Raw genomic sequence first — 72089 nt, forward strand, 5'->3', positions numbered from 1 at the left:
AGGCCCCAAACTAAACGGACTTGCACGTAGTGGTAAAGAAATGATAGCGTTATTGCCAACCGTGGGCTGTAGAGCACGATGTTCCCTTTAGGCTTCCATGGCCAGCTATGTACCCTATACTCCTGCATCGCCTCTCATTTCGCCCCAGCAATTTGTGAATGAATTCGGGGAATACATTCTTTCCGTCACGATGGTTAACTTCGTCAGTATTAAACCTATAATTATTGCTGTTATGTCCTGAGTTGTGGAATATTAACAATAATCGCATCAACTTGAGCTCTTTTTCGGTGCCTTCGCGTATTTTCGCACAAGCCGCGTTCACCAGATGCTGATTGTTTTTTTCCCACAACAGCTCTGGAGTGCTTTTGCCACAGAATACTGCTTAGGTGGCCTCCAGTGATTTGGCGTCTCGTCCCCGCTACACTCGGAGAAACCTCTTTGTAGAGTCTATAGACAGTCAATGGGCTGTTTTTTTTAGTGCATACTGCAGTCTCAAAGCAAAGGGCATGTTTTTACAAACAGGTTTTTCAGTGACGTAACAATACTGATGTAATAAGGGAGTAAATGATCACTGGCCTAAACCCAAGCGCAGCCATACGGCTGCAAAGGAAACGAACAATGTATATATGCTCTTGCGCTAGACATGTTCGACAGAAACATAAGGAAGAAGACAAAAACAAGCTAGTTATCATTCGAGAGAGAGAGAGAGAGAAAGAGAAACGTTAAAGCATAGAATTGTTTAGTGGGCCCTCATTCCAGGAGCCCATTGGCTTCAGCCGCCGCTCTTGCCCAGATCACCAGCGAAAGCTGGTCCTCCGACTGTGAGCTGGACAGCGCCGCCTCCCAATACTCAGTTCTTAGGTTTTGGGTTATTGATTGTTGGTATAGCTGGCTTTTCCGGCATGCCCATACTTTATTGTATAACTCAACCATTTCACTGTAGAAAGCGCAGTGCGGATAGTACGGATTTGGAAGCAGCTGCTTTTGTCAGGATTTATGTAAATATTCGATTGCAATTTCCTTGCAATAACCCATTGCTCTCTGTTTAGAATTATGTTAGGTTTGCGTTTTTGTGCGTATATTCCCTTGTTAATCTCAAATGTTGCAGTAAATCCTTTTAGGCTAATAGTGGTTAAGAAAAAACGTTAGATATCACTGCGGCTACCAGCGTTGGAGGAATGCGAAAGCATTGACGCCTCCTCAACACTCGTCGCCTTCCTTTGCCCCTATTCGCTGCCATCGAATTGATGCCCCATTAACTAATTTTCTCCTCAACACTCGTCGCCTTTCTTTGCCCCTATTCGCTGCCATCGAATTGATGCCCCATTAACTAATTTTCTTTTCGCATCTATTATGTAGTTTTCCTTGTGCATCCGTTCATTCTATCCGTGTATTTCACATGGATTCATTTCAGTGGTGGAACATGGCACCCTCTGAACCGCGGCATTTGTTTAAAAGAAGTGGGAGTCTAGTTGAGGAAACCTGTGCACCATCTCGATGGTTATTGCCGAAATAGTGAAGCTGGAGCCGCCATGGAGGCAGATGATGGTTTGCGGGTTGTGAGAAGCGGCGGAGACTCAAGTCATTCCACTCATCGACAACCTAGAACGCTGCTCGGGTTTTCCAAAGAAACGGCTATGCGTAATTCGCACCACTGTAAAAAGCAAAGTAGTCACGAGGTGCACAAGCACGCATCGAGGCTGGTTCATGGCAACGTTTTTCTGTGATGTGCTGTTTGAACATGTCTTCATGAGGTACGAGATGTTGGCAGCCGCTGATGTGCGCTGTAAAGAACTGGCTGCAATTCATTGGCTTCACCAAGGCTAGCAGACGACCAGGCCTGCACTCGACCATCCGTTTTGGAAGCTGACAGTGTCAAACGGCGCTCATATTGCTGGAACTAGCTCTGCACACTCGCGGCCCCACCGCAGAACTTTGCCGAACTGGTGCGGCGAGTGCGGGCGGATCGAGCGCACTCCAACTTCCCCTCCACACCTCTAGCCCGAACAACGAACAACCGACGGCACGAATCAAAAGCCTGTCTCCTTCCCTTTCCTGTCTCTTTATTTATGGAGGAAAAACGCTAAGGCGCCCGTGTGCTGTGCGATGTCAGTGCACGTTAAAGATCCCCAGGTGGTCGAAATTATTCCGGAGCCCTCCACTACGGCACCTCTTCCTTTCTTCCTTCACTCCCTCCTTTATCCCTTCCCTTACGGCGCGGTTCAGGTGTCCAAAGATATATGAGACAGATACTGCGCCATTTCCTCCCCCCCCACCCCCCAAAAAAAGCAATGCCAAAGCTGCCATCAAAAATTAAGACCACGCCCAGAATGCGTTTCATAGCGTCAGGTGAAAAAGCAATCCAGCAGAGCAATATGGCGGAAATCTGCTCAGAAGTTCACCACATGTTCAACATACAGTACAGAGGGCAAATCGAGGGCAACGTGCAAACATCGCCGAGACATCAGACGTTTTTAGCATACCGGAGACGTAAAACAAGACGACTTATACCGGTTGATAGGACGCTCGCTGCGCACGCGCAGTGGCTCCGCTTCACGTCAACAATGCCACTCCGCATTGGCAAGAAGGGTCCGGTATGCTCGTTAACACCTCCCCATTTTAGCCAATTTGATGGATGGATGGATGGATGGATGGATGGATGGATGGATGGACGGACGGACGGACGGACGGACGGACGGACGGACGGACGGACGGACGGACGGACGGACGGACGGACGGACGGACGGACGGACGGATGGATGGATGGATGGATGGATGGATGGATGGATGGATGGATGGATGGATGGATGGATGGATGGATGGATGGAAGGAAGGACGGATGGATGGATGGATGGATGGATGGATGGATGGATGGATGGATGGATGGATGGATGGATGGATGGATGGATGGATGGATGGATGGATGGATGGATGGATGGATGGATGGATGGATGGATGGATACGGCTGAATCCTTTAAATCGGGCGGTGGCTCAACCCACCTAGCCATGACATGAAATTTACTTTTCTCTTGATTGTTGCCGACAATCAGACAACCTCCCCTTGGTTACTTCTACCCGTTTAAAATCTGCTTTCCCTTCACTGTCTTTAAACCCCAATGCCATGGATTTTAGCAGTTTGGCAGCGCCAATCTCGTCATTTTTCTGAGCTGTGACCATTTAATACATGTGCACTAATGTAGATAGCGCTGCTTACTACATTTATAACATGTCGCTGCGTTATTGCTATTATTGTTTGCGTTGCGTGGTTTTTGTAGTTGGTAATTTTAACGAGTTGATTAAAAGAATGAGAGCCCGATATTTTAAGAGTGTATTTACCGGAAAAAAGAAGCCGCGGAACGTTTCAAGAGGTTGTGCTTTTCATAAGCACAACAAAAAAGCTAGCTACGTCCACTAGACAGTGCACATTCTCCAAAAGCCATAGAGTAAATGCGATTCTTAACCATGTAGAGCGAAGTATTAAGTTTCTGCACGCAAAATCTCAGAATTGCCAAGCGCTGGTTACCTGAACAGTAAAGCATTTTGTTTTCCACTATTGCGAAAAACACTAACTTTGATCAGGAATAACGTTTAAACTAAATCAAGCAGATGAGTGATATTTTCAGAAAGCAAGGAAGATTACACGATCTCAAAGTGCACAATAAGTCGCCGCAGGACAATGAATATCACAAAACTTATTGCAGTTTGGATTGTTCGGTTGCCAACGATTTTCAAACACGCGTGCCTAATAAACTAACCAATACACATATTTTAAACGCTTAAACATGTTCATTAGCATCAGATCTCAAAGTATCACGAAAAATTTTTCTCTGGGTCCAATACGTTTTTCACAACTTTGCATTTCCTGAGAAAAGTTGAGCTCAACTGCCATTTTTCATCTTTGCGTTTTCTTTTACAGTTGAAACAAATTTCCAGCTGCCATTAAACCACCTGTGTCTTTTGAAAGCAGAGAAAATTAGCTTTTCGGAACTATCTGATGCATATTTAGAAGGTAACGAGCGACGTACAGTCGACGTGCAAATATCACCAAAAATGTTTTCCGCTCACCGTCAGAGTGGGACCGCCACCTTAAAGCAGGTTATCCAGGAGTGCCTTCTGGCAGCACGGGCCCTCAGTTCATCGGCTGCCACCTCTATGCTTTTAAGGAACGTATTAGGCTTGCGTCGGTGATCCAAGGGAACTCACGGCAGCACGTATTCAACGTCCGGCGACTGCCACCTCCGCGCTTGAATGACCGGATCTCCGCTGCGTTGTCCCTTCTTTACACCTCGCTTTTCTGACACGTCAGCTCTCCGCTCCTAGTGCTCGCCACGCTCTTTGTCGCCGTCGCCTCGCACACACCCTTGGCACGCGCATACGCATAACGCTGGGCTGGCACGCGCAGCGCTCCGCTGTCCGAAGCACCACAAATCCTCCGAGGATCTTCTGCGCACCTCACAAACGTGCACTGGCATCGCAAAAGTCACGGGTAAATTCTGCGTTCAGATTCCATCGATGTGGCGGCCGCGTATGAATATAAACGAGAATTATATAATTAATTCATTAATGAACATATTATACTTGCGCGTCCAGACGAAAGTATTAGTTGACTGCATTCAGTGCTTTCAAAAGTGCTTTAAGCTGGAACATTTTTCTGAACAAACCTCGAGCAGTATAAGAAAGCCGATGCACTCAAGTTGTGCAGCCAGGTGGACACAGAGTGAGTGCGTAATTGTTGTCGTCAGTCTCCTAACTAAAATCAATTCATCAAATTTGAAGCCACTGCACTTCGAGTGCATGCTCATATTGAAATTTTAGGTGCGATCGTACTCATAGCTTCTCTGTTTGGTAGAATTCTCTTCGCACGCAATCGTTCGAGACAATATGTCTTAAAATTTACAACTTGGTGACGGCCGGCAAGAAGCTCCTCCCTGCATTGATGCAGATTTAGCAAATGTCCCTCCATCGATTTGGCTGGCCGAACGTGAAGAGAGAAACATTTCCAGTTTTACCCGTGTTAATTACGCCGCTTGTACCGACTCATATCTACACAGTATTATGATGATACGACGTAAGCCTTCTTTAAAGCCATCTCGAAGGCTTACTACTGATAACCCTTCTCGTTTATTTACTGGGAAAAGGCCGCCACCGTCTGGAAGATGTTGAAGCAACGAGCGTTAGCTGTTTGGTTTACTAGATGAAGAAGGCGAGGAAGAACGAAAAGAAAACGAAGAACGAAGAAAAAGAAGAACGCGCCGCTCGTCCTGAGAAACGGAATGTAGTATCCTTTTAAATGAGGTGGATTTCCACACACGCACCGCTACGCGTGCACGCACGCAGCCTAGCGGAACTATCGCCAGCTAGCGTCATCTATCAGAGAAATTACGATGCACGTCTAGCCATTGTCGAGCTGCACGCCCTCAAGACACGTCCCAAACGGAATTCGCTTCTTTTGGGGTGTCAAGGAGTTCCTATTATTTGGATTGCGGTGCGATATGGTATCGCTTATATAATAAATGGCATGTACACAATGTTTTCCTATTATTTTATTGTTGTTTTATTTCTATACCACAACCCATAGGGTTTTATTTGCCCATCATATTCGGTATACAACTGTCCCAGGATGGGTGCCGGAAAATCTCTGTCTAGACGCTCCGATCACTTTAGCGGAGGTCCGAGCAGAACTCAATCGCCTCAAGACGACTTCGGCGGCCGGTCCTGACCGCATTTCAAATAAAATGCTTAGGAATCTAGACGACGCATCCATTCATGCTCTTACCGACTATTTTCAAGAATGTTGGGCCAGCGGAACCATCCCTCAAGAGTGGAAATGCGCCAATCTAGTCCTCATCCCCAAGCCAGGCAAACCACCAACCTTGGCCAACCTCCGTCCCATCTCTCTCACGTCCTGCGTTGGGAAGCTGATGGAACACGTTATCCAGACCAGACTCTCACGATACCTTGAAGACAACCATCTTCTACCAGACACTATGTTCGGCTTCCGCCCTCATTTAGCAGCCCCGGACATTATGCTTCTTCTCCATCATCAGGTAGTCATGAGACGTACACTAGACACAAAAGTCATCGTCGGCCTCGATGTTGCCAAGGCATTCGACAACGTCCTCCATGAAGCGATTCTTCAACAACTTCAAGCTCTCGGTGTCGGACATCGCATGTATGCGTACATCCGAAACTTTCTCACCGACTGCACAGTGCAACTTAAAGCCGGCACGGGAGATCCTTCCATCATCTCTCCGGGAAACCGTGGCACGCCGCAAGGCGCCGTACTTTCGCCGATGCTTTTTAACGTCGCACTGATAGGCCTGCCGAAGCTACTGGCCGACATCCCCCACCTGCATCACAGCATTTATGCTGACGACCTCACACTTTGGATCACGCGCGGCAGTGACGGCCAGATTGAAGAAACTTTACAGACCGCGATCGAACGGATCGGAGATTATCTAAGTACAGTTGGCCTCACGTGCTCGGCGACAAAGTCCGAGTATATCATCATTCCTTCCCCGGGACGACGCCCTTCAAAGACACTTCCGGACATCAACCTCCAGGTGCAAGGAAACCCGATTCCTCGAACAGACAACATCAGGATCCTGGGCTTGCATCTACAGGCCAACGGCAGCAACAACATCACGATCCAACGCATCGACCAGTCGGTTGTGCAGATCGGACGCCTCCTTAAGCGAATCTCCAACAAGCATCATGGCATGCGAGAGTCCAACCTCCTGCGCCTCGTTCAAGCTTTCGTCTGCTCCCGCATCACCTACTCTGGACCCTACTTACGTCTCACTCGTGCCGAAAGCGAACGGCTAGACGCGTCACTTCGAAAAGCATACAAGACGGCCCTAGGTCTTCCCATGTCCACAGCTACCCATAAGCTCATGGCTCTCGGAATCTCCAATACCGTGAGCGAACTGATCGAAGCAACCCTCACCGCCCAGTATGAGCGGCTCTCACTCACACACGCTGGCCGAGCGGTACTGCAGCAAGTTGGGATCTCCCCGCCGAGATCGGCCCCAAGTTACGCTGAACTTACATCGGAATATCGCCTAAATCTCCGCATTCCTCCCATTCCCAAACGGATGCACCCGGAACACCACGCCGAGAGACGGGCCGACCGGGCTCGTCAGTTCGAGAAACGCTTCAGCGGACGTCCGGACGTCACGTATACGGACGCCTCTTACCATCCATCGAGGCCAGCGATGGTGGCGGTAGCTCTCGCCCCTCACCGCAGCTGGTACACAGCCTGCAGCATTCGCAATGCAGAAACAGTCACCGCAGCTGAGGAGGTTGCCATTGCGCTCGCGCTAGCCGACCCTAATACCAAAGTCGTCATCAGTGACTCTCAACAGGCTATTCGCAATTACGATGCTGGCCGTATCTCTTGCCAGGCGTTACACATTCTACGTTCTACAGCACCCTCTTCCACATCTCGCTTACTTCTTTGGGCTCCAGCCCACGAGTCGCTCAGCGGAAACGCCCAGGCACACACTCTCGCTCGAGATCTCAGCTGCCGAGCCGAGAGTATGATCAGCCACCCTGCTTCCGCTGACACTAATATCCCACGCGCTTCACTATCTCTACTCACCACTTACACGGACATACTCCAGCACTACAGACTCCAAAGGTGCACATATCCTCCCGCACACCGCGATCTAACAAGGCGCGAGGCCGTCCAATGGCGCAAACTACAAACTGGCAGCTTCCCACACCCCCTCTTATACAGCAGGATCTTTCCGGAACAGATAGCCCCCATGTGTAAACACTGCTCAACTCCGGCCACACTCATACACATGGTGTGGACTTGTCCACATTACAACAGAGACAACGCAAACACCCCAGAGACGTGGGAGTCTCTCCTGTGTACTTCCAAGCCAGCAGACCAACGCTGGCTTATACAGCGCGCGGTGGAGGCCGCGGCATCCCAAAGGATCCCCGCCGACCTCCTCTAAGTCAGCGCAACCGGTCCTTTGACTGGTCCCCTGTTTTTGGGCGCAATAAAAGAGTTTACCTACCTACCGCTCTTGTCGGAGTACATATAGTGGAACGAGCGGTGGCATATTAGCGCGCGCCTTTTCTTTCTATTGTTGCTCACTAATCCTTTAACTCTCCTACTGCCAGCACGCAGCAGCGAGCGTGATTCGGCTTGAGCCAGTGGGTAGACCCGTGCACTTTCCTTTTCTGGCTCCCTATCAGCAACAGCAGCAGCGAATGTATACATGTTTAGCGGCCGGTATCGGGACAGTTTTTTACCCGTTTCCGGTTATTTTTTGCTTTTGCGGGGTTGAAGGGATGAGAGTGCAGAGCCAATTTTAATGGCCGCCATCTTAAATCTGAGAAACCAAAGCTACGCCGCCATTTCGCCCCCTGACGTCGTACTCACATTGTTCGACCTCTATCCACCATATTGGTCTTTAACCTCATCATTGGAGCGCGACGGATGGTTGTTTATACAATGCTAGTGTAGATGACGCTACAAGTATCAATGTGAGATACGCTGTTTTCTTGTTGCAGCCATACAGATGGAGCTTTGATCTCCAGGTGGCACCCTTTTGCGCAGTATGGCATTCACTACGGGGGTGCCACTGACAAGAGGATGGACAGTAGGACAGGTTACCAGGCAACAGCATTTTCGGGGGGACCCAGTGCTCTGAAGGAACCAGTGTAGAGATGGAAGAACCAAGGTCAAAGAGACGATGGAACCATAAGAAAAGAAATAGACACAAGCACCAGGGCCAAGTTAATTCAGATATAGGTTTTATTACATGCAAGGTGGCAGGAATATAGTGTAATGGGAGGAAATAGAAGAACAGTTAAGGCAGGAGGAATTAACGGCATATGGTTTAGTGCAAACGCAGCTTAGAGACATGGAGCAACCACCCTATAACCCAGACTACGCATGGAAATATTGCAATGTAACAGAGGGCAGCAGAAAGGGGGTGGAATTGGGGCATTCATTCATAAAAGTATGAATTTTCAAAGCGTTAAACTGGGGTGGAAGGTACATTTATGGCTGAAAGGAAAAGTGGCAGGGGAGCAAACACTCCTTGGCTTTGTATACCTGTGGAAAGGAGCTAATACCAAAGAGGAAAACAGGAAAATGTCAGAATGTATAGCAAGCGACATTGATGAGCTAGGAGGACAGACGTATCAAGTTGAGATTCAGAAGAGAAACTAATGTAGGACTGAAGCGAGATAACCAATCAGAGGGAAATTTTTACTCAGGAGAGCAATAGGAAGGAGCTTCCAAGCAAATTGAGAAAGTATTTTTTAGAATAATGAAACAGAATGGACTTATACCAAATTTACTTGTTTACTTGAGCTAGGACTAGCTAAGGTGCGAGTCAAGCCAAAAGAAAAAAGACGCAAACTCAAGTGGTGCTGGGATGAGGAGGTCAAGAGGGCGATAGAGAAACGCCACGAAGCGTCCAGGGAAAACAGATATTCTAGGAAGAGGGGGGAACCAGAAGTTGAAGTAGACAGAAAATGGGATACCTTCATAAAGTGTAGAAGAGAAGCATCCTATTTGATTAATGAGAAAAGTTTAAGAAAGAGTGCCTAATGGGTGTCAAAAGTAAATACATATGATAGAAACACAGCTCAGAAATTTTGGAAACATCTAAATACAATCAGTATTAATCCTAAGCTAGAGGAAAGGTTTATTGTTAAAGATCAGGGTATTCGACTAGAAGGGGATGAAACAATGAAACACATAGGAACAAAGATGACAAAAACATTTAAAGAAAGAAGTGTTGCGCAAAATTTATCCAAGAAGGATAGACCGGTTACTGCAATTGCTTCACTTGAGCAAAGAGAGTGGGAAAGGGCAGAGAAAAAGGTTCCTAGTGGCACGTCAACAGGACCGGATGGTATTCCGATTATGTTAATAAAGAAGCTGGGACCAAAATCCAAGCAAACATTATTACAGGTAGTGAATGAAATTATAGTGGATGCCAAAGTGCCCGATAAATGGCGATTGAGTAGAATGAACATGATATATAAGGGAAAGGGGGACAAAGCTGATGTAAGTAACAGCCGTCCCATAACAGTGACATCTGTGGTTTAAAGGGTGCTGATGCAGATTATAAAGGACAGGCTGCAGGCTTGGGTGGAGGACGAGGGGGTTCTAAGGGAGCTACAAAATAGGTTCCGGTAACAGAGGAGGTTGAAGGACAATCTGTTTTCATTGACGCAGTGTATAGAGATTGCTAAAAAGGAACACAGGCAACTATGGCTATCATTTCGGGATATTAGCCTATGACCATGTTATTGAAGAGTATTTGTGGGACATGCTGGGCACATTGGATGTGGAAGTTGGAGTAATTAATCTTTTAAAGGATATATATATATATATATGTATATATATATATATCTTTTAAAAGTATAATTACTCCAACTATATATATGTGTGTGTGTGTGTGTGTGTGTGTGTGTGTGTGTGTGTGTGTGTGTGTGTGTGTGTGTGTGTGTGTGTGTGTGTGTGTGTGTGTGTGTGTGTGTGTGTGTGTGTGTGTGTGTGTGTGTGTGTGTGTGTGTGTGTGTGTGTGTGTGTGTGTGTGTGTGTGTGTGTGTGTGTGTGTGTGTGTGTGTGTGTGTTGTTACGTTTCGCCTACGACGCGCGGTATAGCCGGCGCGGATGCAACGGACGCCGGGGCTTCGTTCAAAGTGGCGGTCATTTTGGGCCCGTTCAGTGCTGCCGTAACGCCTCCCGCCAAGCGCGTCCAGGCAGGTTTCAATGCCACGTGTCGTCGGGTGTGCGTGTGTGTGTGTGTGCATGTTGGTGCCCACGCTTGTCAAAGCGCGGCAGCCGGGGAGAGGAGCTCCCCAACTGGGAGGCGAGGAGGTCTGACCGGCGCCGGCCCGGCGGACGCGTCACTTCACGTCTCAACATGTCCGTGCGTCGCCGTCTCGTGCGACTCATCCCCAGCCGTTCCTTCTTGCCCTCGACTCCGAGGGTATAAAAAGCAGCTGCCCCGGACGCCAAAGAGACTTCGATTTCTTCCTTCGAGTAACGTGGTCGCCCTGACCGGCTGCTCTTTTGCGATTCCAGAATAAACAAGTTGTTCTGTTGCCAGTCGACTCATCCTTTGCCGGGACCTTCGGATGTTTCCAGCTGTGCCCCAGGCCGCCAGGCCAACGCTACCCTTGGGGCTTGCAACCCATTTGCAACAACTGGTTGCCAGCGGTGAGATCGCGACAACGGAGGCCAGCAGCGAAGATATGCGGTCGACTGTATGCTGAGCAGCACAACGACCATCCGGGAGCAGTGCAACGAGCCCTGTGTGATGACTGGTTGCCTGCAGCGGAACGACTGCGCTGAATTCTTGGCTGCGAGGTTTGGTGAGTGCGGGACTTTCTTCTTCTGAGTTTTGCCAGGCTTTTGTTAGTGTCAGAAACAGAGCTGGTAATTGTGGTTGTCGTTGCTGCCGGGTTAGTTTGCGGCAAGACAATAGTAGGCAGTAGAGAAAGCAGCATTCGGAGCAGCCATGGATTTGAAGTCGTTGCGCAAACCGAAATTGCTGGAGCTTGAAAGAGAGCTGGGTCTGGATGTCTCAGACAAACTCAGAAAACCAGAACTGCTAAGGGCTATTCTTGAGTTGGAGGCTGAGGATGACGAGCTGTCGGAATGCCTTGAGACCATTGAGGAGAGGGAGCAAAAAGAGGAGCGCGAACGTAAAGAGCAAAAAGAGAAAGACGAGCGCGAACGTAAAGAGCAAAAAGACAAGCGCGAACGTAAAGAGCAAAAAGAGAAAGACGAGCGCGAACGTAAAGAGCAAAAAGATAAAGAAGAGCGCGACCGTCAACACGCTTTGGAAATGAAGCGTCTCGAGGTAGAGATGGAACGCGCTCGTAATGGAAGTCAGGCACACGGTGCAGGAGAACGGGTATCGTTCAAAATGACTGACCTGATGCGGCCGTTTAAGCTTGGAGAGGACATTGGTTTGTTCCTGGTTAACTTTGAGCGAACGTGCGAGAAGCAGGGGTTCTCTCGGGAAACGTGGCCACAGCGCTTGCTCACTTTGTTACCCGGCGAGGCGGCCGACGTAGTCGCTCGCTTGAAGAGAGAGGAGGCAGAGGATTTCGACCAAGTGAAATCGAGTCTGCTAAAAAAGTACAGGCTGTCAGCGGAGGCGTTCCGTCGGAAGTTTCGGGAAAATGAAAAAGGCAGAAGTGAGTCATATACAGAGTTTGCCTACAGGCTTATGTCAAACATGCAGGAGTGGCTCAAAGAAGAGAAAGCATTTGGTGACCACAAGAAAATTCTGCAGTGTTTCGGGCTGGAACAGTTTTATAGTCGGTTACCTGCGAACGTGCGGTACTGGGTCTTGGATAGGCCAGACGTTAGTACAGTGGCTAAAGCCGCCGAGCTAGCCGAGGAGTTTGTGACGCGTCGGGCTCGCGGAGCTAAGGACGGTCAAAAGGGTGAATTGGGCTCCAAGTCTGAGAGGCCGAAGTTCACACCCATGAGAGCAAGGGGGGACACACGTAGTGCGGATGCGAGTGAAAGCAGTCCGACCGAACGTAAGGAGACGGCGGCAGCCGAAGCCGAACGCAGAAAGCGGTTCGAGACGAGGCAAGCGCGCGTGTGTTATACGTGCCAGAAGCCGGGTCACTTTTCGGCGCAGTGTCCAGAAACAAAAACAAAAGTTGTGTTTTTGTCATTATGCAGCACTGACGAGAACATGAAGCTTCTCGAGCCTTACATGCGAGACTTCCTCGTGAACGGGAAAGAGTGCCGAGTGCTTCGTGATTCCGCAGCTACAATGGATGTAGTTCACCGCTCTTACGTAGAACCCGATATGTTCACGGGCGAGTGCGCATGGATCAAGCAAGCCGTGGAAGCTCACAGCGTGTGTCTGCCCGTAGCAAAAGTGCTTATTGAAGGACCTTTCGGAGCAATTGAGACGGAGGCCGCAGTGTCATCTATGCTGCCCCCCCCCCCCCCCCCCCCCCAGTACCCGTACCTATTTTCGAACAGGTCCGATCACCTCCTGCGCGAGAAGGGGCTTTTGTTTGGTGAGGCTAGCGTTCAGGCCTTAACCAGATCGAGAGTTCGCGAGCTCGCTGCAAAGGCGGTAGTTGCGGGGCCGACGTTGTCGAACAATGAGAAAGGGTCGGAGGCGCAGCAAGCTGATATTCAGAGCACGTCCGAACTGAATAAAATTGAGCCTGTAGCGCTGAAGGCACCAGGTACTGGAGAGGAAATGCCCGACACGGGAAAGTTAGAAGAGCTATCTGCAGATTTCCTCATTGCGCCTACGTCCGATGGACTTAATAGGTTGCTAAAAGTCAGCCGGTCGGCTTTGATAGCCGAGCAAAAAAAAAGATGGCAGCCTAGAAAACATGCGCTGCAATGTCAAGGAAGGTATCGCCAAGAAAAATGCTCGTTTTGTGGAAAGAGGTGGGGTCCTGTACCGGAAGTATCTAGACCGCAGAGGAGTGGAGTTCGATCAGCTGATCGTGCCTCAGTGCTACCGTCAGGATCTGTTGCGCTTGTCGCATGGCGGTTCGTGGTCCGGACACCTAGGAGTTAAGAAGACTAAGGACCGTCTCTTGCAAGAGTACTATTGGCCAGGGTGTTTTCGTGACGTAGAACACTTTGTGAGGCCATGTGACACCTGTCAGCGGGTTGGAAAACCAGGGGACAAATCGAGGGCGCCGTTGAAGTTGGTACCTATCATTACGGAGCCTTTTAGACGGCTCGTTATTGATACAGTGGGACCTCTGCCGGTAACAGCCACGGGGTGCAGACACATTTTGACTGTGATCTGCCCAGCGACAAAGTTCCCTGAAGCAGTGCCGCTTAAAGAACTCAGCTCAGTTGAGATAGTCAATGCACTACTGTCCATATTTGGGCGAGTTGGTTTTCCTGCGGAAATCAAGTCAGATCAGGGCACAGTGTTTACTAGCGCTTTGACGACAGCCTTTCTCGAAAGGTGTGGGGTAAAGCTGTTACACAGCTCAGTGTACCACCCACAGTCGAATTCCGTTGAGAAGCTCCACTCCGTCATGAAGCGCGTGTTGAGAGCATTGTGTTTTGAGCAACAAAGTGATTGGGAGCTGTGTCTGCCTGGGGTGATGTTTGCATTAAGGACCGCGCCGCATGCGGCTACGGGGTTTTCGCCAGCTGAGCTGGTGTACGGTCGCTCGCTGCGGTCTCCGCTTCGCATGCTTCGAGACTCGTGGGAAGGCAGGGGCGACGACCCAGTCGTGGTCGAGTACGTGCTTAGTCTCCTCGAACGCTTAAGAAGGGCACAGGAGTTGTCAGGTGAAGCAATGGCAAAGGCCCAGCAGCGGGCCAAGGTTTATTATGATCGGACAGCCAGGGCCGGTCGTTTTGAGGTGGGCGATGAGGTAATGATATTGCGCACATCGCTAAAAAACAAACTCGACGTGCAGTGGGAGGGCCCAGCACTGATTGTTCAAAAACTGTCGAATGTTAACTACGTGGTGAGTCTGCCAGGAAAACGGAAAGCACAGCAAGTTTACCACTGTAATCTGCTCAAACCCTATAGACAACGGGAAGCAGTGGTGTGTATGATGGTAAACGTTCCCGAAGAGCTCCCGGTCGAGCTTCCGGGACTAGGCTCAGTGACGAACTGGGACGACACTGATCAGGTCATTAGTGACTTAATCATTAAAGCACCGCTGTCGGCTGAGCAGAAAACCGAACTACACCAACTCTTACAAGAGTTTCAAGGTCAGTTCTCTGAGAGGCCTGGTAGGACTTCTGTCCTTACTCATGGTATAGAACTTACCTCCCCAGAGCCAGTACGATCCAAGGCGTACCGGGTGTCACCCCGCCTGCGCGATATTATGGAGGCTGAGGTAAAGAAAATGCTACAGCTCGGTGTTATTGAGGCGGGTGAGAGTGATTATACCTCCCCTTTGATTTTAGTTGAGGTACCGGAAAAGGAACCTCGTCCTTGCGTCGACTACCGCAGGCTTAATTCCATCACTAAGGATCAAATTTATCCGATCCCTAACATCGAGGAGCGCCTTGAGAAAGTTAGTAGCGCTCAGTTTATTTCCACCCTAGATCTTGTCAGGGGTTATTGGCAGGTTCCACTTACAGAAGAGGCTAGCAGGTATGCGGCGTTCATTTCACCAATGGGAACATTCCGTCGTAAAGTTTTGAGTTTTGGTTTGAAGAACGCGCCATACTGCTTTTCAAGCCTCATGGACAAAGTGTTGCGGGGACAGGAAGAATTCGCTTTACCGTATTTAGACGACGTAGCGATATTCTCCGCATCCTGGTCTGAGCATATGGCACACTTGCGGGCAGTGCTAACCCGCCTGCGCCAAGCGGGCTTGACAGTCAAGGCTCCCAAGTGCCAATTAGCACAGGCCGAGGTTGTCTACCTCGGTCACGTGATTGGACAGGGTCGTCGCCGCCCCTCTGAAATAAAGGTGGCCGCTGTGCGAGACTTCCCGCAACCGCACACGAAGACCGATATTCGGTCGTTCTTAGGTGTCGCCGGCTACAATCAGAGGTACATCCCCAGGTACTCCGATATCGCGGCTCCCCTGACGGATGCTCTAAGAAAAACAGAGCCCCAAACAGTCGTCTGGGGCGAGACAAAGGAAAGAGCTTTTAGCGCCCTAAAGAGCGCCCTAACAAGCCAGCCTGTGCTACGATCGCCAGACTACACAAAATGGTTCGTTGTTCAGTGCGATGCTAGTGAGCGAGGCATGGGCGTTGTACTGTGCCAACGGGAAAATGGAGAAGTGGAACACCCCGTCCTGTATGCTAGTCGTAAGCTGACCTGTCGTGAGCAGGCGTACAGCGCCACCGAGAAAGAGTGTGCGTGTCTCGTGTGGGCCGTTCAGAAATTGTCATGCTACCTAGCCGGCTCGAGGTTTATCATTGAGACGGATCACTGCCCTCTCCAATGGCTGCAGACCATCTCTCCCAAAAATGGCCGCCTCCTGCGCTGGAGCCTCGCTTTGCAACAATATTCCTTTGAGGTGCGTTACAAAAAGGGGAGTCTCAACGGTAACGCCGATGGCTTAAGTCGAGGCCCCTAACGTAGGAATCCGCCTCAAAGTTGTTTGTTACTGATGTTTTCTTCCTGAGGCAGGATTTTTAACATATTGCTTTTGTTTAGTGTTTCAAAGTGATGACGTGCTTTCTAGTGCAATTTTCTCATTTGTGGACGCGTTCTGAGTGCTGCTTGACTACTGTAAGGAACTAGGCAGTAGTATAAAAGGGGAAAGAGCCTGGCAGAGCTTAGTGAGGGTTGTCTCGTGCTTGCTGACTGAGCGGTTGCGTTTCGGCATAGTTCTAACGCTTGCTGGGAACGAGCACAAAAATGGCAACTCTCCCGAAGTCACTTTGCAGTGCCCTGTGTGAACCTGAACCTGAGAACGAGGCCTTCTCTGTGCGCTGCGCTCAAGCAACGTCGAGGGACGACCGGTTTTGATTACGAGCATCATCGAGCGACATCCCTCCGGACAGCGGATGCAGTCCCCTGACCATCGGGATCTCCTTCTCCCGGCGGGGCGGTCTGTTACGTTTCGCCTACGACGCGCGGTATAGCCGGCGCGGATGCAACGGACGCCGGGGCTTCGTTCAAAGTGGCGGTCATTTTGGGCCCGTTCAGTGCTGCCGTAACGCCTCCCGCCAAGCGCGTCCAGGCAGGTTTCAATGCCACGTGTCGTCGGGTGTGCGTGTGTGTGTGTGTGCATGTTGGTGCCAACGCTTGTCAAAGCGCGGCAGCCGGGGAGAGGAGCTCCCCAACTGGGAGGCGAGGAGGTCTGACCGGCGCCGGCCCGGCGGACGCGTCACTTCACGTCTCAACATGTCCGTGCGTCGCCGTCTCGTGCGACTCATCCCCAGCCGTTCCTCCTTGCCCTCGACTCCGATGGTATAAAAAGCAGCTGCCCCGGACGCCAAAGAGACTTCGATTTCTTCCTTCGAGTAACGTGGTCGCCCTGACCGGCTGCTCTTTTGCGATGCCAGAATAAACAAGTTGTTCTGTTGCCAGTCGACTCATCCTTTGCCGGGACCTTCGGATGTTTCCAGCTGTGCCCCAGGCCGCCAGGCCAACGCTACCCTTGGGGCTTGCAACCCATTTGCAACAGTGTGTGTGTGTGTGTGTCTGTGTGTGTGTGTGTGTGTGTGTGTGTGTGTGTGTGTGTGTGTGTGTGTGTGTGTGTGTGTGTGTGTGTGTGTGTGTGTGTGTGTGTGTGTGTGTGTGTGTGTGTGTGTGTGTGTGTGTGTGTGTGTGTGTGTGTGTGTGTGCGCGCGTGTGTGTGTGTGTGTGTGTGTGTGTGTGTGTAAAGGTAACAAAATGCTTATAAAATGGGAAACAAATTTATCAGGGCCTATGAGATACAGCGGGAGCTTAGGCAAGGGTGTCCTCTGTCTCCTTTGTTGTTCATGTTGTACCTGCAAGGGTTAGAGACGAAACTGGAGAGGAGTGGACTAGGCTTCAACCTTTCTTTTTCAAGCAAGGGGAATAGAATAAACAGTGAATACCGCGACTAATATACGCGGATGATATAGAGAAAATGGCTGACAGCAAGGAAGATTTGCAGAAGTGGGTAGACATTTGTGGTAGAGAAGAAGATAGAATAGGTTTTCAAGTTTAGTAAGTGCAAATCTGCAGTCATGATATTTAATGATGAGGGCGGCGAGCATAGAATGCAGCCGTTCACGCTAGAAGTAGTCGATGAGTACAAGTAGCTTGGAGTGTGGATAAATAAAGGGGCTGAGCATCTGAAAGAGCAGGAAAAATATGCAATGAATAAAGCTAGTAGGAATTCAGCTGTCATGAAAAATAGGGCACTGTGGAATTACATTAGTTATGAAGTGATAAGAGGGATCTGGAAAGGGGTGATGGTTCCTAGCCTGACTTTCGGTACTGTGGTCCTGTGCATGAGACCTAATGTTCAAGCAAGGTTAGAAATCCAACAACGTGGTGTAGGGAGGCTAGCTTTTGGAGCACATGGCAATACACCAAATAATGGGGTACAGGGTGATATGGGATGGGCGTCGTTTGAGAGCAGAAAAGCTTGCAGTAAGATAGCGTTTAAGGAATGATTGAAAAAAATGGGGGAAAAGCAACGGGCTAGGAAAGTTTTCAGATACCTGTACATAAGGAATGTTTACAGGAAATGGAGAAAGCAAACTAGAAAATTGACAATGAAATGTTTTAACAGCAGTAGAGGGGCAAATCAGCAATTATCGGTTAAGAAAAAGGTTAAAGAAACAGAGAGAGCTCTGTGGAAAACAGGGATGGAGACGAAATCGGCACTGGAAATATGCAGGATCTTTAAACAGGAAATTGAAAAAGAATATATCTAAGATAATTGTAGGGGAAGCTCTTGTTGAAGGACGCAAGGACGGGAGTTTTGCGGACTAAGGCATATAGTGCCAGGTACCACGAGATAGACAGGTTGCGCGTTGCGTGCGGAGAGGAGGAGGAAATGGCTGAACACTTGATAGTTTTCTGTAAAGGGCTCCACCCTACAGTAGAAAGCAGCGCGGCTGATTTATTCAATGCATTGGGGTTTCAAGACAGTGAAGGGAAGGTAGATTTTAAGCGGGTAGTAGTAACCAAACGAAGGTTATCTGATCGGTGGCTCAAATCAAGAGAAGAGAAAAATTTCACCAGTCATGGCTAGGTGGCTTGAACCACCGCCCGATTTTAAAGGTTCAGCCTTATCCATCCATTCGTCCTTCCATCCATCCGGTAGGACACCTCGCGAAATCTCGAAACCTTATAAGCAGTTGCTGCCACAGGTAGCGCTGTGATCAAGGGTGTAGCAGACCGCACGAAATCACGAAATGTGATGAGTAAGAGCTGACGCTCTTAAAATGCGCATCCTTGCTGCCAAATCTGGGAACCTACTAATAGAGAGTTTTAGTATAGGGTCACACTATTGCTTTGGGGCATATGTGAAAAGCGGGACGCTACTGCGCATGCACGCCGGAGAGCATCGGAAACATAGCGGTTTGGATGGAAGCGAGGACTGGTCGCTTCACCACCGATTCGTCCTTACCGCTACGCTGTGTTCCACGTTCACGGCGCACGAAGCTTTCGGTTTGTCTCAACTTACTTGAACTACATAATTTTTGAGATAAAACAGGCCAGATTTTCATATTGCTTCCGTGTTTATAGAGCTGCTAGGCTTAGCGAGTACGCGTCGCTTGGCGTCAGAAAGCGCGGGAGGTTCAAAGAAGCGTGCGCACCGACGCAGCTCTAAGTTCAGGCAACATGGCGGCGCCCGTCGAAGCAGTGCCTCTCGCTTCACCACCGATTCGTTCTTGCCGCTACTCTGCGTATTAAGTTCACGCGAACCAAAGGCATATGAGGCTTTTCCTTTGGCTGCAGATGCCCGCACCACAAAATGTTAGCGATGAAAGGCGCCAGGTTTTCAGATTGCTTCCGTGCTTACAAAGCTGCTAGGCTTAGCGAGGACCCATATCGTTTGGTCGCCATAGGCTGACCGATCTCACAACGCAATAAAAAAAATGGCTGCTTAAAAACACTCACTTCCTATAATTTTTGCTCTTAAATCGTATGTCTGTAATAACTGTTTGTGATGAAGAAATAAACGCATATTTTAAAATCTATTTTAAGAGCAACTTTTTGATTTGCCGAAGTTACTGTAGTTTCGCTGCAATCGATAAACGCAAGCCTGGCCCTTCAGCGTAGGGAGTCTCCTATTCTAAAGCTCCCCGACGCAGTCGTACATAGCGCTGAGGCCCCACTATTTCCTTGACGCCCCCAAGCCTCGGGGTCCCCTATTCTAAATCTCCCTAATGTCTGCTCCGTGACACTCACCGCACCCCCGAATACCGCTCCCTAGTGTCCCTGCGGACGCACGAACGCCTCTCCATGTTCGCATGTCATGCATATCGCCATTGTATTCCTGAGCTTAGACGAGAGGTCCTCAAGTTTCTCTCGCTGGGCGAATCGATGACAAGCGAGAACGACGACGAAGTAGCGCCAATCGAGCGCGTGCTGCGCTGTCGGAGCGCGAGTGGTTGTTCGCTGACCATCATGCCGGCACAGAGACACAGCAAAGCACGTCGTCTTCGAGAGTTGTTTCTACGTTTGGCCATGTCCAGCAATTATGCAGAACATACCGGACGGGAGCGAATGGACTTTACACGGGCCTGTACGGCAGTAAGTGCTCAGAAGAGCTGCTGGCTCGGGAGCAGTTTGGCTACGTGGAATGAAATACTGTACGCAATTTCGCCCGAGTTTTTCGAGTGCCGTCCTGGAAAATTTAGTCTTCAGTACTTTCCGAAAACACCTGGAGATAAGCGCCCCACCACTAGCGCACCCCAAGCGGCCTACATTATCCCGTGGCTCATCGAACGTCACACATGCATCGAAGAATTGCGCGCCCTGGGCTGCGTTTTGCACGACTACCGTACTCTACAAGGAGTTCGCGCCTCTATACGCTTGCTCCCGCTACCAGAACAGAGCGAATTCCATGCCTCGAGGTTCGGACCTGTATGCTTGACTCGTACCGGCCAGAAGAAGACCTGCTGACTCTTTGCGGCCTCGAATGCGTCACGATTACCTGTGCTGAAGACAAGCTTGAATCGGGGCTGGTCAATCTGCTTCATTGTCACTTCAACTCTCTTAGTATTGTGGACATTACACCGCCGACGCTCTCACAGGACATGGTTGAGGCCCTGCAGTGTCTCGCCAAGAGTGAGTTTGCGGCGTTTTCTTTTTGTAGGCAGCAGAACGAGAGCGCCTGCGGCACGGACGGCGTGACACGTCTGGTTTAGACGTTGCAAAGTGTCAAGGCACTCAGAGTTTACTCACACACAGTTGAGGCATGGAATGTCTGTAGGGTAGCTGACGCTCTCAGAAAGAGTGAAACTTTGACGACACTTGAACTGTACATGTTTAGAGTCGGCAGTTTGCTCAAGGACTTCTTTACTGCTCTTGAAGTGAACACCAGCTTGCTGCGAATTGCATTCCGCAAAGTTGCGGAGGTTCTTTGGCCTCAGCAATTTCCATAAACGCCTGCCTGCTTTACCTGTGCTTCGGTGGGCGAAGTGCCGATTGCTGCACATCGCGTCTGGCAGAGGCGCTCTCGCACAACGCCACACTGGAAAAGCTGTAGTTCTCGGGCTCCCGTCCAGGCTTCAACAGCATCTTGACCTTGTGTGATACGATACGCTCCAATAACTTTGAAAGAGGTGGTGCTTCCGCACTTCCCAGCTGGTGACTCAGAAATGTCCGAGATCATCCGTCTTCATCTGTTTTTGTTGACTGTGTTTTTTGAACAGTAAGGCCTAAAAAGTTTCATATTTTGGCGAAACTTTACCATTATTTCTGATGGCTAGGTAAAGGGCACTTAAGTCTGCTTACGTGGATGAATGCGAAAGCATGTCTTAAAGGAAACCCTATTGAGGAAAGAGCGCAGTAACTCTCAATTCTCGACATCTCGGTGGACACCTCAACCGCGCTTTAAAGCATGCAACTGAACATGCATACATGTCATCGGTCTAAACCCCTTTCGCAAGCTAGCCTCCAACTAAAACATTCAAGCTGTATGCAAAGAGAAATGCTATGACAGCACCTGGAGCGCTGTGTGACGAACGGGTGGCTCAAACTTTTTGGTACTAATGTAGTCGGGAATACTTCCACCCCATTGAGGTCAGCCAGTGATGCCACCGCTGGGATTTCATCTGCACTTTCATGGATTAGAGGGTGGGGATTGGGGTACGGTCTCAAGACCGGCATGTAGCTTGTCACGTGGCCTGAACTCTTTTCAGTTATCTGTCGCGTGACTTGGTATTACGTTACATTGCATCGTTGTAACGTGACTTGGCATGACGTCACATTACATCGCCATCATGTGGCTCGTAATGGCGTTATATTACATTGGCGTCACTTGACTTGGTATGACGTCACTTTACGTCGTTGTCACGTGATATCATATTACGTCACACTCTTATGATGACATTACTAATTGACCAATCAGCCGCCCGTTACCTGATTACACTAATTAGCTTCTAGCGTCACCTAATTACATAAATCAGCATTATTTGGGTATGTTAATTTATGGTAATTATTCATATTATTTAGCCCTAATTATGTTACGCCATCAACTTCATCACGACATATTACATCACTGGCAAGTTTCCCGTAACGACATATTACACCAATCACGTGAGCAGGCATGCCGTCGATTCGTGACGTCACATGGTACCGTTTTTTTCGGCCATGTTTTGCGGACAATGAACTTGGAACTTGGAAGTGAGCCACATAATGCTTACGCATAAGTAAAAAAGAATTACTGTCGGTTTAGCACTACTAAGCATGATATATTGTGCGAAAGCAGTTTTTTGCAGATGGACACCACCGCCAGGTACCTGAAAGCACGATTGAGGTGACCGCTGACCTAGGTAGCCGGTTATAGTATAGGATAGGAAAACTTTTAATATCCAACAGAAAGAGGGTAGCCAGAGGGCTACCCGCCTAGACGACGGCCGAAAGGTCTTGACTCTCGGCGGCGGCTTCGGCCAGTCGGACGAGTTGTAACTGAGTCGCCGGGTCGGAGCTCAGTAGTAAGGTCTCCCATTGATCTTTTGTGTTAATACCTCGTCCCTCCCGGGGAGCATGAGGACGTTCCCATAGTATGTGGTCCAAGGTGGCCCTAAGTTCGCAGCTCGCGCATTTTTCTGAAAATCGCCCTGGGTACATAAGACTCCAGAGGGCCGGGTTTGGAAATGTGTAAGTTTGTAGCCGGCGCCAGTTGATGGCTTGGTATCTGGACAAGGATCTATCCGCTGGAGGAAGTCTAGCTCGTTGCAAACGATAGTGTTGTGTAATTTCTCTGTAGGTCACCATGCGATCCCTGTCTGTAAAGACCACCTCGCTCGGGTCCGCCCGGAAAGAAAAGCCTCGGGCGAACTCGTGGGCCGTCTCATTACCAGGCAGGGATGCATGTGCTGGTGTCCAGACTAGCGTAATTTTCCGGTCTATTACATGACGGCTTAGAATTGTATTCGTTAGAGGGGAGCCCCGGCCCCTGCTGAAATTTAATATGGCAACTTTGGAGTCACTGATGATGTATCTCGCTTTTGTGCCTACACAAGCCAGTGCTATGGCAGCTTCCTCTGCAGTCTCTGGGTTACCCGAGAGTATGGACGCACTGATTTTGAGGAGTTGTTTATTATTGACGACCGCGACGGTCATCGTGTTCTTACCATACTCAGCGGCATCCACGTAGACCACGTCCTCGTCTTTGTAGGAGCGGAAGCGTTTCTCTAGCGCCTCTGCCCGCTTGGCCCGGCGCACTGAGTGATGAATAGGATGCATATTCCTGGGTAATGGGGGTACAACTATATTGTCTCGAATTTTTCTGAGCATGTCAACTTTGGCGGTTGTTCTGTTATCTCGGCTAAGATTGAGTTTTTCTAGAATGGCCCTGCCGGTTGTGGTCCCGGCTAAGCGTTCGATTTGGGACGTTCTCACTGCTTCCGTAATTTCTTCCAGGGTATTATGCATTCCCAGCTCTAGGAGGCGGTGAGTGGATGTACGGATGGGCAATCCTAGAGCTTGTTTCCTGCATCGCCTGATAATTCCATTTATCTTTTCCCCTTTCTGAAACTTTAAGATCAAGGAAGGAGGCAGCATACGAAATACGGCTTACTACGAACGCCTGTACCAGCCGTAGGAGATTCTGCTCTTTCATGCCCTGTCTTCTGTTGGCAATCCGCTGTATGAGCCGCATAGTTTGTTGCGCGCAGTTTTCCATCTTAGTTATTGCATCACGTTATACCCGTTGCTTTGTATAATCATTCCTAAAATTCTGATTTTTTCAACATGAGGAATCTCCGCCCCTCGAGTTTGTAATTTGATGTTAGGGATGGTTCTAGTTTGTCTTCGACGCAGAGGTCTATAAAAAAGAAGTTCAGACTTCTGCGGCGAGCATTGCAAGCCCCTACGGCTGACATATTTTTCGACCTCATTTATGGCCTTCTGTAGCGTACTTTCGATGTGCGCGTCGTGGCCACGGGTCATCCACATGGTGATATCGTCCGCATACATGCAGAAATTCAAGCCATCTATCCCCTCCAGTCTCGTCGGGAGCCGTATCATGGCCACGTTGAAGAGAATAGGGGAAAGTACCGAACCCTGAGGGGTGCCTATGCTGCCCAAGTGTATGTCTTGAGACTGACTTTCACCAAAGTGGATGCGCGCTATCCTGTCCGAAAGGAAATTGGCAATGTAGTTGTATGTGCGCTCTCCGAGGTTTAAAAGAGCCAGGTTTTCTAGTATCGCCTCGTGTTTTACATTATCGAAAGCTTTAGTGAGATCAAGTCCCACTATTACTTTCGCATCCAGCGACTTAGTGTCTAATATGTCATGTGTGAGCTGTATCATGACATCTTGCGTGGACAAATGCGATCTAAAACCTATCATCGAATGGGGGTATAAGTCGTTGTCTTCCATGAAATTGTTTAGTCGCGTTTGTATGACGTGTTCCATCAGTTTTCCAACGCAAGAGGTGAGGGATATAGGCCTTATATTTTCTAGATTGAGCGGTTTCCCTGGCTTAGGTATGAAAATTACCTTAGCGGTTTTTCATTGTTGGGCAATCTCACCCTTCTCCCAGCATTCTTGCAGGAAATTGGTCAGCGCCGTTATAGATTTGTCATCTAGGTTTCTAAGCATTTTGTTGGCTACACCATCGGGTCCGGGGGCTGATTTGGTTTTCAGTTTTAGTATTTCTGCTCGAACCTCGAATTCGTAAATAGGGGCGTCTAGTTCGCTGTTGGATTTACCCTCATAGCGCGGTAAGGTAGTTTTGGTGGCGGAGCCTATATATCGACAACGAATTGCATCGAGGGGTTCCTGCTCCGAACCTTCAAATTTATAACCTAATTTCTGTAAATTTTGTCGCTGTGTTAATTTGCTACCTTCTGGATCGAGGAGGTGCCGAAGGAGGTTCCATGTTTTGGCGAGGCCGATATTTCCCTCAAGCTGGTCGCACATTGTTTCCCAGTTCTGATCGCAGAGTCTAAGTGCATATGCCTCAATCGCTTTGTTGTGGCGCGCTAGGCGTCTTCTGAGATTACGATTCAACTTTTGTCTCTTTAATCGCTTTTCCATACTAGCTTTGGCCTCCCACATATGAAGAAGGCGGCTGTCTAGTACTTCAAGTTCCGCGTTGTCGTCGAGCGTTTTAGTCGCATTCTTGGCATCCCTGCGGAGTTCCTCCGCCCATTGTTCTATGTTTGTGATTTCTGCCTTTCTCCCGTCCTGGTTACGAGCGTCGCGGAAAGCGTCCCATTCGATAATATGTGGGGAGCGCGTTTGGCGCTTGGCAGGGCCAACGTCAGTTTCCGTGGCAAGTGTGTAATGGTCACTGCCTAGGTTTAGCAAGGAATTGGACCAATTAGCTGTACCCGCATTCTTCACCAGGGTGAGGTCTGGGGACGTGTCAGCGCACACGCTGTTACCCATTCTTGTGGGGGTAAGAGGATCCGTGAGCAGTGTGAAGCCCATTTGCTGTATGTCTAGCCATAGCTCTCTCCCCATCGTACAGGGCCGCGGGTAGCCCCACGCAGGGTGGTGGGCATTGAAGTCACCTAGAATAACCAGTGCGTGCTTGTTGCCGATACGCATCACTTTCCTGAAGAGGGAGTCGAATTTAACTTTCTTTTGACTTGGAGTGCTATAAATATTCAGAATGAAAAGACTGCGTTGAGTCTTTGTGGCCGGAATAAGTTCGACGAGGACGTGCTCTATGTGGCGGATGCCCGTGTCATGTTCAATGGCCGTAATGTTCCTTCTAACGAATGTGGTAACATTAGGTTTGTCGCCTATGGCGTTAAAAGCTTGATAACCAAATAATTTTGACGCGCCTCCAGTCTCCTGGAGGGCGATAACCTCTGGGTGGGCCTTCAGAGACGCAAGGAGCTGCTGGAGGATCGGCTTTTTCCGCCGATACCCCCGGCAGTTCCATTGCCACAGCAAGTAGTTGTTATTCTTTGTGTATATGGCCATGTTGAATTTGCTGAATGGTATGTTCCACAGTTTGCTGCCATATATTGATGGCTAAGAGCTCATTCCTGTGTCCTTGTGTTACGTCTGTGAGTCCCTGTATTGCGGAGAGAATCGACTGAATTTGGTTTTGCATGTTAGTTTCCAATGCCTGAAATTGCGCTTGTATTTTGGTATCCAGGACCTGAATCTGGGTCTGAATGTTGGTCTCCAGTTTATGGCAGACTTCCTCCAGCGTAAGTTCGGGTTGTGCGCCCTCCAACGATTTTCTCTTGCTGGGTGATGGTAGGGATTTCTCCACCACCATCGTACTCTCCTGGCTATTATGTGGAGGTTTTTCGGCTTCCTGTCGTTTCTTATCTATCTGGATCTTAAGCGGCAGCTGCTTCCTAAGTTCCGCGTTTTCATTTTGAAGGGCCGTAACCGCCCCGGTTAATTTTTCCACCATGCGTTTAAGTTGTAAGATGTCCTCAGACCCACCGGGTGGATGAGTATGGGAGACCTTATCTACAAAGCTCACCCTCTTGTGGTCATCCGGCACGTTGGGCTTGTCCGTGGGCGGCGTTGACCCTTGCTGATGACACTCAGAGCGTCCCTCGATTTTGGGCCGGGCTCCGATGTTCCATTTGTTGCCAGTGTTGTCCCGCCCCCTGGAAGCGGAGCGCTTGCGAGAGCTGGAGTGGCCCCTGGAGCAGGAACGACCCCGGGAGCCGGAACGACCCCGGGAACTGGAACGACCCTGGGAGCTGGAAGGGCCCTTGCAGCTGAGGCGGTCCCGGGAACCCGAGCGACCTCGGGAGTTGGAGCGTCCCGTGGACTGGCCGTGACCACCAGAGCCTGTCCCCGACACCAGGCGCGGGAAGGAGTCCTGTCGCATGTGAAATCGCCCTTCTGCCCTGGTTCTTGGTCTGCTCTGTCGTGCAGATGCGTTGTTCTCGCTGTCTGTTGTTGCCTTGCTCTCATTGTCTTGCGTTCGTTCCTTCCACTGTCGCTTCTTAATTATCTGCGGGGTTCTGTACAGTTCCCGGCACTTCCTGTCTCCGAGTATGTGCCCTTTCCCACATAGGGCACACTTTGGGTCACAAGTATGTTCCCGAGGGGGGTTGTTCATATCACATCCTCGGCACTTAATGTTGTCTGGGTTCGGGCATACGTCGGCTCGATGTCCGAGTTGGCCACATGTCACACAGACCTCATATTTTTTCTTGTAGAGATGGCAGCGTAGCGGCATACCTCCATAATAAATCCAGTGCGGCACTGTCTCATCTTCAAAGAGTAACAACACGCTGCGATACTCACGCCCTAGTCTCCTGACTCTCATCACCTCCGGGTTACGCGAGCACTTCAACATATCTTGAATGAATTCGACGGTGTGCGAGACCGGAATTCCATGTATAACTCCTTTCCCACAGCAGTCCGGAGTAGCCAGGTAGACGAACGCGTCAACGCGTCCCTTTGGCGTTGGAATGGAGCCGATCTTCAGGTACTTTTGCATCCTCTCCTGGCTGTCAGTGCCTATGAGAATCGAGTTTTGCTTGTGGTTGACGAGCACGATATCTTCCTTAACTTCCGCCGGTTTAAAACCTGCCGCTATCTTCACCGCGTCCGCCACTGTTGCATCAGTGCGTTCCATGATCAGTTTGAGACCCCCTTTCGGTCTGAGCACTATTTTATGAAGCTCGGGGGAGAGGCGCGGCTGCTGCGTGTCAACAGATTGCCTCGCCAGCTTCCTTCCCTCTCTCTTTATCGCCATTATGTGCGCTGAAGCTTTGTCTTGCCTCCCATCTCGGGTCGGGTCGCCAGCTTGCTCTCCCTCCCCTGTCTACGAGAGGGCCTTGACTTTGGAATAATTAACCTTAAACCAACCTACTTGAGAGTGGAGCTCTTCAGGCTGGATACTCTCTCCTTCCACAGTTACTTCCATGCGAGACATGGCGCAGCTGAGTTACACCGCGACAAGCCAGCCTGTGCGTCCGCTCGGCGGGCGGCTCGAAGAGCCGCTCACCAGGTTAGGCTTAGCAGCCTGGCCGGGTGGCGTGAGTCCAAAAGTCTGTAGAAATTGCAAAAAAGGGCTGCACTTGCCGAAAGAGTGGTATCCCGGTGGTCGCGAAGACTTCCGGCGTTGAAATAGGTCAGTAGTTTGCGAGCACAAACGACAAAACCGACGAAAACATCGAAAATTTGCGGAGCGCACATAGGATGCATCCACTCTCCTCGACGCCGGCGTCCCCTAGGTAGCCGGTCATGCGCTTTTCCTTTTCTCAAAATCAACGGAGTCCAATGTTGTCAACGCCTATGGCAGTGAACCCAATGAACGCCGGTGGCCTACTGCTCCAGTGCCCCGTTCCTGCCAAAGCGTCAACGCAAACGCAAGCAGCGCACATCTCTCTGTCGCTATCGCCACGTAGCTCAAAGCGCGATTGAGGTTTCCACCAACCCAAGGAGCCAATTGTGCTCGTTCTCTGCCTTTCGTAACTTTTGCGCTCAGATGGAAGTAGATGAAGACAACGACGTACAATGTAATGCACTAGTGTGTGGCAGTTTAACACAAGGCAGGATCGGCTGCGGCAATAGCATTCTCCTCTCATGCAGTTGCCAGCGAAGCTGATCAGTTCGCGCTGCTGCGGGTTCGGAACCCAGTAGCAGCAATAATTATTTTATTTCTGTAGGTATCTGGGAGGCTTGAGACAAACATACTCTTTCAGGATTGCCTGTGAAGTAGTGCTTTCGCACTTGAAGCAAGTGCGCTGCTGTAGGTTCTTTCCAGAAAGCCAAGTAAAGCAAAAGAAGATACGTTTTCAAATAAGTTAATAATTAAGATTTTTTTTCTGGTTCCTCGGTATGCATTTAGCAATTCGTCTTTGTTGCTCGTAGTTGCTCGTGGTCGTAGGCAGAAACTGCTGAAACTTGCATTACTGCCATGCGTAGACGTCCAAAATTTGTAGATATAACAGGGGCCCAATTCACGAGACGGTTTGCTTCCCGCCCGCCGGCAGTGGCGCCGCGCGCGGTTTGCCGCGTGTAGTCACCGCCGGCGTGACACCTCGCGAAGACAGGACCGCGGTTTTTGTATACACGCCATACCAGCTGTCAATCAAGTGAAAGCGAACTGGTGAGCCGGCCGACCATGGAACCGAGACGCTGACGTTCGTTCCAAAGTAAACATGGTGGTTGCTCCTTTTGCCTCCTTGATCTGCGCGTTTTTGAGTGATCATTATCGGCGGTCGATCGTAAGTATATGTGAGGATCCCTTCGATATGCCTGATTATGCTTTTAGGCGGTACTTCACGCTTTCGAAGGAATTGGTACGCCGGCGGTCCTCCCAACCATAGGAGGAGCTCGGGCCGCGGTGACGAGAGCGGAATGTCATGCACGTGCTTTGGTTTTTTGCTACCCTATAGGCTTGCGAGTGGACGTCAGCAGGAAAAGAATAAGCACTGCTCGGCCTGAGCGTGCTGACGGCCGGGTTAACGATTGATATGTGCAGAAAATGATGGAGAGGGTGCTGTTGACAATCTGCTTCTGCTCCTCTAAGTGTCGCCTTGTGCGCTTGCTGGGTGAAGAACGGATACGAAAGCACTGTAACTCAGCTCTGTATCATCACAAACACTTCGTCGTGGCGCACGTTCTAGGTTTCCTTCTTCAAGAACTTTCGCTGTTTCGCTGTGCTGTTTCACTGTTTCGCAGCTGTGGCCTCTTGCCAGAGCCGCGCGTCTTGCGTCAGATGGTTGTCGAAATGAAATCTTTAGCATGTAACGCTGCTCCTTTTCACTGAGCCATACTCCCTTTCTGTGCCAAGTTAACCATGCGACGCGGTAGTACCTTACCTTTGCGTCGTTGTAAACGAGCTCCTGTTTTCTTGAAGTAAACTTTGCAGTAAACGAGCTGATAGTAGCATATATTATCAGAAAATGTTGTAGTGAATGCTTGCCTTGTTTTATAGGGTTTAACGTCCCAAAGCGACTCACGGTTTGAAGCACGTTGCAGTGGAGGGCTCCGGATAGTTTCGACCGTCTGGGGTTCGTTATCGTGCACTGACGTCGCAATGTATACGCGTCTATCTCATTTTTCTAATTATTATTAACTTCACCTTCATCTAAATGCTACCGCCGCAGCCGGGAAAAACCCGCGTCTTTCGGGTCAGCAGCCGAGCACCATAACCACTGAGCCACCGCGGCGGATTAGTAGAGAATGTGGCAGCCAGCCATTCGTAGAGTACAGCGAGGTGAGATTCGTGGATATTGTGGTGAACCGTAACGGCGCGTTACTTTGGGTGCTGACTCCTGCTCGTCTCTTTTCTCATTCGATGGAGTGTAAACGTTCTGCGATATTCATTTTAATATTTAGGCCACGCGTATTATCGTTCCGTGTCTGTTTACGAGCACCTTTTTTTCTGCATTGCATGTTCACCAACTAATCCAACTTCAACTATACTGCTCTATGAGTTCATCTGGAAGCTCCCGCTAGCGCAGCGAGTTGTGCAGACCCAGACGGCAGCCTCTGCGTGCCGGCACTGGTCACACGAAAACAACAGCAACGAAGACTTCCTGAAAAAAAAAGAAGTTCAAAGGACGTCGGGCGCAGGAAAAAAAGTTACCACAAGCGCCGACTCGCAACTGATCGTTTATTCGCAAATCTCATAATAAGTAAATACTCACCAAACAACAAAACATAAGAAATCAATTAGGCGTGTCTAGATATGAAAACTCCCTTTCATGCAGTACAACTGATGGGTCACTTACACGTGCACTCATTCCTTTAGATAAGATAGGCCTCTGACACCTCCACTGTTAGTGGAATTATGACGCTGAAATATAATTGTGCTTTGGTCAAGGAAAGGCTCAATCTCACGGCATTCACTACAGTGCTTCGTTAGATTTGAAGGCGACTTTTTTTCTTCAAAGAGAGATTTCAGCATTGCACCGCTGTGAGCTAGAATCTTGTTCCGTCCTGCGCTATCGCACCGCGTGCAAGTTCAGAGTATCAGACATTACCTGCGGATGATAAACTTTAGGAAAGTAAAATGCGGCATACTTTCATGCTGTCACAATGACTGCGTGCTTAGGGAAACTGAAGCGTTAAGTACGAGCCCGATCGTCGCTGGTTTCTTGGTCTGTATCGAAAAAATAAAAGGTTAAAAAAATAAACACCTTGCTTAGAAGTGGTGCAGCGTATGCGCATTCTGTTCTACGACGTAGGAGCTAAGCTACCCGGTTGAGTGACTTCATAAGCATAGGAGCTAAGCTACCGGCCTGAGTGCCTTCAGTTTGAAAAGAAAGTCATGCTCTGAGTGTCCAAATTCCCTCAATTTCCCAAGAGAAATTCACCACAGCAGAAGTGCGGAGATTACCGGAAGGCCGCTTTCGACAGTCACCACACTTTTGAAAGACTTCAGAACTGAAGGTATACATTCTCGGGCCTGCTTAACGTTTCGCGGCACTTTCCACGACCGCGGAAGAAGATCTACTGATAACTGCAGTGCCGTAGACAACCCTTTTTTAACAGCCGAGCAGATCAATAACGAGCCCCGGCTAAATGTTGATGTTAAAGTTGTTCGACAGCGCCTCCACCAAGCGGACCTTCAAAGCAAGACAGCCGCAAGAAAGCGTTTGATTTTGGATCACCATAAAGCTGACGTCTAGAATTCGCACAGTCGCATAAGGACTGGACTGTGGAGGATGAGACCAGGTGATGTTCACAGATGAGAGCACATTTACCACAAAGAGACACACCATACTGAAAGTGTGCCGTCAAGACAATCATCGGCAAGCCTTTGCACCAAAATATTCTTGAATTGCGACGCTCTATAAAGATGTGGTCCTGAATTCGTTCAGTTAGTGTTGCTGTGATCAGAGTAATATCAAACTTTAATTAATTTAACCCGACGACGATTGTTACATGAGAGCGCGACTTCTGTGTGTTTAAGTGATATAATACATCATTTCAGACAGAGACGCTTTCTCCGGTTAGCCTGGCTACTTTTCGACTGCTGCATGCCATGAATGAACGGATCGAGGTGCATTTTAGGCGAAATAATAAAAACCATGCTGCAGTAACAGGCGCGGTCCCTGTTTTAGTGCCAGGTGACTACTTAGCTAAAATATACAAGAGCTGAGTTGTAGCACTATCAAGTGCCTAAACACACTCTTAATTACATTTTTTTAATGTATGCAGCTTTGATCTCACCTGCTTCAAGCGGACAAGCCTCCGCACACGCTGCTCCGTGAATGTGTGGAAAGCCATCACAGCCGATGGCTTGGGTCCCCTTACACGGATATATGAACGCTTCACTGCAGCATAATACTGTAATGAAGTCGGGTACGCTGTCCACCCCTATGATTTGTGTGACCGTTAAACGATGTTTTATTCTATTGTGAGCATGACCTTTCTCCAATCCTTGTTGAACGTTCGGTGGAAGCCTCGTTAGAGAACCTTGGCATCCGTAAACTTTCGTGGTCAGCAAAATATGCAGGCATAAATCCAATTGAAAATGTTTGGGAATTATTAAGTCATGCTTGCCACGACTGCAACTCTATATAATTAACAAGGACTTCCTTTGGGCTGCTTTTCACGCCGAGTGGGACAGGTTTCGCTCCACTGAGCCATCCACAAAACTGTTCTCCTCTATCGTAAGGCGCATGGAATCCGTCATTCTTGCAGAAGGAGACTGCCAAAAATTAATTATTGCAAAGTATGTTTTTGTCAAGTAGTTCTTCCTTGCGATAAGTTCAAAATTTGTGCCAGCTTCAGTTTTTGTTTGAATTGCTCTTTATAACTTTCTTAGGCCAATAAATCTCCTATGGCCTGGAAGACATTCACGCCTCAGTTTTCTTCAGCACACAATCAACGTGACAGCACGAAAGCGTGCCGTATTTTGCTTGCTGGGCATGATGACAAGTAAAAGTTATCATCCGCAGGTCTTGCCTCACACTCAGAATACGCACGCGACGAGATAGCGCCGACCGGAAGAAGATCCTAGCGCTGCAGCGGTGCAGTCTGAAAGTGACGATTTGCCAAGCAACACCATGGCATATCTGAGTTGGACGCGGAACCTCGGACTGAGAGGGCCGACGCTAGGTTGCGCTGATATCGCGGAATGCAGCTGTCATTAAATCTAGGAATGCAGCTGGCATGAAAAATAGGGCACTGTGGAATTACAATAGGTATGAAGTGGTAAGAAGGATCTGGAAAGGGGTGATGGTTCGGTAATGCGGTCCTGTGCATGAGACCACATGTTCAAGCAAGGTTAGAAATTAAACAACGTGGTGTAGGGAGGCTAGCTTTGGGAGCACATTGCAACACACCAAATCAGGGGATACAGGGTGATATGGGATGGGCGTCGTTCGAGAGCAGAGAAGCTAGCAGTAAGATAGCATTTGAGGAGCGATTGAGAAAAATGGGGGAAAATCAGTGGGCTAGGAAAGTTTTCAGATACCTGTATATAAGGAATGTTGATACGAAATGGAGAAAGCGAACTAGAAAATTGACAAGCAAATATCTGGATAGCAGTAGGTGGGAAATCAGCAATTATCGGTTAAGAAAAAGGTTAAAGAAACAGAGAAAGCTCTGTGGAAAACAGGGATGCTGACGAAATCAGCACTGGGAACATACAGGTTGTTTAAGCAGGAAATTGCCAAAGAAAATATCTATGATAATTGTAGGGGAAGCTCTTTGTTGTTTGAGTCCAGGACGGGAGTTTTGCGGACTAAGACATATAGAGTCAGGTACCACGAGATAGACACTTTGTGCGTTGCGTGCGGAGAGGACGAGGAAACGGCTGAACACTTGACACTTTTCTGTAAAGGGCTTCGCCCTACACTGGAAAGCAGCAGGGCTGATTTATCCAAGGCATTTGGTTTGAGGACATTGAAGGGAAAGTAGATTTTAAGCGGGTAGAAATAACCAAGCGAAGGTTCTCTGATTGGTGGCTAAAATCATGAGAAGAGTAAAATTTCATAAGTCATGCCTAGGTGGCTTGAGCCACCGCCCGATTTAAAAGGTTCAGCGGTATCCATCCATCCATCCATCCATCCATCCATCCATCCATCCATCCACCCGTCCGTCCGTCCGTCCGTCCGTCCGTCCGTCCGTCCGTCCGTCCGTCCGTCCGTCCGTCCGTCCATCCATCCATCCATCCATCCATCCATCCATCCATCCATCCATCCATCCATCCATCCATCCATCCATCCATCCATCCATCCATCCATCCAAGTGGTTGAGCATCCGCATCGCATGCGGGAGGTGTGGGGTTCGATCTCCAGTGCCGCCAGGTACCCGCCGCTGATACAATGAGTACAAGCTTTCCCCTGGTCTGGTTCTTGGCTTATTTAGGGTGAAATGCTTGGAAAACGGGTCTTTGACCCGACAGGAACGGCTTGCCAAACGGAGATGCCAGACAGCCGAGCGTAATAGGCGGCGCATAGCCGCCTAGGTGGAGCCCAGTGTCTCTCACTGCTGAACAAGCAGTGACCAAAAGCTCCGCCAGGGAGACGTACCACTCGCTGCGTATATCCTGGCATAGCCGAGTGAAGCCACCGCCAAACTTCTTTTTTTTTTGCTGTGACTGAGTGTAACTCCTTCCTGATAGCCACTTAACTGCGGCGCTCCTCTCAAGAATACTGACATTTTTCGGCTAAAACTGAATTGCGAAAACTGAAATCTGCCACGATGGCTCAGTTGTTAAGGCGATCGACTACCTAGCTGGACCAACCCTGTTCGAACGCGACTACTGCGGCCGTGTTTCGATATAGGCGAAACGCAAAAGGCGCTCGCGTGCTTTGCAATGTCAGTGCAAGTTAAAGGTTCCCAGGTAGCCAACATTATTCTGGAGACCTCCTCTATGGCACCTCTTTCTTCCTTTCTTCTTTCATTCCCTCCTTTATGACTTCCTTACGGCGCAGTTCGGGTGTCCACCGAGATCAGTGAGACAGTTACTGCGCTATTTGCTTTCCTCAAAAACCAATTTTTATTTTCATTTTTCCAGTGTGCTGTGCGATTGATTGATTGATTACAAACGTCTTTATTTCTTCAATGTTCTCCGAACATGTGGGTGGACCGCCTAGTCCGGTAGTCCACTGGCTGCTGCTGCTGCGCTGGCCCTCCCCACCAGCCAGTGGTGACGGTCAGGATCATCGCTGAGCAGAATAGCCTCCCACTGCTCCTCCGAGGGGTTGGGAATGGGGTCAACTAAGGGATTATATTGGCATGCCCACACCATATGGTAGAGGTTAGCTACCGCTCCACAATGTGGACACTGTGGAGAGTATAGTGTAGGGTACCACTGGTGTAATTTAGCTGGTGTTGGGTAGGTGTTGGTTTGTAGTCTCCTAAGGGTGTTCTCTTCTAACTTGTTGAGGGATTTGTGTGGTGTTGGGTACTCCTTTCTGGCTGTTCTGTATGGCGCAAGATTGTCAGCATACACTGCTAAGCCTATTAGGTCGCGGCACCCTTCATGGTCATCAGGGGGAGACGTCCGGTATAGAAGAGCTCGGGCATGCCTGTGGGCGGCTTCGTTTCCTCCTGGTAGTTCCAGGTGACCGGGGAACCAGATTACTGAGACCTGGTTGGGTGGATGCTTAGTCAGCAATGACAACCCTGACTTGTGAATTAATCCGTTATTGAAGTTTCGACAGGCGTTCTGGGAATCAGTGAGCACAACGGCGTTGGGGTTAGATGCTACAGCTAATGCAATAGCTGCCTCCTCTGCGTGAGTGGGGTTAGATGTTTTCACCGAGGCGCAGTTCACCATCGATCCTGAAGGCGTTGGGACCACAATAGTCATGACTCCATTATTTGGTCCTGCTGCGTCCACGTAAAGGGTGTTAATTTGCTTGTCCCATTTCTTCTGCAGGGATTCACCTCTTGCTTTCCTCCTCTCGGTGTTATATGCGGGATGCATATTCCGCGGAATGGGGTGCACGTTTATGCGTCTTCTCACATCGCGTGGGACCTCTTCCCTTTGGTCAATTGTATAGGGCAGTATAACATGGATTTTATCGAGCAGTTCTCTGCCGGGTTTTGTGAGTGCGAGCCGATTCAGTTGTGAGAACCATTGTGCTTCCCACATCTCTTTGAGGGTATTATGTACTCCTAGAGCCATGAGCTTTGCTGTTGGCGTGGAGTTTGGTAGCCCCAGTGCCGTCTTGTAGGCTTTCCTGATGAGTACCTCCAACTTTTCAATTTCTGACCTGGAGAGGTTAAGGAATGCCGTCCCGTACATTATCCGAGAGATCACGAAAGCTTGCACTAAGCGGATGGTGTCCCTTTCCTTCATGCCATGGTGTTTATTTCGGATACGATGTATCATGCGGAGGATTTGCTCGGTGGATGTTGTAAGCTTCTTCATAGTGGTGGTGTTCTGTCGCCCCTGCGGGATATACTGCCCTAGTATCTTGATCTCCGTGGGTTTCTGTACTGGGTGGTTCTCTATATACACCGAGATGTTCTGCGCTAGGGGTGTCCTCGGGTTCTTCAGGATTAGCAACTCGGACTTTTCCGGCACACACTGGAGACCTCTCTCCCTGGCGTACCGGTCCACCGTGTCGGCTGCTGCTTGAAGACGCTCCTCGATCTCGGCGTCACTCCCCGAGTTGCACCAGACAGTGATATCATCCGCATATAATGTGTGTTTGACGCCGGGGATTTCGGAAAGAAGGCCTGGTAGATCTTTCATAGCCAAATTGAACAAGAGGGGTGACAGTACCGCCCCTTGCGGAGTTCCCCTCGGGCCTAGAGTGATGGGAGCTGATTTTATTCCACCGAAGTTTATAGTGGCTTGCCTGACTGATAAGAAGTTTTTGATATAGTTGTAGGTTCTTGCGCCACAGTTGGTATCGGCGAGGCTTTGCAGGATGTTTTTATGTAGAACGTTATCGAACGCTCCTTTCAAATCAAGTGCCAGGATGGCCCTTGTCTGTCACTTGGGAGGTGTCTCAAGGAGGTCTTTGTACAGGTACAAGAGGGCGTCCTGTGTCGATAGGTGAGGGCGAAAGCCGAATTGAGTATTAGGTAGGAGGTTGTTTTCTTCTAAGTATCTACTCAGTCTCGTGTTGATGACCCTCTCTATGAGCTTCCCCAAACACGAGGTCAGCGATATCGGTCGTAGATTATCCAGTTTAAGGGGTTTGTTCGCCTTCGGAATGAACCGAACCTCGGCTGTCTTCCAGGATATTGGTAACGTTCCTGTAGCCCAATGCTGCTCGTTGAAGCATTCCACCAGCGCGGTGATGGTGTCATCGCTGAGGTTAAATAAGAGCTTCGCTGTTATTTGATCTGGACCTGGAGCTGCATTTTTTCTCATGGCCGCGATTTCTGCTTTGATTTCTTCTTTCGTGAGTGGGAGGTCCAGCTTGGGATTTGGCAGTCCAGGATACTCCGGCTGTTCCACGACTTGGTCCGTGCACAGATACCTGGTCTTGAGCTTTTCGATCAACTCTGTGTCCGTACCCGGGGTGGTGTGTACGATCTTCGTGAGCCTGTCTTTAGTGGCCGACTTGCTGCTGCTGGGGTCGATTAGGACATGTAGGAGCTTCCAAGTCTTTGACACACCTAGCTTCCCCTGAATACCATCGCAGAGCGAATGCCAGTTCTGTCTGGTTAAGGATATGGCATAGGATTCTGCCTTTTTGTTTATCTCCTCTATTTTTTTCTTGAGTTTGCGGTTAAGCCGTTGTCTGCGCCATCTCTTTGTCAATGAGTGCCTCGCTTCCCATAAATGTAGAAGGTGCGGATCGACCGCTGGGCAATCTTCTGTCGTGCAGACCTCTTGTTTAAAGGCTTTCAAAGAGTGCACCTCATCTTTAACCCATTCCTCTAGGTCGGTAATAGTATTTGCAGTAGATGCCTGGGCCTTTCTACACCTGTCCCAGTTCGTAACTCTTGCGATACCTATTTTGCGCTTGCACGCGTTTGTGCTTATCTCCAGAGAGAGTATGAAGTGATCGCTTCCCAGGTGCTGTTCGGTATTCTTCCAAATGGCGTTTTGTATGTTCTTGGTGAACGTCAGGTCAGGACATGTATCTCTACTGACACTGTTTCCCAGCCTCGTAGGGTAAGTGGGATCGGTGAGGATCGATAACCCCTCTTGCGCCACTACTTCTTCTAGTTTTCTGCCTTTCGGTGTCGCCGCCGGGTAGCCCCATGAAGGGTGTGGTGCGTTGAAGTCGCCTCCAATCACGCAGGGGGCATGGCCCGCTAAGGTCAGAAATTTCTTTATGAGGGAACCCAATTTTGCGTTCCTGTCTTTTGGAGGGCTGTATACATTCAATATGTGCGTGCTTGCCGCTCCTCTCTGGAGAGGAAGAATAGTTATATAGCAGTGCGCAACATCCGGCTCGAAAGTGTCGTGCAATATGGCAGTGTATAATTTGTGCACTAACGTGGCAGTTAACTGGTCGTGCTGATAAGTCACATAGTCTTGGAGCTTCATAGGCATTAGGTGGGGTTCTTGAATTAGGATAGCTGCCGGTGGGTCAGATTCCTGAGATAGAAGGAGATTAAGAGCAGCCTGCTTTCTCCTGTATCCCCGGCAGTTCCACTGCCAGATCTTTACTCTAGGTTTGGCTGGCATGTTGAATCCGTATCGGATGGTTCGTCCACGTGCATTGTACGAGCGAATTTCGACTTATGCCTTTTATACGCAGGTTCCTTTCGAAGTCCAGAAATTGCCGTCTCCGTGTATCGTCGGTTGTTTGCAATCTGATTTCGAATGTCTTGGAATTGAGCGTTCACATAAATTGGAAAAGCTTGAAACTCCTCCTTGAAGGACCTCAGTTCTTGGATGATTTGTTGGTAGACCTCGCCTAAGGCAGGCTGGGAGCTAGGTACTGCCTGCTGTTTTTGGTTTTCAGGAGTCGGCTGAGCTACCGGCGTTATTGCGTTAGTAGTTGCTCGCTTAAGCTCTTGGTTTTGGATTGTTAAAGCGGTCACTTGTTTTTTCAGACTTTCTATCTCGTTTTTGAGTGCTGATAACTCCGTGTTATTCTGAGGGGAGGAGGAGGGAAGGGGAGGCCATTCTGCAAAGCTCACCTTCGAATCTGAAAGCTGGCCCGAGGACGTCTTCTTCAGCGCCCCGATGGGCTTGTTGAGGTTCTCCTGCCCTTGTTCTTTACCCGCCTCCACTTGACTGGCGTTCTGGTTGGAGCCTGTTGCCCGGCGTCTTGAGCTCGAACGGCCGCGAGAGGCGGAACGAGAGTGGGAGACTGATGACGACACTCCTCGCCGTCGCGATGTAGGCTGCCTCTTCTGCCTCGTCCTGCTCCTGCCTTCTTGATCTTCAAGTTTTGTTTTTGATGACGCGTTTGATGACGCGGTACTAGTGTTCTTGTTCAGCGGTCTCTGGAATTTCTCCTTGCAGTCTTTTGCGTAAGTCTTGTGTGGACCCTTGCACAGCGCGCAAACGGGTGTACACTCGTGCGTCTCATCTGGACTCGGCGTTCCACAGGTTTGGCAAGCAGCCCCCTTGGGTTTCGGGCAGACGTCGGCTCGGTGACCTGGCGTTCCACAGTTGATACAAGCAGCCCTCGTTTTACGGTAGATGTAGCAGCGGCGCTCTGACCACCCGTAGTTGACCGTGAAGGGAACCTTCTGCCCGGCGAAGACGATGACTGCCGACGTAGTCTTGCCCAGTCGGCGCGCTCCCAGGATTGTATGGCTGGGTGAGGAGACGTCTTGGAAGATAGAGTCATTACTCACTTCAGGCTTGATATTATGTATTACACCCCTGCAAACATCCTCTGGCAAGGCAACGTAGGCGGTGATCGTTATACTCTTGCCGTCGAGGTACAGACAATTAAGCTTGGCGAGACGGAACGCGTCTTCCTCACAGTGAGTACACACCATTATAATGTTCTGCTGGCTAACAACGCGCAGCGTTGGCTTTTCTTGTAGAGGGGTGTTGAGGGCTGCTTGGATCCCTAATTCGAGATCGTAGGAGCGTGGAGCCACAGATTGCAGATCCACCGTGGTTTTAGGTCGGATGATGACTTTGTATGGAAAATTCTTGAGACTCGGTAGACGCGGAGGTCTCGGTGCAGAGGCTCTCGGCGTTCTTTCTTCTCCTGCTCTTCCTTGGGAGGTGTGGATTTAGCTTGCGCCGCTCTGTCGTTGTTGCGCCGGGACCATATGTTCCAGCCATGGCTGTTGTCGTCCTTCGGGAGATCCTGCGGGGGCATCAGCTGCTGCTGGGATGTTGGTACATGACTGAAGTCCATCTCCGTCGGGTCGTAGCCTCTTAGAGAATTCATCGTGGTCGTGGCAGTCCTGGATGAAGCGGGAGCACTCACTGGCGAGCGTCGTTAGACCCGCGTTGCGCGAACGCTATGCCGCGCATCCGCGGGCGCACCGGCGTCTCCGCGGCGATAAGGCACCCCAACCCCTTGGCCGTTAGGGTTAGCGCTCCTCACGGGGTGACGAGAAGTAGACAGGCTGTAGCGCCGAAAATGTGGCACTCACAGGCGCACTGGTGGTACCAGGCCGTGTCAGGCGTTGAAGGCAACTCGTGGATGATAAATATATGGTGATCCAATATTCTAATCCGCCACAATCGAAGATTGTCAACGGAGCCCATGAATCGCACGTCCGCTCGTGACGAACGCTTGCAGCGCCCCCCCCCCCTGCTGTGCGATGTCAGTGCACGTTAACACCACTACAATCAGACAGCTCCAAGCCTATTCCGAACAAGTCTCTAGAACGCTACGCCGGGTAATCAAGAAAAGAAATGGGCTAAGAGAGAAGGAGGCCCTAAGATTAGTTCAGGCTTTCATTCTCTCTAAACTAACATACGCCACCCCGTACTTACGGCTTAGCAAAAAGGAAAAAGACCAACTAGATGTTATTATTCGAAAGGCAGTTAAGACGGCGCTGGGACTCCCTTTATGCACATCCACTAAGCGCTTACTACAGCTGGGGATCCATAACACCATCGACGAACTAATAGAGGCCCACCGTGTAAATCAAATTGTCAGGCTCTCAACATCTAAGCCTGGCAGGAAAATATTACAGAAGCTGAGAATCAGTCCACCCCGGGAAGTCGCTGACAAGATCGACATGCCCATGCAGATGAGATCACACATTACGACTCACCCCATACCAAAACGCATGGATGAGGAATATAACAGAGGACGGAGACTAGCCAGAGCTAGACACCTCTCTAAGCGCTGGGATGGAAACAAGGACACGATCTACGTCGATGCGGCTGGACCCGCTAACGGAGTCGCGGCAATTGCAGCAGTTTCACCCCGGGGAGATATCATTGCAAGCAGCCTTATCCAAGCGATGGATACCACATCGGCTGAAGAAGCAGCTATCGCACTAGCGATATCAAAGAACAGCGAGGCAACGGTTGTGTCCGACTCACAAGCAGCTGTACGCAATTACCTCAGAGGCCGCGTTGGCGCTCCGTGTTGGGAAATTTTGGAAAGGTCTAATCCTTCCAACATCCAGATCTTCTGGACGCCAGGGCACCTCTCAACGACGGGCAATGAGGCGGCCAACACAGCTGCTCGAGCTCTCCTCCTCCGAGCATCTGGCACGCAGCCTCTCTCTGACATAGTTGACAACCCCTCACCCTTACTAAGCTACGCAGAAATTACGGAGTACTATAAGATCACAAGAAGGGAATATCCTCTTCCTCACAAAACCCTAAGTAAATATGAAGAGCACATAATCAGGCGACTACAAACTAATACTCTGCCCAATCCTTACCTAATGAGTAAATGGTACCCAGAAACCTACAATTCGTCCTGCCCCTTCTGTGGAGCAGTTGGCACACTCTTTCACGCGGTTTGGGAATGTCAAGAAAACCCAGACTTGGACAGCAATCCCGATCCGACTCATGAGCGCTGGGAGGCAACCCTTCATAGCCACAGCCCACTCGACCAGAAATTGCTGGTTGAGAGGGGCCGGATTATGATGGCGACCAATGGGTTCTCGTACTGAACCCACCCAGTTTTTGTGCTCTGAATAAATGTTTTTCTTCCTCCTCCTCCTCCCGTCCACTACAGCACCTCTTTCTCCCTTTCTTCTTTCACTCCCTCCATTATCCATTCTTTTACGGCCCGGTTCGTTTGTCCACCGAGATACGTGAGAGAGTTTCTGCGCGTTAATCTTTCATCAAAAACCAATTTATTTTTATTGCGTCGGCATAAGTTTATCATTTTTTGGTTTAAACCGAAAAGTCGACCCTTCAATGCCCTCCAAATTCAATTATTATTATTATTATTATTATTCACATTTAGGGTCACCATATTATGGGCTCTGGATTCATTTAGACCAGCTGGAGATCTTCAGCATGCACTAACATTGCGCAGCACAGAAGCCTCTGCATTCTGCCTCCATCATAGTAATGCTGCTCCGGCCGCGATGTAGTCGTGATCACATGCGCGACCTTGGGAACAGCAGCCGAACGCCAAAGCCACGGAACCACTGCGGCGGCTGAAAGCGAAGTGCGATGATGAAATTATTCACCGAAACCAGTATGAAGCCTAAAGTTAATCACATGAACAACACCCTTCCGCCTACTGGTACAGCTCACTTTACCTCTTTCATCGCCACCACCTTACCTTGACCCTCCCACTTCGCTCAACATGTGGCGTCGCCAAGGCCACCGTCATGCACTGCCCGTGGGAATGATTGCAGTTCCACCCATACCCAACCCTGATAGGCGGCCGCTCTGCGATCTGTTCAACCGGCTGGCCAAACATGACTATTAGACAGAGCACTCTGTGAAGCCCAGGCCCGTGAACTCTTGGACAAGTAGGAGCCCGCCCTTGAGGACCTTTTGTTCTTTTGTTGTGGTTGTTGTTGTTGCCCTCACACAATTGCACATTCCAACATAGGGAGATTGGCCAAGAATGGGGGGCATAGAGAGTTTTTTAGGTAAATATTTCCTGGGGGAAAAAAAAAATGAATGCTGGGGAAGAAGTAAACAAAAATTGGCTGTGGTCTAGCTCCGGTTAACCCTAGTTGAAATGCGAAAGCTTTGTTTTCTCGGCACGTCGTCTACAAAGAGTCTCATTCCGACACTCTTGAGAACTCAAAGCGGTATTTTACGCAGTTGAAGCGTAACTCTGGGACGTGGCACGACTATTTCTAGCCGCACCTTCGTTACGACGCTTCTCAAGTCGTGTGACGCGTTCTTGTGGCGTCTCTTGAACGTGTTTTCTCTACCTTGCTTCGTTCTGTCGTCTTTGCGACTGTTTCGCGCTCTCCATAGCGACTGCAATACACAGAGGGGAAGTGAAATTATTGCAACGTGACGACGGTCCCGCCCAAAAGAAACCACACCAGGTCGGAGAGAGCTCCAGGAACGCCGCCCGGCGGCGCCGAATCTTTTATCTTCTCTGCGCGCACTCCCCCCTCCGCACGCTCCCAGCGCCTCCTATTCTACAGCCCAGGGCACTTGGTAGGCTTACGCCGCACCGTGGGCGTTTATACCCGTAACAACTTTCCATCTGAGGGGGGGGGGGGGTTGGAGGGGTGATGAAAGGGAAGAAAGGAAGTCTTGCGCGACGCAGTGCGGCGGTCAAGGTTGTTCGAGTCCAGGGAGGCCAGCCAGAATGTACGGCAGCCTCAAGTGATGCCGTCCCATGGCAATGGCTGCAGGCTTCACTGCAGCGGGCTCGACGCGTTGCGCTGCACTATTTGGGAAAGGCATCGAGCACATCCAGATGAGCCACTCGGCATTCCGGGCGAAGGTTCTCAGGAGCATAATTTGATTCGCGGTAGGCATCACCTCGCGGTGATGGCGTTGATGTCCCGTTCATTACCAAACTGTCCAGGTAGATGGCGGGGCTGCTTGTAGGTGGTTCTTCTGCGTACGACAATGGTGACGGTTCCTGCTCGATTCTAGATAGTGATTCTATTAAGCCATTCACCGTCAGCCTAGCCTGACTTTCGGTTCCCGCGGCATGGTCGGGCGACGGCGCTTGTATTTTTTTTCGGCCTCGTGTTAGCTTGTGGAAGCGCATCGTCGCGCTTTCCCTTTTCTAGTTTTCCTTTGGGCGACGCGGTTTCTTCGATGGGCGCAGTGTGGACAGACACATCTCGGAACCTGTGAGGCCTGGAGTCAGCAGGCGGTGCCGGCACTGGTGAGGACGTGGGAGCCAAAAAGCATGATCCGGGAGCCAAGCCGGGATCACCGCAGGTGCCGGAGACATATCTCTTCATGTTCTAAACATGTTCTGGAAAAATGTGGTGCACACTGCGCTGCCGATGCTCAGGCAGACCTTCGAGTCGGTGCATCACGGCGCAGAGCCGAGCAACAACAGGGTAAGGCCCGCGGTACCGGGGCAAGAACTTCGCGGCACGCCCAGCAGCTCGGATGGTGCGGCGAACGAGGACCAAATCGTCGGGTCGGAAAGAGGGAGGGGGCGTAGCCGCCTCATTGGCCGCTTGCACACGCTCATGGGCCCGGTGAAGGTTGCGCTGGGCGTTTGAGGAGAGAACGCAGAAGTCGTTGGGCGGAGTCCGGTGGGGACACCATAGGATGGGGCAGGCCCAACTGCGTATCGAGGGGAATGGACGGCGTGCTGCCATACACTATCGAGAATGGCGTCGCATGCGTTGTTTCCTGCGTCACAGTGTTGACGGCAAAAACTACAACAGGAACAAAACGATCCCAGTTTGTGTGGGATGGAGCAACGTATAGGACACAATTATATCCGCCAGTGTCCGGTTAACACGCTCCACGATACCATTGCACTGGGGATGGTTGACGGATGTCGTTGAGTGCGCAATCCTATATGAGCGGAAGGCTCGCTCAAAATCATGCGACATAAAGCGCCTCTGTCCGTAATGAGCCGTCGGGGCACATCGTGCCGAAGGACGGGATGCTGTTCCACAAACGATACGGCATGGCAGACGACGTGTCAAGAACGGGCAGTGCTGCGACCCACTCCGAGAAGTGATCGATCGCAACCAGAACATACCGATTGCCGGCGCGCGTCATCGAAAACGGGCTCAAATGGTCCAGGGCGACCAGCTCGAAAGGTGCATTTCGTGGCGAGAAAGCTTGCAAGGGTGGCTTTGGTGCCCGAGTGGACGGCTTCCGGTACTGACACGTCTGGCAGTACGCCACGTGTTCCTTGACGTCTCGGAATATATTGGGCCACCAAAAGCGCTTCGAGACGCCTGCGTAGGTCTTGCCGCGGCCCAGATGACCAGCCGTGGGGACGTAGTTCAAGCCGCGCAAGACCTGCGGGCGCAGCGTTCTCGGCACCACTGGTAACAACACGGGAGGTAGACCGCGGCGCCGCTTCACATGGCACAAGAGGGTATTATCCACCCGATAGACTCGGCCCAGTTTGCGGTGGCGTGGGCCGGCACCTGTTTTGAGAGAGCGGATGATCGCAGCAATGTCAGGATCTCGTGTTTGCGCGGTCTTCAATTCCGTCAAAGCCATCACACAACAAGGGTTGCGCGAAAGGAAGTCTACATCTTGATGGGCAGAGCCACGCCGATGCACGATACTAAAATCGTATTCCTGAAGTTGGAGGGAACAGTGCGTAATTTTCGCATGGAAATGTTTGCTGGACTGCAGCCATGTGCGGGCGCTATTGTCCGTCACGATGGTAAAAAGATGCCTGTACAGGTAGGGATGGAACTTCTCGACGGCCCAGACAACGGCGAGGCATTCAACTTTCGAAGAGTGCAGGCTGCGCTCCACGTTGGAGAGCTTGCGGCTGGCATAGGCGAGGACCCTGTGGTCGCCAGACTCGTCTTCCTGCAGAAGGACTGCGCCGAGTGAATCCAGGCTAGCATCTGTGTGGAGGATGGAATACGAATACGAATACGGTTTATTTTCATGTTTGTACAAAACATGGGGAGATGGAAGAAAAAGCTGCTGAACAGCAACTTGACATGCTCCCATCCCCCTTGTTTACATAGGCAACAGCACCTCATACAATATACATATACAGATCAGCATACACACTCAAAAAAAAAACGTTTTGATGGAGATTCGTAATAATGGGCCAATGTAGGAGGCTCGAAGAGGGCGTTCATGACATTGAGGAACGCGAGCTGCTGGGTAGGTGTCCAACTCCACTCGGCATCCTTCTTCAACAGGGCGGTAAATGGAGTGCTTCGCTTGGTAAAGTTCGGAATGAAGCGACAGAAATAGGAGGCAAATCTAAGAAAACTTCTCAGCTCCTTGGGAGCGGTAGGAGCTGCGTAAGCCGTGAGCGCTTGTAGTTTTTCGGGGTCGGGAAGAATACCATGCTGGTTCACGACGTGACCCAAGTACATCACTTCAGCGAAACCGAAGAAGATTTTTTTATTTCAAGCGATGCCCAGCAGAGTTAAGGGCTTCGAGGACAAGTTTCAGGCGTCGCAGGTGCTCGTCGAACGTAGCTGCGTATGAATTGACGTCGTCCAGGTAGGCCAACGCCGTAGTCCACTTCAAATGGCCCAAGACGCGGTCTATGAGGTGTTGGAAGGTGGCCGGCGCATTCGAGAGACCAAAGGCCATGCGGTATGTTGAACTGATTCAGACTGTCTGGCGTCATAAACGCCGTCTTTTCCGCGTCGTCGGTAGCCCGTAGAAGTAGCCAGTAGCCCGAAAGAAGGTCCAAGGTGAAAAGTATTGGGACCCCTTCAGGCGGTTGAGGGCGTCGTCAGGGCTACGCAGCGGATAAACTAGATGGGTGACGGCGTTGAGCTTACGGTCGTCCTCGCAGAAGCGGATCGCCCCATCCTTCTTCCGCACAAATACGACAGGAGAGGACCAGGGGATGCACGAGGGGAAATGATTCTCTGGTCTAGCATGTCGGACACGTGCTGCTGAATAAGCCGGCGTTCGGCTGGTGCGACACAACTAAGTTGAAGGTGAATGGGCCCGTGACCGGCAGTGTCGATGCGGTGGTATGTCCAGGTAGTACACCCGAATTGTACGTCATGCAGAGCGAAGCAACTGCTGTGTTGCTGCAGTAGCGCCTTGAGTGCGGTGAGCTCCGCGGAGGTCAGGTTGGGGCCAAAATTAAAGCCTCCCACGGTAAGGCCTCAGGTGTTAGTGGGGTCAGTGCCAGGGCCGCTGGCTGTAGAGAGGTAACCGGTGATCCTGGGGCTAAAACGTGCGCCGTGCCCAGGAGTGACCCGTGACGTAGTGCGAGTTGGTGACCGCCGATTTTAAGACCAGCACGTGAGCCTTTCCGTTCACGACTGACAGAAGGCACCGAGGTGAGGCCATCTCGCGGGCTGGTGCGGCACAGTGGACGCGATCGAAGAGCACATCGGCGGCTATCTGGGCGCAGAGCTGGCCCTGTACCCAGGTTGCCGCGCCCGATTGTAGGGTCACATCAGAAGCTGCCAACACTGTGCACACGACGGACGGCGGAACGTGGCGTCGAAGGTTCGATACGAGGCCGCGCAGAGGCGGAGGCACGCTTGGCCGCCGTCACCAGGGAGAGGCACAGCCCCGTACCGTAGTGAAAAAGCCGACGAGCCCAGCCTTGGCGACGGGGCGGCGGCCGGTACGCCTGCTGTCGCAAGGTCGCGAAGTCGACTACGACCCCCAAATTGCTGGCACTGGCCGCACCCGATAACCACCGACTAAATTGGGCTGTCGACGACCACAAACTGGGTCGCGAAGGTCGTGCCGAAAGCACGCACATCCACTGCGACACGTCCGAGTTGGTGCACCAGGGTGCCTTGAACGTCAAAAGCTCGATCTCAGGGGCCGGCAGAAGACTCACACGCATATCGGTATATTTCGATTTTCAGGCTCTATCCGGCATAGCGAGAGGACGCAGCGTAGATGAAAAATTCGCCGCCCGGCAAAGGCTCCAAAGAGTCCTCTGTATGCTGCCTTCTAAAACACGTAACAAGCTGCGACTGTAGTGCACCAACAGAAAGAGGCGCGATGTAACTATGTGTATGTAAATGCGAGCGGCTTCTTTTATTAATACGGAAGCACTAGATGGCTCTTGCAAAGTCATATCCGCAAATAAGTGTTCGCAAGGAACGGCACCATGTGCCGTCACGAGCCAAGAGTCACGCGATGAAGGTGACGTATCACTATTGATACTAATTAACAAACTAACTAGCACATCTAATTAATACAAATTAGCGCTATTACCTAATGTTCATATTAAATAGTGTCTTTAGTGATGACGACATATGAGTGTGACGTGATACCAGGCCCCATGACAACGATGTAATGTGACGTCAAAGCTGCTCACGTGATGACCATGTAATGTCACGTCACACCTAGTCAAGTGGAAGTAATGTAATGCCACGTCTTACCAAGTCCCCACCCACCCCCACTTAAAGGTCCACATTACTGATATCCAGATTGTCCAGTACGTAAGCTCACCAGCTCTTATGTATGACATACTGCAACGATCATGCAACGACACATGCCGCGGACCCGCGAGATGATGGCGATGATGATGGTAATAGTGTATCTTCATGTGCCCGGGAAAGTCTGATATGTCGCGGTCAAATTAAGAGCTGCCAGAATATTTATTAATATGCTAGATTACCCAGCAAACGAATACAATAATTCTGCAGCAAAACAGGTGTACCTGTTGATAATAATTAAGGATGATTAGTTGATGTTCTTGGGAGGTCAAGACCCTCTCCCGTATACGTATCCGCCACATCCTTCGAGGTGGCGATGGTAATGTTTTCGAAATCCTGGGAATTTTCCGATGATTCCGTGATCCTGCAGAACTTTGCTAGAATGGGCTAGGTTTCGTTTCCGCACATTGTGCCAACTACTGAAATCACACGGGCCAAACAACTGGCGTAGAGCGAGCAAGCGATCCGCTCTCTCTGTCAGAAGCGCCAGATCTCTCCGCTAAAATTTCGCCGCAGCAAAATCTTCTTTAGGACCCCCCTCCCCCCCCCCCCCGCTGGGGAAAAAAGAAAACACCGCCTAAATACTCATACGCCTGAAGAAAATTCTGGGTACCATTTCGTCAACCAGTTTAAGACAAGCTGCTTTGAGTCAGTCACTTGTATTCCGTCAAAACTGATCTAATCAATGGAACGCCGGCATCCTTGTCGTTTTTTACCCGCGAGCACCGCGCGAGCATTCCGCGAAGCCGTTTGAGGTAAATGGTGGGTCTCTGCAAAATAGTTAAAGGAAAGATAACTATGTGAACAGTGCCTCGTCATCTGCAGGGCAGGCTGACAATCTAACTGATCCCATACGGGAAAAGGAAAAAAAAAAGCAAAGAGAATCATAGCAAAGTTATGAACAAATCGCACACTAAAAACAGATGCGAACAATACTGTGCTCCATTAAACGTGGTGTCAGAAGGATTGCAACAGCGACTAGCAGCACAGTGCGAGCACGTAATCAGTTCTATTCAAACATATCTATTAAAAAAAAAGGAAAAGAAATCTGCTATCACATCATCATGCATTAATTATAGTTTTGCAATTTTTTACCTCCATAGCAGCGCTATGCGAAAGGGAAAGACACCGGTCATAGGCTTTCACGGTATTACGCAGGTGTTTCTGGATTCGTGCTTTTTCCTTCAAATCAGCAGGTGTCCTTCTTAGCAACCGCCTGAATCCCATTCGCTCGCCTGTGCACTGGCATTGCGGTATTGCGAATGTCCAGACCACGTAGAGTATCTGTTACGGGTCCAATTGGAGTTATTTTTGGAAATGTGGCGGATAGTTTGAAGGGTGCTTCACTCCCGCCATCGGTTGGCCCGTTATTGCACTACCTCCGGGATCGGCCTTGTCTTTAGCGCGTCTTTGCTATCCGGTCTTTCTATCCCATCTTTCAACTCTCCTTCTATCTGCACGTGGTAGCGATTGTGACTCGGCTAGAGCCAGTGAGCAGGCCTGTGCACTTTCCTTTTCTTTCTTCCTGCCAACAACAGACAGACAGACAGACGCTCGCCTGTGCCGACTGCTCAAGTCACAGTTTAGTGTGCAGCAGGATCTATTTCGCTCAACTGCAAGGCAAGAGCCGTGATGTCAGTGCCGGCTGCGAGCATGAACACGAAGCGCTCGTGCTTTGGGCCATCCGCGCTGCGACGAATTTATTGCTTGCTTGTTGGACTCAACTTATTTGTTTGCGGCATGAGACAAGCTACCGCGGGTCAACGTGAGTTATGTGGTTTGCGCGCTCCCAGGAGGTTACAGCCGACTACGGCTGCTACGCCAGCGGGAAAAGGGGCAGGGAGAGTGGCGTGCCGTGACAGCAGCACACCTTCCAGGAATACCAGTGGGGTGAGTCCTACGTACAATACGGCGCAGCACCAAAAGATAAGAGCGGACTACGCCAGCCGGTTGTCATAACAGGGAAAACCGGACACCAAGAATAACTGAATAAACACATCTGTGGTGCGCTCCAACTCTGCTTTGGAAGCGGGACTCGTCAGTAAGTCGCGGCAACTGCAAAAAGTCTCCACCTCCATGTTTCGACTTCACGGAATGACGACCTTACTCAACCTCATACTCACGCATCAGGCTGAGGTCTGATTTGCTGATCTGATTTGATGATTTGCTGAAGAGCTACTCTGGTGAGCTGTCTCCTGTGCTACGAAGTCTGCCTGTGACTGTGCAGCTTGGGAATAATAATAATAATTGGTTTTTGGTGGAAAGGAAATGGCACAGTATCTGTCTCATATATCGTTGGACACCTGAGCGGCGCCGTAAGTGAAGGGATAAAGGAGGGAGCGAAAGAAGAGAGGAACAAATAGGTCCGTAGTGGAGGGCTCCGGAATAATTTCGACCACCTGGGGATCTTTAACGTGCACTGATATCGCACAGCACACGGGCGCCTTAGCGTTTTTCCTCCATAAAAACGCAGCCGCCGCGGTCGGGTTCGAACCCGGGAGCTCCGGATCAGTAGTCGAGCGCCCTAACCACTGAGCCACCGCGGCGGGGCGCAGCTTGGGAACCGTGTGTGCGAGGAATAATAGGAAAATTGGTTGTCAGGGAAAAGAAATTGCGCAATATCTGTCTCACATTTCGGCGTACTCCTGAACCGCTATAACTTGTTACTGGTGGTTGCCCGTCCCTCATGGGGCGCGGTTGGATGACGGTCCTTGGTTTGGAATTGTGTAATTCAAAAGAGCAGAATGCCGTTTCGTCGCTTCAGGATGCACTGGCTGAGTGATTCGGTGTTGTTGGTGATGAAATTGGAGCCTTAAAAGGTGTGGATGAAAAAAATTACCATTCAAGACAACGCTAAGCCGCAGTTTTTCAAGCCTATACCTGTGCCGTTTGCAATGATCGATCAAGTGAACGAGAAACTGCTGCGTATAGAACGCGTTAGAGTGCTGCAATCGGTAAAGACATCAGAGTTGGCGGCACCCACTGTGCCTATTCTCAAGCGGAACTGATATATTCGAATCTTCGGTGACTTCAAGGTCACAGTAAACCCTATGATACTGCGTGTACAGGATCTCTTCGCCAGACGGAGTGGAGGTGAAAAGCTCCGCCTTAGGAGCAGAGAGGGTGCGTCCTGCCGTGAACCGCTTGGCCCCACAGGAGTAACCGCTTGATTTGGTATTGAAAGTCCTCCTGACGGCCCTCCTAATAATCGAACGGCGTCCCCTCGATACCGCAGCCACCGGCGTCCTAGCACTGGCTGTGTCCTGAGGAGAGGTCCTGCTGCTGCAGGCCACTACAGCGACGTCGTCACTCACGCACTTAGCGTAGCAGCCGGCGCAGACGTTGTGGCCGCAAGGAAAGAGTCCCCTTAACTGCACCTTCACTCACTGGTCACGGTATAGGAGTCGAGGCAGGGACCCCGACACGCCCGTGCGTTCCCACCAGTCCATGTCACTGCCGAAGCAAAACACTTTGTAGATGCCTTCCTGCCGCTCCTCTGCCGAGGCCATCTCGTCCTGGGTCCTCCGCCATCGATAACGCTGTTAATTTTAACGACACTCGAGAGATACGGGCTGATCCCGGCCGTTGTACCGACACCGAGGCCCGATCTTCACACACTCAGGGAATCAGCAACCACAGCAATATATGCTCTGTTGTACGGTGCCGTCTTCCAGAGCCCCTGCGATCGACGTATTGCCAAGATCTCAGACCGATGCCAGAGACCAACATTCGCATGCACTAGAGCGTAGGCACGAGAAGATCGCGCGTACGTGAAGAGGAAAAAAACAGGATAATTAAGCTGGTTCTTTTTCCTCTACTTTAGTTGGTACGTTTTTGTAGTTTTGTAGCTTGGACTAACCATTCTAATGTTGTTTTAGCTGCTTTAGGCAAGGAAAAATCAATGCTGAAGTAATACGCTCAGCGAACAGTGGCCGCGATGACACCTGTGATTGAATATTATTTGAGGTCTGCTTATTTTGCGAACAGGACGAAGTCAGGGGGACCCGCCGCAGTGGCACAGTGGTTAGGACTCTCGGATGCTGAGCCGGAGTTTCTAGGTTCGATCCCGGCCGTGGCGGCCGTGTTTCAATGGAGGCGGAACGCAAAAGGCGCCCGTGTGCAGTGCGATGTCAGTGAACGTTAAAGATCCCCAGGTGGTCGAAATTAATCCAGAGACTTCCACTACGCCCCAGTCTCCTTTCTTCTCTCACTGCCTCCTTTATCCCTTCAATTGCAGCGCTGTTCGGGTGTCCACCAGGATATGTGACACAGTTATAGCCTTGCAGATCTATTCCACATGGGCTGGACCTTCTCTTTCTATAACGACACGAGTAGAAATGTACAATCCTAAGAGAATTTATTGCTCAACCACGAAGCAGAAGAAGAGCGCAAAGTCACCAGTCTCACCCTGACCGCCACGGAGTCCCAAGGAATTCCCAAGGGAAGGAATGGGGGTGTAAGCTATAGCCTTCTCCCCCGTCATTTTTGACGCCTGCAAATTAAAGTGATTTCTCTTTTTTGCTACTGCGCCTTTCCTGCCTAAAAAACGAACAAAAAGGATGTCGACGCTTGTCCAATTTTATTAAAGTGTCCCAGGCTTTTGACTACCACACAGCAAATCCAGCGCATTATCTTTTGACATAGGGGTACTTTTCCAAGAAATCTGTTTAGGTATTAAATAAAGACGAATGAAGCATGTGATATGAAGAAACAGCTCTTTACAATTGTTTCAAGCTCTGCAGATGCACTTAAAAAAATGTTTCATTTCTTATAAAGGCAGTTTACCTTCTAGTGTTCCTTGTAGTTGCAAGAATAGCGTGAGAAGAGCAAGTTTCGTGACCAGTGTGAGTCCACCGTCGTTGGGATGGTTCTCCCGATTTTTTTAAATTGCGAAATGGTGTTTGCAAACTGTGCAAAAAAATGTAAAAATGTCGAGATCGTATAGCTGATGCGCCCTTTTCTTTCGTCATAACATTCGTTATCTCAAAACACATGCTTTCGCGGTGTTGAGGTGTCCACCGAGATGTCGAGATCTCAAAGCTACTGTACTCTTTCCTGTCGTAATAAACGTTTCCTTTTCTGAAAACACATGCTTTCGCGGGGTTGAGGTGTCCATCGAGATGTCGAGATCTCAAAGCTACTGTACCCTTTCCTTTTGTAATAAACGTTCCTTTTCTCAAGACACATGCTTTCGCGGGGTTGTGGTGTCCACTGAATGTCGGGATCAGAGAACTACTGCTACCTTTTCTTTCGTCTAAAACTTTTCTTTTGTTCAAAACACGCGCTTTCGCGCTCCTCCACGTAAGCGCACCCAAGAGCCTTTAGAATTTTTTGTGGATTTCTGATGTTTGTAGAGACACTGGGTTTTTTTTGGCGGGGGGGGGGGGGAAGAAAATAGCGCAGTATCTGTCTCATATATCGTTGGAAACCTGAGTGGCGCCGTAAGGGAAGGGATAAAGGAGGGAGTGAAAGAAGAAAGGAAGAAAGAGGTGCCGCAGTGGAGTTCTCCGGAATAATTTCTACCAGCTGGGGTAGTAGTAGTAGTAGTAGTAGAAAACATTTATTCCAAAAAGGTAGGATAAAGAGGCGAAAATACAGATTTTGGGTGGAGGCCTTATTTCAAAACCCCAATGTCCACCGCAGTTGCTCTTGCTTGGGATATCCGCATTCGCGGCGTCGCAAATTCAGATCTGAGCACTGTTCCTCGGAGTAAGGTTTGTCTAGTTCGGGGGGCCTGGGACCGGAGCAGCCCCATGTTACATATGTTGTTGGAATTCCTCCACACCAGGGCCAGATTCTGTCATATCTCTCGGGGAAGATGATGTGGTACTTGTGTAGGTTAGGAAAGGTGTTCGCCTGTAGCTGTCGCCAGTCCCTCGCCTCTGCCGCCGTTAGCTTACGGTGTGGTGGGGGATAGACTTGTCTTTGTGTTCGGAGAAGGAGGAGGCGCTCGCCGTAGGTAGAGGGGAGAGGGGTGAGGTCGGGGAGGTTAGTCGCTCGGTTAGTATATCCTCGAGCTAGACTGTCCGCGGCCTCGTTTGCTTCGAGCCCCTCGTGCCCAGGAGTCCAAGTGATTTGGTGCTTCAATGTGGAGTTTTGAACTTGTGGGGTAGTCAGAATGGGAGTGACGAAGTGTGCAAGTCTGCCATAGAGGAAGAGGCGGCACGCGGACTGGGAGTCGGTAATAATTTTTAACTCATTTCCCGTAGCATCGCCGTGCTGGATTGCGAGGGCAATTGCATCAGTTTCTGCTACTGTGGGAGAGCAGTTTCGTAGGGAGGCGCTGACGATTTCCTTGAAATTGGTGTCCAAGACGACCGCCACCGCGTTTGTTGAATCGGGGTACATGGCTGCGTCGACGTATACAGCATTTTGTGCCTGTCGCTGTGTGCGGCGCAGACAGTCCACTCGCGCCTTTCGTCGTCCCTTTTATGATTCCGAGTGCATGTTCTTCGGGATTGGAGCTACATACACTCGAGTTCGCAGAGTTGAGGGTAGGTCTCGGTTGTCCTGGACGGCGCGTATGTCAGCCGGGGAACCCACTCTTTCCAAGATTGCGCGTCCAGCTTTGGTGGTGAGGAGGCATTCCTTATGCGATGCTAGGACGGCTTCTCGAATTTGTTCTATTGTGTTGGTCAGTCCCAGGTCCTCGAGGTGGCAGCTGGCCGTGTACATCGGGAGGCCTAAAGCATGTTTGTAGGCGGTACGGATGATGGCGTCTGCTTTGTCTCGCTCATTCCTCAGAAGTGGAAGAAATGGGAGACCGTATGACAGGCGGCTCATAACTAGAGCCTGTATCAGTCGAATTGTATCCTCCTCTCTCATGCTTTTTCGGTTGCGGGTGATGCGCCGAATCATGCGGGAGATCTGGAGGGCAGTTGTCCGGAGACGCTGTAACGTGTGGTTGGCTTTCCGGTCGCTCTGAAGCCAAAGGCCCAGGATGCGGATAAAAGAGACTTCCTTTATTCTCGTGCCTTCGAGGTAAACCTCGATTTCGCCGGGAGATTTTTAGGCATAGCCCTGAATGCTGATAATTTCGGATTTGTCGGGAGCGCAGCGGAGGCCGCAATTTGCTGCTTGTCTTTCTACGGAATTGACTGCCTCTTGTAGGGTGTTTTCGTTGTCGGCAAGGGAACCCCAGGTGAACCAGATGGTAATATCATCAGCGCAGATAGTATAGCCGATGCCTTCAATAGCATCGAGTGTTTTTGCCATGCCGATCATAGCTACATTGAAGAGGAGAGGAGAGATGATAGAGCCTTGGGGAGTGCCTTTGTTGGGTGTCTGCTCTGTGCCAGAGCGGACATCTCCGATGCCAATCGTAGCCGTGTGGTTGCTGAGAAAGTTTTTGATGTAGTTGAAGGTCTTCGGTCCGCAATCGAGGGCGTTGAGTTCTTTCAAGATGGTGTCGTGAGAAACGTTGTCAAATGCGCCGTTCAGATGAAGTGCCATAATTAGGTGCTCGCCGCCTCTCGGGATATTACTGAGTACTTCTTCCTTGAGAAGGAGGAAAGCGTCGCGTAGAAAGACCTTTCCTGAAGCCGATCATAGTGGGTGGAAAGAGGTTGTTGTCTCTCTGCGTAGTTTTGGAGGCGGGTCTAGATAACGCGCTCGTATAGTTTGCCCAGGCAAGAGGTGAGGGAGATGGGTCGTAATGCTTCCAGGCTTGGTGGTTTGCCTGGTTTTGGGATAGTAACTATTTCGGAGTGTTTCCACTCTGCAGGGAGTTCTCCCGCCTTCCATAGGGTGCATTTAGGTAGGTAGTGAGGACCTCGATCTGCGACTTGCCCAGGTTTCGAATCATCCCATTTGTGATCTTGTCCGCGCCAGCTGCCGTGTTGCGTGTGGCAGATCGAGCCACGGCGTAAACCTCGGCAGTGGTGATGGGGGCGTCCAGCCTCTCATTTGGGCCTCCCGTGTACGAGACAGTGCTGGGAGGATGGGGGTGCCGATGTATGGTTTTGAGGGCGGAAAGGAGGGCCGCGTCGTCTCCGGGGTACAGATGGGCAATTTTCTTGAGTGTACGGTTAGTGGCAGACCGCGATATTTGTGGATCGACGAGGCTGCGGAGGATCGCCCAGGTGCGGGACATCCCCAGCGTGCCGCGTAGTGACTCGCAAAATTCTTGCCAATTCTGTTGGGAGAGGTGTTGTGCTTCTGCCGTGATCTGTGATATGCGGAATCTCAGGGGACGATTCAGGCGTTGGCGTTTCCATTCGCGAACCAGAGTCCATCGGGTCTGCGACAACTTCAGAAGGTGACGATCGACCGCCGGATTGTCGGGTGTGCATTGTACTTCGGTAGTGGCCTCCTTGTGTGCTTTCCGAATCTGTTCAGTCCATTCGCTGATTGATTGAATTGGGTCTTCCGGAACGGGCTGCGCAAGGTATTTAGTACAGTCAGTGATTTTGGCTGTTCCCAGGGTGCGACGAATGTTTGCGGAGGTGATAGACGTGCTTACGTTGTAGTGGTCGCTACCTAAGCTCTCTCCGAGATTTGTCCACGTAGCGTTATGGATGTTCTGGACGATTGTAAGGTCAGGGCATGAATCGCGCGTGACGCTGTTTCCTTCGCGGGTTGGGTATAAAGGATCAGTAAGTATTTCCAGGCCCAGGGCATCCCGAGCTCGTACCATGCTGAGACCACGCAGCGAGTTCGTTTTGTAGCCGCATTCCCTGTGGTGGGCGTTAAAGTCACCGAGTGCGAGAAGCTGATGCGAAACAGCTAGTTGATCTGCCTCTTCAATTATGTCAGATAAATCGGACTTGGTTGCTCGAGGGGGGGGGGGGGCGGGGTGATACACGTTTAGAACGAAGGTGCTCGTGCGGCCCCTCTTGTTGGGAATGACCTCCATCATGTTGTAGTTGATATCCTGTTCTCTCAACGAGTGTTCGACCACCCTGATGGCCTTAGAAACAAGGGTGGCAACTTTTGGCGAGCTCGCGTTGTGGACTGTGAAATATCCTGGGATAGTCGGCGCCGAGTCGGCTCCTACTTCTTGCAGGCAGGTTATATCGGGTCGAATGGGGGTGACATTGATGTATTGTTTCAAGAGGCTTTGTTTTCTCCTGAAACTTCGGCAATTCCATTGCCAGATCTCTAGGCGGTCAGGAGTGCCTGATTTAGAGAGCGGAGCCATCCTGGTGGCTGGCAAAGCTCCTGACAGATTCGTTGTCGCTACTCATAGCGACCGCCGCGGTCGCGCACCGGTAGGTTTTTGCTGGAGGGTTGTCAGAGCTGGTAACACGTTTTCTGCTAGGGGCTTTGGTATTTATCAGTGCATGTAGGGTAACAAATGTGGCGTCCTGTGCGTCCAGGCGCGCGCCTATTTGTGCGATTTGGGCTGAGAGCTGGGAGGTGAATGTTGTGAGAAGGGGGTTTATGTTGTTCATGATGCTATTCAAGAGACGTCCCTCTATTTCTTCATATGTGTTGGGGAGGGGTGTGGTTGTCGGTTGGCGAGGTGTGGGAGTGGGTGTCGCCACGGGTGGTAGAAGTGGTTTAGGGGGAGTCTCAACGTTTCGGAGCGCGGGAGGTGGGGAGGTTGGACATGGGGGGTGGTGAGAGGAGTGCACTTGCGGGCTAGCTCCGCTACCTGGGATTGTAGCTTGTCGATAGTGTGTGCCATTTTTGCGCAGTCTGAGCATTTGGGTGAGTGGGTGTGTTCGAAGGAACAGTGGGAGAGTTCTTAACAAGCTCTGCCCAGATCACCTTTTTTGTCTGTGGCCTTGGCTTGCCCCTTGTGTGGCCGGCTAATTTCCTTTTTTTGATTCGGTGCAGGGGGAGGAGGGATTGACCGGTTGGTGGAGACGGATCTCGATCTGGTCCTGCTGCTGCAGCTTTGGCTGGATGACTGGTCGTACGTGCTGAACTAGCGCGGCGTCCGAGTTCGGGCCTGGTTGTCTTTCCTGGACCGGTGTTGTTCCTTGAGGGGTGGGGTGGAGGATCAGACGGATGGTGGCTTTTGCTTGAGTGGTTTGAAACGATTGGGGCACTCCTTGCTGCCGGTTTCGTGTGTTCCTTCGCACAGAGCACACTTCGGCAGGCACTGATGTCCGTGAGGAGGATTTTGGGCCCCGCATTTCCTGCAGGCCGCCAGGTCTGGTGTGGGGCACACATCGGAGCGGTGACCCGGCTGCATGCACACATAGCAGGATGGTCGTGCTGGGCGGTACAGATGGTAACGAAACTCCGCGCTCTTGAAGTACACAACTTTGGAGGTGGTCGGGCCGTTGAAAGTGATCAGCATTGACGATATTTTGCCCATGCGTCGTACGTCGAGTACGGTGGTCCCGCGTGAGCGGATGTATAGGTCCGTCTGGAGAGCTTCTGGTGTCACGTGGTCCGGAATTCTGTGGATTACGCGCCGTCTGTCGGACTCTGTGAAAGGTATGTAGGCGTTCACGTCATGAGTGATGTCTCCAAGGGACAGTTTCTTGATTTGTCGAAGTTCGTTGGCAACTTTTGCTTGCGGAGTGCTCGCTACGAGGATATTTGATCCGTAGTGGGGGCGGAGGAGGTACCTTCCTTCCACCTGCTGCGGATCTGGACAGGTGTTGCTTACTGCTTGGGAAAGATCGATATATGAGAACTTCTTTAAAGCGAGTCTTCGGCGAGGTCGAATCACGAATTTGATGTCCGTTTGCGGTAGAGGCGGGAGGCGGACTCGAAGGCCGCGTTTCTTTGGCGTAGGATGCTTGTGATTTGGTGGGGATCCTGGGAGTCGGTGCTGCCCTGCACTTGGCTGTTGGTTTCAGTCCGGGCTGCTTTGCGAAGCTTCCTTTCCTGTTGTCTGCTCAAGGCTATCTTCCAGCCGTTGGGCAGAGGGGTTGTAGGCGGTGACGAGGCCGGGGACGAACTGGTTGTCGGACCGTTCTCCGTTCGGTCTTGAGAGTCGTTTAAGTCCACGTCGGAATCCAAAACTTCATTTGTTGTGGGTGGCAGGGACGGCTGCGAGCTCATTTTCAGCGCCCCGCAGCGTGGCGCGGGGCGAGGCGTGGGCTGGAGGACCGCCCTTGTTGTGCTAAGCACAACGCGAGGCCTAGCGCTCCGCGCCTTGCTCGGAGCGTTAGAGTCCTTTTCCGGCAAAAGTGGTAGGAATTGCGCGAAAAATGGTGGGAACGGGTGCCGAACACCTTCACTGACCGATTATGGGTGGTATCAGTCCGAAAATCTGCCGTTACGAGTGAAAATTCACGGAGCCGAGGTGAAGTGCGTCCGCTCACGACGTTCATTCGTTGGCGTCTACCTAGCACACAGGAGTCGAATACAGCAGAATAATCAAGGCCGAATCATATACTCCCCTCCCCACTAGACCACTTACAAAGCACACACTGTCTGTCTGTCTGTTCGACCGACCACCTGGTGATCTTAACCGTGCGCTGGCATCGCACAGCACACGGGCGCCTTAGCGTTTTGCCTCCATAAAAAAGCAGCCGCCGTGGTCAGGTTCGAACCCGGGAACTCGGGACCAGTAGCAGAGCGCCCTAACCACCGCGGCGGGGTAGAGAAATTGAAAAATTGAAAATTGGTTCTTGGCGAAAAAAATGACGCAATATCTGTCTCACATAAACGCGGAAACTTGAACCGCGCCGTAAGGGAAGGGATTTGGGAGGGAATGAAGGAAGAGAGGAGGAAAGAGGTTCTTTAGTGGAGGACTCCGGAATATTTTCGACCACCCGGGGATCTTTAGGGTGCGCTGATATTGCACAGCACACAGTCGCCTTAGCGTTTCGCCTCCATCGAAACGCGTCCGCTGCTCTCGGGTTCAAACCCGGGTACGCCGGGTCATTACCCGAGCGCCCTCGCAATTGGCCGAGCACCGAGGCATGCGTGAACATGACCTGAGGCGGCTGGTGCAGGCTTTCGTGATTAGTCGAATGGTTTCCTTCCTTCCCTTCACTCACATAGGCGGAAGAGGAGAAGGTAGATGCACTAATAAAACAGGCATACAAGTCAGCCTTAAATATCCCACAGCGAGCTCCCACCATCAATCTCATACGCATGAGAGTACAGAATACACTACAAGAAATAACTGAAGCTCATCGCACGGCTCATACTGACATACTCTCCTCCACAAATACAGGTAGACACATTCTCGCCTCTCTAAACATTCAGCCTACAGGTCCACCCCTCAACAGCACTCACGCCATCCCAAAACACATCAGGCACAGACTCATAGTTCACCCTCTGCCCAAAAACGCACACCCAGTTCACAAACAGACCATCCGGGAAGCTCATGCCAAGGATTTATATAAAGCTGATGCAAACGACAAAGACGCGGTCTACGTCGACGCGGTACATCCAAAATTAAGAATGCATCCACAATTCGGCCTACGCCATCACTGTAGCATCGCATGACCTCAAACACACAGCATCATGCTCGATCAAGGCAACAACCTCCCTTGAAGCCGAAGTAGCAACCATAGCGCTTGCCATTTCCTCCTCCGCTGCCACATTCATTCTGACGGACTCTAAAACAGCAAACACGAATTTGGCACGGGGACAGATTCATTCTACCACCCGAAAAATTCTCAATTCTTGCTTCACAGAACCTCGACCCGTTCAAATAGTTTGCGTGCCAGCCCACGCAGGCAACCCAGACAACGAAGTGGTCCACTCTCTTGCTCAAGCGTACGTCAACCAAGCAGGGCACACCGTTGACCGGGGTAGCGCTAGGAACCGGCTCGTCATTTATCATGAAATAATCCTCCATTACATGGAGCAAAGACTCGTCTATCCCAAACCACACATCTCTCTCTCGAAAGAACAACAAACTACCTGGAGACAACTCCAGACTCGCACATTCCCACCCCTCTCTTACGCACTCCCAACAGATCCTCTTCGGACGCCTCCAGACCTGCTCTCTGTCATCCCCTCAGCTGTTATTCCACTATTGTTGCACATCCACTGCATGGTCCCTGTGCAGTGACCCACACGCCACACACTCCCGCATCCTTTTTGGCTGCCCTGCTGACCTTTCCCCGCAGGGACAGCACGCCATCTCGAGGTGAAATGACTGGGAGGTCCTGCTCACGTCTGCAGACCTGACATCGCAGCTGGCTGCGGTGACTCGGCCTGCCGACGTTATGGCCCGACATGAACAACATGATGTAGTGCGGGACCGCGTATTAGCCCAGGGACCCAGCAGGGTCTAAAACTAACTAGCCAAATATAGTTTTTCGGTCTGTCTGTCACCGACTTTGTTAGCCCTTATCCAACCAGGCCAATACACACCAGAATGCTCTCTTTGTGGGGCTCTTAGAGCCAACTTTGACCATATTTTATATCTCTGACGAGAATTACAACCACCTCCTCGCTGGAACCTCAAGGACACAGAGGGTTGAGAGATGGTGGCCTCCAGCTCAGAACCGGCCTCAGAAAGCAGGCTGGTAGAGTGGGCTGGACAGGTCGCCGCACGTCACAGAGTGTTGGCCGCCACCCGGAATCAAGAGCCAGACCATCCTTAGGCAGTAACTCATCCAAGAAGCGCACCAATAAAGTTTTCACCAACCTACCTACCGAGCGCCCTATCCTCTGAGCCAGGACGGCGGGTTTACATAAATGTCTCGCGCCTCACTGAAGAGGCGCTTGAGTATAGCGCTCCATTTCAGAGCAGTTGTGTCTGATTAGTGAGGCGACATGGAGTGGATTTCGGGGAAGTTGCCTGTGAGACATGGGAACCTTTCAGAGTGACCGTCGAGATGTGGATATCGGTGGCGGCGCGCGTTCGCCTCTCGCTGACGGAGCGCGCTTTCGTTATTAGGTCGTCGGTGTTTGTCATTTACGTGCATAGATAGGTAGAGAGATAAATAATGATTCGAGGAATAACAAGTGTCACGTAAAATTAATTACTAGCCTGCTTCATATCTTCGGATTCAACGCCAATTTTCGCCCGTTTCTAAGCTCTTCTTATGACCTTCTCCACCAATTATCTTTTCGTCTTTTAAAATTTTTTTCGTTTTTGAAAATAAGAATGTTGTTGCTATATCGAAACCCTTGTGCTTCGCGGAATCCTGCCGCTGCATCATGCACTGAAGGTCGGAGGGTCTTGCACAGGATTAAAATATGTTCCATCGTTTCTCTGCCGTGCATGCAGCTACAGCTAACATCATCTGTGGTGTTAAATTTTGTCGGGAACACTTCGTCCTCCAGCATCCAGCCTTAACCTCGAAACGTGAACCACTCCGTATGGAATTGTGAAAGTTTTACCATTTAATCTCAAATTTCGGCGTCCTATAGAGCTCCAATGCTAGCTTAGCCATCAGTTTAAGCGATAGCAAAATCAGCTCGTTCTTCTAAAAACCCGGCATCCGCCATCGTACTAATTAGGGGTCACAAATTTCGCGGAATGAAAAGGCGGTGTTATGGTTCTTGAATGTAATGAAACAAATGACGTGTATATGTAGGAGTATGTAGTAGTATGTCATGTAGTGTAACCAAGATAATGACTGGTGCTCGGTGACTAGCAATCGATAAAAGTGATTGTTGACTGGTAAGCGGTAACGACCGTGATCAGTAAAAAGAGCACTAGTCAAAATTCAGCCAAAGCTCAGCATGTCGTAGCTCGAAGCACAGCGCTCATATGCAGTACTGCTGAGCGAAAGAGCGGGCGGACACTCTCAAATGTTTACCTTTTATGGGCGTGTGATCCATCTACGTTACACACCCACAGACGATCCGCTGTTTTTTCGTCAAAAACCAAAAATCAGCCAAAAATAAAAAAAAATAGTCCTTCATTGGTAATAGTGCTTCATTGTAATGAAAGAAATGGTGTGTATATGTATGAGCATGTGGTCGCGTAGCATGTCGTGCAGTGTAAGAGAGCGACTGGCGCTCGGCGACAAGCAATCGACAAGTGTGGTTTCTGACTGGCAAGCGGTAACGACCGTGATCAGTAAAAAGAGCGCTAGCCAAAATTCAATCGAAGCTGAACTCTACAGCTAAAAGAGCGCTAGTCGCGCCAAAGTGCACAAGCTGACTGGTAAGCGGAAACGTGGTCAGTAAAAGGAGCGCTTGTCAAAACTCAGGCAGAGCTGAGCATGAGGCAGCTCGAAGCCCTGCGTTCATAAGCAGTACTGCTGAGCGAAGGAGCGGACACTCAAATGTTTGCCATCTGTGGGCGTGTGATACATCTACATTACACACCCGCAGGCGATCCAGTCTCCTTTCGTTCTGTTTATATACGTAGCCAGTTATCAATCGCGTGTCCCTGGTGTCGTACGTCATGACGTAATACAGCAATGGCTGAGGATTCAAAGAAAATCGGAATGAAATTTTACAAAATACAGCGCCAGTAGTAGCGAGTTTTTGTACCAGGTATTGAACGTACAAATGACAAGCCAAGCTATTAACAGGACACAGGGCAATCTACCCGAGATATACATACACACGACACGCAACGTTCTCCCTACATAAGCAGCAGCCCGTCTCGTTTTTATCCCATTGTGAACAAGGCACCCGTAGTGGTGCCGAAACGTCAATTCTCATACGGCGCGGTACAAGTGTCCAACGATATATGAGACAGATACTGCGCCATTTCCTTTCCACCAAAAACCAATTATTATTATTATTATTTTTTCCTTTATTACTTTGGCGAGTGTTCGTTTAAAAGGATATGCTGAATTTCCCTCGCCAGACGGGTTTCCGGCGAACCCTCAACTATATTGAACGTTATTTGATCAAAACGTAATCCAGGGGTCACATTCTTGAGGTGGCAAGTCTTGTTGCGAACTATGCTAGAAAAATACGATTCGTTGTCTGATATTAGCTATTGCAAGCCAAACTTTCCACAGCTTTTCAATTTTATTCACTTCCTCATATCTTCTCTAAATACGCATTCGATACGATGAACTTATTATGCAGGAACGCTAGTGATACTGAGGCGAATATGCGCGTGCACAAATATCTGTGTTCTAGTTCCGACAAGAAGTTACTTCTGCAAATCCACCATCATCCCTCCAAACTTCCTAACAGCGGCCAAGAGGCATCCCTTCCTGGCAGGAGATGTTTTATTTATTCATCCATATATAGTGGCGTACACACAGACAGACAAGCAGGCAGAATTAGAAAGAGTAACAAGTTCCTTAAAAGACAGGGCGTCCAAACATAGTACTCGTGCATCGTGCGCTCCATGGAAGCCCTGCGGTTTCATGCAACCATGTGAACTCATGCTTTGTCCCGCACGGTGTTGCTCTCGTCGACAGTGATCTCGCGTGGTCGCTGTACGTGGTCTCTTGACGTTTTCTCCTCGACATACCTGGACGCCGAGGGAAACGTGTTGTCCAGATTTCCGTTCCAGCGCTGTCTCATGTTCAGGTCGTGGTGAGGGAACTCTCTCGTTACCGGTCTGTGCTCTTCGAGCCGGCGAAGAAAGGACGAAAGCAGTAGAGCGTATACTGCAGAGCACACTTAAAGCACTGCGAAAGCCGGCGCTAGACAGCCCAGTGCAGAGTATTCGTCAATGTCAGTTGTAAATAGCGCCTATATACCAAAACTGGCACACCTGCTGCCATCAACCCCGGAAGTTAGCAGACGTGAACGCCACCTGCCGCATTCGGAAGAACTGCTCAGCGCTGCTCAGTGGTTTTTTTTTGTAGTGGTTTTTTTATTAAAATAATAGTAAAAAGGAAAGATAAGATTTTTGCTAGCCCCGGCATCTGCCATCGATACTGGCCTGAGCTGGGGCAGCGGAAATAAAACATAGCAGGCAGAATGGAGAAATGAAATCAAAGAGGTGAGAGGACAGGAGGAAAGGAGAGGGGATGAAGTAATATATACAAACTATTTACACGATAAGAAATGTGTCCAGGTTGTGCGCGTGATTAGTTCATGTTGGAGGAATTAAAACACTCAGCACTGTGTTGGCTACAACTTAAGTGCGACGTCCAGTTATTAATCGTTCAAGGTAGAACTCGCGGAGCGTTCGGTCACTGCGTGTAACTACCTGATGGGGAACAGAGGGGACGTCAAGTCCGTGTGTTCGAGGAATACACAGAGGCTCACCAAGGTTCGCTCACGAGTGTGTGCACTGCCCTGCGGCCTCAATAGCGTCTTGAGGCAGTCTGGTAGTATACCGAACGAAGACAAAGTGCTTCAATTGCGGAACACATCTCGCCCGTCTCTGTGTTTTTCTGGCCTTCTTACTGCACCTGTGGGGTCTACCGCCCCCTCCATCGCGGTTATGGATGTACAACACCCCGAGGATCCTCCCGGTTCCCGTTCACCCGCGGACATCGGTTCGCGGAAGCGAGGAAATTCGTCGAGTGGTAGCGAGGACACACAGCTGTACTGCGCATCAGGTGACGAGTCCTCGGAAGACAGCTTTCGACTTGTCCAGTACCGCAAGGCCAAACGAAGAATTATCAACTCATCTTCGGCGTCCAGCTCGGACACTGTGAAAACAGCTCCTCAGCGATGGCCTCACTCCATCCTGTTTGTGCCACAGAACGCTACCGACAACCTGCGCGTCCTCAACAGGCAAGCACTCTCCGTGTATCTAGAAAACACCGTGCCAAATGAGATCAAGGATGTCAGGATAAACACTAGGTGAAACATCCTGGCAATCGATGTGATGAACCCGAGCGCACTGACCATACTACAACATGTAACACAGCTGGGAAACATCAAGGTCCGATCCATCGTGCCAACGAATGTGCCACAATAACAGGAGTCATCTTTGACATTGACAATAAAATATCCAATGCGGACCTACCAATTCTCATAAAAGCAGCAAGCGAACACAACGTGATTGCGCATGTTGGTCGCCTCGGCAACTCACGTTGTGTGAGGATAACCTTCAAAGGCGACTGCCTTCCACCCTACGTGAAGGTCGGCCAGTTTCGCCACCAGGTTCGACCATTTATTCCAAGACCTATGCAATGCTTCAATTGTCAGAAGATTGGACATGTGAAGGGTTTTGCAGAAATTCGGCCGTGTGCTCTCGATGTGCCGAACCCCACTCAGAAGACAACTGCAGCGCTACCACGTTGAAGTGTCCTAACTGTTAAGGTGATCACTGCGCCTCTTCCAAAGACTGTCCCCAGATCAAGAAAGAGATCACCGTTCTTAAACAAATGGTGAGAGACAACTCTACCCACAAAGAGTCCGCTGTGAAAGTACGGCGAAGCCGACGTCACCGACGAAGGTCTTCACGGCGGAAAACATAGAGCTTTCAGGAAAAGTCACCTCGTCAAGCATCATCATCAGCGGACGTTTCCAGCACTCCGAACATCGATGTTGGAAGGGACAAAACTGCCAGATCTCTTTCCACAAAGGAATGGCCGCCACTTCCGCGTACACGACCGCCAGAAGAGCCGCAGAAGAAGCCGCCCCCAGTACAGCAAGGTGCTGTATCCGAGGAGTCGCGGAATACAGATGAGCAAGTGATAGCACTTATTAGGCCTTTATTGACTGCCATTCGCGTGCTGCTAAACAACATGCACACACCGTCTGCCAGAAGTGCGCTTCAAGTACTGGACGCTCTGAGTCCGGTGCTTGCAACCCTTGAGTAGATCATGGCTCCACAGCCTTGGTCTTTTAGGGAAGAGGTCCGACAAGCAGCTATTTTTCAGTGGAATGCCCGCGGACTCAAAGCGCGCCTTTCGGATTTCCGTCGCTTCGTGTACGCCAATGTTTCCCATCATCGTCATTTGCGAGCCGAACTTATCGAACAAAATCAGGCTTTCTGGATATGAATCATTTATGTCGTCAGCTGTTCATGAAAACAGTAAGGTTTTGGTGTTTATTCGCCGTGACCTCACCTACACTCATCAGCCTGTACCACCTAATGACAGTAATCAATATATATGCCTAAACGTAAGGAAAAAGAATCTGGCCTTTACTTTTGTAGGCGCCTACGTATCTCCGTCAAGTCGATTTGATTACAAAAGACTATGGGACATCCTTTCCTCAACATCCAATCCATGGGTCATCATTGGAGATTTCAACGCCCATCATACACTCTGGGGAAGTCGGATCATCAACGCAAGAGGCAGAGCTCTGGTATCTTTCGCCTCCAGTAATGAACTTTGGCTGCTGAATGATGGAAGTCCTACGTTCTTACGTGGCTCCACGTACAGCAGCTGTCTTGACTTGGCTTTCGTCTCACGAAGCCTAGTCAGACGTGCGGGGTGGTTTGCGGACATAGAGACGCACGGAAGCGACCATATCCCCACGTACATCAAGATCAGAGGATTGACCGCTTCCAAACCACAAGATACGATCCAAAGAGTGCACTGGCCTAAACTTCAGTCTAATATGGAAGAACACTGTGACGCCAATTCATCTTTCGACTTGGAAGAGGCAATCAAGAGCGTGGTGCAAGACACTATGTGTACTCTAACATGCTCCTCGAAACTTAATGATTTTGATGTGGAACTAGAACGACTACGAGCAATCCGACGACGTGCTGAACGAAGGTACCGACGTACGAAAACAATGGACGATCTACGGATCGCCAGGCGCACGCAAAAGAAGATACAGCGCCGGTTAGAGAAGCTCGAATCACAACGTTGGGCTGCCTTCTGTGAGTCGCTAGATCCACGCAAGCCTTTATCGCAACTATGGAGAACGGTGCGCGGGCTGCGGACACTTCCCATACAGCGATTCCCATTCAAGGCGCTTGCCCTCACTCAAAGGAGATCGGAGATTGACGTGGCAGAGGATTTCTGCGCCAGATTATCCGGCCAACTCACAGCTACCAACATTCCATCGCCTTCGAGCAGCTACCCGCCACCACGTGATTTCCGGTTGGATCTACCATTCTCGATCTACGAACTTAAGGCAGCATTAGCTTTGTGTAGCCGCACATCAGCGCCAGGACCTGACGTAATTTCCTATCGAGCTCTGTGTCACCTGGGGGAGCGAGCGAGAGGAGTTCTTCTTGAGGTGTACAATGAATCTTGGAGAAATGGCACGCTACCAACAACCTGGAAGACAAGTCGCCTTGTTCCACTGCTGAAGCCTGGCAAGTCGCCGTTGGAGCTCTCATCATATCGCCCGATCGCTTTGGCGAGCTGTGTGGGCAAAGTAATGAAGAGGATGGTCCTAGGACGCCTGGAGTGGTACTAGGAGTACCACAACACCTACCCAGATGCCATGGCGGGATTCCGACGCGGTCGATCATCGATCAATAACGTCGTCGACCTGGTGACCTACATTCAACATGAGAAATGCCGTAAGCGTCTCTGCGTATCCTTATTCCTCGACTTAAAGGGGCGTATGACAACGTTACGCATGAAGCCATCCTCTCTGCTCTCGCAGAGGTAGGAGTGGGTGGTCGGATGTTTCAATGGATACGGAACTATCTATCCATGCGATCCTTCTTTGTAAGCACCGAGGAAGGCAATACTTCTCTTCACTATAGCTACCGCGGCGTCCCCCAGGGCGGTGAACTTAGCCCCGTGTTATTTAATCTATCACTAATTGCTCTCATTTAGCACGTGCCAACCACAGTCAGGCTATCAATGTACGCGGATGACATCTGCATATGGACATCTGCAGTAACACGCCTACAGTTGCGAGCAAGAATTCAGAGAGCCGCCACACAAACTGTTATCTACCTCCGTAATCGAGGCCTGGAAATATCCTCCGAGAAATGCGCACTAGTGCCATTTACGCGCAAACCCATGGCAAACTACAGTGTAATGATAAATGGCCAAATAATACGGCGGGTTCGATCGTACAAGTTTCTAGGTGTCATTATCGACAGGGAAGTGTCATGGAGCCCACACATATCATACGTGAAAAAACGGTTGACAGGCATCTGCCACCTGTTCAAGTTTTTCGCTGGCAAGACCTGGGGAATGTCGCCTAGTGCCATGTTACATCTGTACAGGGTGCTTTTTCTAGGATTTCTGCGATACAGCTTGCCAGCAATAAACAACACAGGCAGAACGAATCTATGGACAATACAAAGTCTTCAGGGTCAAGTGCTCCGGATCTGTCTAGGCCTGCCTAGAGCAATCGCTAGAGACCACCTTGTCAAGACCCACATTGAAATTGAAGTACTCAGGACCCATATAAGGCATCTAGCCAGGAATCCTCGTCACCATTTAGCCTCTCTACCAGCGGACAGGCCACACACATCTTTCAGCCAAACGATAACTGCATATGATGAATCATTGCCAGCTTGTTTCACTCCGGCTGCGAGACCTTGGATCCCTCCATGGTGCCTCGCTCAGCCAAAAATCAACCTCGCAATACCTGGTATCTCGAAAAAAGCTGATCTCTCATCACCAGCCCTTCGACAGCTCACGTTACTACATTTGTACGAGAACTACCGTGACTCAACACATATTTACACTGATGGATCTGTCCTTCCAAGCAGCTCCGCGGCGGCAACCGTCATTCCAGCGAGAGCTACAACAATCAAATTTAAGACGACCCACGCGACAACATCGACAGCAGCAGAGCTCGCAGCGCTCTTAACTGCCCTTCATCACATTGGTGATGAATCGCCACACAAATGGACAATATTCTGCGATTCGAAGGCGGCACTGCACACTCTACTGTCACCTCTACGACGCGGACCACATGAACAACTAATCTTCCATATTACAGAGACGTTACACCATATAAGTGATGCCGGCCATGAATTAACGTTCCAGTGGCTTCCAGGTCACTGCGGGGTTATCGGCAATGAACGGGCAGATCACGCTGCCCGCAGCGCCCATACTGAGGAGCGCCACGTCCCCATTCCTCTTTTTAGAACTGACGCGGCACGAAAGCTCCGCCTACTTGCTCGGCAGTGCACCGAGTCGCAATGGAATGAGACACATTTAAGAAATACGCGACTGTACTCACTTGATCGAACATTAAGTCTTCGAGCGCCATCACAGCTTCGCCTTAGAGACGCCACGCTTTTATATCGACTTTGGTTGGGTGTTGCCTTTACTAAAGCCTATGCCTTCCGCATTGGGATGACCGACACCCCAACCTGTGACCACTGCGGCCATGAAGAATCAATTGGCCATATATTGTGCTCCTGCCCGCAGTACAGTCCACAGAGGGCATGTCTTAGCCACGAACTTGACCAACTGGACGACCAACCGCTATCCGAAAAAGGAATTCTACAACATCGAAAGGACGTATCGTCGCAGAAGAAGGCCGTGCAAGCGCTTTTGCGCTTCTTACAATCTACCGGCCTGTGTGAAAGACTTTAACTGGAACGCCTTGTGTGTGTGTGTGTCTCCATGTGTGCACGTTCCTTTTTTTTGCGTTTTCCTCTCTGTCATCTTTCTAACCCCTATCCCCCATCCCCAGTGTAGGGTAGCAAACCGGAGACTCACATCTGGTTAACCTCCCTGCGCTTCCTTTTTATTCTCTCTCTCTTCTGGTATTATGCCCAGCGCCCTATAGGCCGCAAGCAAATCGCGACGAGCATCGGCGAACGCGGCACAACGAAAGAGCAGGTGCTCCAGTGTTTCCACTGCACCGCATCCGTCACACACATCACTCGTCGCGATTCCGTGACGCTCCCGTCGTTCCCCGGGCCACACGCAGCCAGTGCGCGCGCGGAGGATCATTACACGTTGCGATCGTATAAGTGCGCGGCAGACGGTGATACTGTCCATGCGCTCAGTGGCTCAGTGGCCGACTTCAGGACAGAAACACGACAGGCTAGCTTCAGTTGTCTATCTCCCAGCTCATAGGCGGCGCCACAATCTGTTAACCTCTAGACAACGGCCTGTTGTCATGGCCGCGGATCTTGAAAAAGGGCTGTTTAACTCGTATGGTTAAATAATTCTTGTGTGGAGGATTTCTTGCGGCTTACCCCAGGGCTTACCACCACTAGGGCATAACTACCAAATATTTTTGTTTTACGTTTGTGAGATGTGGTATACCAGCAATGAATTTTTGCAGAGTGTGTCGAGTAGTGAGACATTAAAAGAAAGAATAACGTCTGTGCGCGCTATTACAATGCATAAGCCTCAAAAATTATCCATTCCAAAATGCATGGAAGCTGGTCAGTAATTGTTACACGAAACACAGATGGAAGACAATGAAAAAAAAAAGTCCGGTGGTTGTGCCCGGCCTTTCCGAACTTAGTGCATCCTTTCAGGTAAAATTACATTGATGCAGGCTGTGTTCAAGACTTCGCTCTACATGCCCCGCGCACAGTAAAACATGGAAACATTATTACAAGGAAAAACGTCAAATCAGTTAATGCGGATGTGAATGCCACAGGGTGTTGGACAAAAAAATGAGAAACTTACTTTCGGATGTCATCCAAACCCGGTTCGTGATTCACGCTGTCTGCGATGATTTCAGCTTATCTTTTGAACAGAAAAAAAAGGAAAGATAGATAAACCGGTTTAGGTATCATTTTATGGAGCAAACAGTGTGACATATTAGGCGTGCCTAGAGAGGTACGCTTCCCTTTGATAGCTGTGAATATTTAGAGAGGTAACTTATGAAGCAGTTGTATTTCCTTCCTACCATACGCAACTATTTTATTCATTGACATTGATACTGTCAGCTGTACGGCTTATGCAGGGTGAGATAAAAACGCAAAACATGAATCTGCTTCAATAACTGATCATATGCACCAGCCTGAATAATATAGAAAACGTAGCATAATCAAATATAATGCAAAAGGAGAAAAATGACGCAGTTGTACCTGATGCACAAATACACCGCAAAAAGTGGAGTGCATCCCGTCGACGGAAAGATCGAGAGGAGCATGTGTCCCTTCTGAGCAACGTCACTACGTGAGCATGACTATGCGGGCCGCGCAGTCTCCGCAAGCGCTTTCGATACGTTTGGACAGCAAAAATTTCTTGCATCATA

This window comes from Amblyomma americanum, chromosome 10 (genome assembly GCF_052857255.1).
Source record: "Amblyomma americanum isolate KBUSLIRL-KWMA chromosome 10, ASM5285725v1, whole genome shotgun sequence".
Lineage (NCBI taxonomy): Eukaryota > Metazoa > Arthropoda > Arachnida > Ixodida > Ixodidae > Amblyomma > Amblyomma americanum.